General features: G+C 32.8%; 3 protein-coding genes and 1 pseudogene across 5 annotated transcripts; 3 read left to right on the top strand and 1 right to left on the bottom strand.

Moving 5' to 3' along the window:
• The first annotated feature begins 2,383 nt into the window (after positions 1-2,383).
• LOC114398088 lies at positions 2,384-5,289 on the top strand. Its single transcript, XM_028360231.1, has 2 exons — positions 2,384-2,986; positions 4,111-5,289. Exons 1-2 carry the CDS (start codon positions 2,670-2,672, stop codon positions 5,012-5,014), a joined length of 1,221 nt encoding a protein of 406 aa, XP_028216032.1. The 5' UTR covers positions 2,384-2,669; the 3' UTR covers positions 5,015-5,289.
• Positions 5,290-24,216: 18,927 nt separating this feature from the next.
• Positions 24,217-25,676, top strand: LOC114398050 (tryptophan synthase beta chain 2-like). The gene is made up of 3 exons (XM_028360171.1): positions 24,217-24,493; positions 24,909-25,004; positions 25,111-25,676. The coding sequence occupies exons 1-3, from the start codon at positions 24,232-24,234 to the stop codon at positions 25,374-25,376; spliced, it is 624 nt and encodes a 207-aa protein (XP_028215972.1). The 5' UTR covers positions 24,217-24,231; the 3' UTR covers positions 25,377-25,676.
• Positions 25,677-52,605: 26,929 nt separating this feature from the next.
• On the top strand, positions 52,606-64,181 carry LOC114400670 (cell division cycle protein 27 homolog B-like). Of its 3 annotated transcripts, none has more exons than XM_028363238.1 (16): positions 52,608-52,784; positions 54,102-54,174; positions 54,367-54,476; positions 54,729-54,775; positions 55,495-55,592; positions 56,045-56,349; positions 57,040-57,195; positions 57,826-58,036; positions 58,560-58,708; positions 58,862-58,927; positions 61,825-61,944; positions 62,362-62,438; positions 62,808-62,927; positions 63,004-63,223; positions 63,343-63,624; positions 63,828-64,181. In XM_028363238.1, exons 1-16 carry the CDS (start codon positions 52,680-52,682, stop codon positions 63,882-63,884), a joined length of 2,196 nt encoding a protein of 731 aa, XP_028219039.1. In that variant the 5' UTR covers positions 52,608-52,679; the 3' UTR covers positions 63,885-64,181. The 3 variants fall into 3 exon arrangements, with proteins under 3 accessions (XP_028219041.1, XP_028219039.1, XP_028219038.1); XM_028363237.1 differs by having other exon boundaries at positions 52,609-52,784; positions 58,482-58,708; XM_028363240.1 differs by lacking the exon at positions 63,828-64,181 and having other exon boundaries at positions 52,606-52,784; positions 58,482-58,708; positions 63,311-63,440.
• Positions 64,182-67,821: 3,640 nt separating this feature from the next.
• On the bottom strand, positions 67,822-71,103 carry LOC114398526 (annotated as a pseudogene).
• Between the last annotated feature and the right edge of the window lie 986 nt (positions 71,104-72,089).

The following is a 72,089-nucleotide window of genomic DNA, read 5'->3' as shown; positions in this document are numbered from 1 at the left end:
TTCTTTGTGCATGAAGCTTCTTCTGCACCTATAAACTATTCCAAGATTGCTTCATAGGTGATCCCTACCTTACTGGTTGATCAGCCTTGGCTTCCTTATAGATTATTCCAGTATTGCATTATTAGTAGGCAACTTTTTCACAAGTCCACACAAAACTTGTCCATGTCAATCTTCTTGTTTTATGCAATCCCTTATATGTTTCCATCTCGCTAAGGCTGCACTTATCAGCTTACTCACTACAGTCAAGCCTAAGCTTGAAGATTCTGAGAAACAATTCTCCAACAGAGCTATAAAAGATGCAGCTCACAACCTGAATGACATCATGGACGAGTGTGCCACTCAAGAATTGGAGTTGCAATACCAAGGAGTCAAATGTGGGGAAGTGCCTCTTGCAGCAGTAGCGTTAGGAATTTTTCACATTTTGAAAGAGAGGAAACAAGAATGACTCTATTATGTCAGAAAGCAAGCTGTGAAGTTTACAACGTAAGAACTCAGTGTCATGCATTTTTCATTTAATCCTTTCACTCTCATATGAAATAAGTCCTCTCACTAGATATATTTCCAGTACATAATAGTTAAAAAACCAATAACCAATTAAGTGAATTAACCATAAATTTAAGAAAAGTTCTACAGTATGTTAATATTAAATTAAATTCCAAAGGAAAAAGCCATTTTACCTTCGATGTTTTGGCATTATAGGAAAATATTTTCTTGTGAGCTATTTTGGCAAACACTTGATGTGCAAAGCATTAGAAAAATGGTGATTTGGTTTGAGAGAAAGCTACCAGAGAAAAGTTTCCTTCAAATTAATGATGATGAGTATGTTCACCAGTAGAGCAAGTTGTAACTTGACACCTCCAAGAAACAAAACAAGCCTTAGCAGGGAGCCTCGTGTTAATTGTTGTTGCCTCTTGGTCCTGTTTTCCCAATCTTCAAAAGATAATATGGAAACAAGAAAGCAAATTGGAAATCATCCCTTTGGAAGAATTTATTTATAATTTATTTGGACTCATCTTATAACATAAGTACTTTATAAGTATATAGGAGAGCTTATGAAAATAGTTTATGATCTGTAAATAAACTGTTTTCAGCTTATTTCAATAAATTCTCCATAATTGCCTATTAGTCCTAATAATTATAAAAACAACTTATAACTTATATGAATTATATGAAAACAATTTAACTTTATTTTTTCTTCAATTATAGAAACAATTTATACATAAGCGCTTATATGATGAAATATTTTTCAACAAGTACTTACATAAGCTGTGATTAAGCTGTTTACCCAAGCAGAACGCAAGTGCTTCTTGACTAAGCTGTTTACTAAAACAGACCTAAAGAGACTAATGTTTTGAGGAAAAGGAAATAGCAATCTACATATTTCAACTAATTCAACTAATAGTAGTTTATGAGTTTAAGAAATAGCCTTATCAAGACACATTTTTTAATCCAAATATTCTAAGTCCCAACCCTGATCTGATAATTAATGATATAGATAATATGGTCCCTTAATTTATTGAAAAAAGGGGATGGCTAGCTATACTAAAAATCATTTGTCAACAATCAAGATATAATTTCTACTATAGAAAAGAAAGCACAACTCATACTTGATTTTTGGTAAAATAACATTAATTAATTAAATGGTGAAAGTGTAAAGAGCAGCTACTTTTAAAAATATTGCAGCATTTTTTCCGGCAACTTTAGAAAACACTATCACAGGCTATAGTAGCTTCATGGCCTCTAAATAATTACACAATATATAGGGAAGGAGGTTGTACACATGTGTACAAATATCAGATGACATAGGATTCTTGTATATAATTTTTTCCAAATTCATGATATTATTAAAGTAGGGAAAAGCTGATTTGGAAAGTTAAGATAAGAACCACTAGTAGTCGTCACAGACTCATAGTCCACTAATTTCTTGAAGCTTCACTAAGTAGGCGCTACCTTTTTCTTTTTGGTAATCCGAGTCGTGCTACTTTCACTATACATTCCAAATTCATTATTTTTTTATCAGTATTCCAAATTCATTATAAATGTAGAAGTCCACAACTGAACAATAGAAAACAACTACTTGCGTCTATATCTGACTAATAATTCTCAAACATTTTAATGTAACATTGATAAATTTTGACGAAAATAACAGTTTTTATTTTCACTAATACTGTTGATTTTTGTGCTGACTGCAGATATTAGCACAACAGAAAAGAAAAAAGAAAAAGAAGGTGGACAATAAATGAAAGTAAAAGCAGCATTCTTCCTTTTTTTTTCCCCACTTTAATTCTCTTTAATCTTTAGCAATTAAAACGTGTAGTGGTAGAATTATTACGAAAGTATATAGTAGTGCAAATTTGTTTCTGCCTTGATGTGGTATATGAAGATTACATGCACTCTAATTTAATAATTCATACGTTATCCGTTCTTGAACTTTAATGTGTCTTCTCATTTCAATATCTTAATTCATAAGGAACTGAAACTGATAAATTCCCCATTGGTTTCAGTTAGAGTTGGGACTCTTAAACACACTCTCACACAAACATACACATTGAGAGAAGGGAACCAGGGGGTCTAGCTTAGTTAATTAAGCGGTGTGAGTGTTGTAAATCCTCTGTACCGTTTACAGATTAAAAAAAAACACATTGAGAGAAGGGAAGAAGAAAAGAAAGATGTATGTAACTAGGCCTTTGTCAATGTACAGAAGATCTCCAAGTACTCTATCAATGCCACCACCAGATGGTCCTTATTCAGGTTATCTTGTGATCACAGATGAGGAAGCAGAAGCAGAAGACACGTGTTGTTGGCGTCTATGCAGGCGTAAGAAGGTTAAGAAACTACCTTTCCCTCAGGACAAAATCTTCTCTGTCACTCATGCATCAGAGTATGAACAAACTTCAAGCACCAAGGTTTGGTTTCTCCCTGTGCCTGATCACCCTCTAGCTTCCAACCGCTACTACGTCATCAGAGCCAAAGGCAGACAGAAGGGGTATGTGTGTTTGTGTGTGCATTATGCTTTTGTTGTCTATATGGAGTATGGAACCATAATTAAGCTTATGCTTAAATGGTTCTTTCTTATAGTCTTTTGTGCTGATCATTATTGTTGTTGGAAAGTCTCACATCATTTGCCTCAATTTCTTAGTTGTAGTTTATATATGTATTAGAAAACTTTACATGAGACCAATTAGTTTTATGATAGTATCCAACATGGTATCGAAATCTATAACCCATCTGCGTGTATTGCACTTGCTTTGGTATGTCTTTGTGAAAGAGGGTGTTAGAAAGTCTCACGTCACTTGCCTCGATTCTTGTGGTGCATCTTATATATCTATTAGACAACTTCACTATATATCAAAATTGATTTTAATAAAGAATATAACAATTGCTATTATTATCTATATTTTCACTTGTTTTCAAATTAGTCATGCATCAGCTGAAATCAGGACTAAGGTCATCTCATGCATCATTGAAGAGTAATATTACTTACACAACATTTTCTTACAAATTAAGCGGTATAGTTTGAAAATATTTAGTCTCACATCACTTACCTCGATTCTTGTGGTGCACCTTATATATCTATTAGACAACTTCACTATATATCAAAATTGATTTTAATAAAAAATATAACAATTTCTATTATTATCTATATTTTCACTTGTTTTCAAATTAGTCATGCATCAGCTGAAATCAGGACTAAGGTCATGTCATGCATCATTGAAGAGTAATATTACTTACACAACATTTTCTTACAAATTAAACTAGTTTGAAAATATTTAGTCTTTCTTACAGAACTAGAATTATGACCCCTAACATGTATGATTTATTTTTTATAATTTTATTTGGTTAGACTAAAAGTAAGAGAAAAATGTCAAATTATGAATGGTAAATGGAAAAATTTCTCGTGTAATTTGAGTATTTGACTATGGATGATTTCAATTAGTCCCACTTGAACTTATTCGTCTTTTTGTCAAACTTATATGCAACCACAATGTTAGTTTATGCACAGTATGTTAGTTTGCCCAAGTAACATTTGTTGTCTTACATTAATGTCAGATAACATGTGCTGTAAAGATATCCATAGTCATTACAATGTTGGAACTTGTGATTTTGTAGGAAAGCATACAAATGCTCAAGAGAGGCGGACATTGTCACATGCTGCTTCACAGACATCTTGAATGACCAAAGACCAAAGCCTTTCAATCTGAAAGACTTGTACCAAATTTTCAAGATTCATAGTCACCAAAGTGGTGGATTTTTTGCTAGGTCCATTACTCCTGATGGCATTCCTCCCTCATTCCTAAGAAAAAAAGGATGGAGAATTAGAACATCAGGCTCATATAGATCTTGCAAGCTAAGTGAAGCTCTTGGTGTTGATGCCCCTCTTAGGGAGAAGCTTCCAGATTTCAACTTTCCAATCTCTAGAAAACGTTCACCTCCTGTGACAGTAGGAAGATGGTACTGTCCATTCATATTTGTGAGGGACAATGGAACAAGAGTCAAACACCAAATGAAGAAGTCCATGTACTACAGCATGACACTTGAGCAAAGGTGGGAAGAGGTTTACACTTGTGGTAATGATCATCATCATGAGAAGAGTGATGAAGGGGATGATAATGGTGGTGGTGGTGGTGGTGGTGTGGTTATTGTGAATGTGTGTGTGGAGAGAGAGGTGGTTTTGGTGTCTGGCATGGAAGCCACAAGGAATGGAAGCACTGATGCCAATGGTTTCTTTTGGTATAGAGCATATGATGCATATAATAAGAGAAGGGCAAATGTGGGGTTGAGTTCAGCAATTGTTGAGCACATGAGATGGGTGCAAGAGGCTGGAGGATGGGCTTATGGTCATGGAAGAGAGAGGGTGGTGAGAGTGAGGGAAGAGGCAAGATGCCAGAGTGAATGGCTAAGGTTTGGGTGTTATGTGTTGGTGGAAAGTTTCTGTTTGAGGACACTTGATGGGAAGTTAGTGTTGAGATATGACTTTAGGCACACACACAAGGTCAAATGCAAATGGGAGTAGGTTTCATAAGTGATTCTCAATCAAAATTGGAGTTTCATCTCGATAATTAAGTAATAAAGGTTAATACAAATTAGGAAGGTAAAACTCCAATTATGATCAGAGAACAACACCAAAAATACTAAAGAAATTGTACCTAAGTCAATTCGCCTTGCACAGATTGCTGTGGTTTGTACAGGAAATTATGTGCTTTCTTGAGCTTTTGTGTATTTTCTGTTATGGAGTAGTAAAAGCTGCCGTATGAAGCTGTGATACATATGCATGTTTTGTTAAGACTATTTTACACTGTAATTATTCTCTAAACTATTTACTAAAACTATTCACTATTTTTATACTCTTCCTTCTACTTTTTATTTAACATCTACTCTTTTTTTTCTCTTTTATTCTATTTTCATTTTATAAAAAAATATAGAGAGACAAAGCACCTTTATAATCTATTTATTATAAATGTAAAATATAATTTAAATGTTAAAAAATATTTATTAAGAATTTAGTTATTTAAAAATATTTAGTTATTTTAGTTATATAAAAGCTAACATTTATCTTATATATTACACACGCTAACTAACGTACTAAGTTTTGCTGACAATAATAAAGAGAATACCTCTCTTTGATCTCTGCATGGTTTATAAGCTTGCAAACCAACTTCAACTCCAATGGTTCCTAATCTCAAACTCTTGGCACAAGAGATCCTTCCTCATCTAATCTCAAACTCACTACTTTTGGTGACTCAAATTAGGTCTCTTGCCTAGATTCTCGAAAATCGGTCATTGAATTCTCAATATTCTTTGGTCCTTCTCTCATTTCATTGAAATCAAAGAAGAAATCTACTATATCCTGGTCCTCCTCTGAGGCAGAATATAGGGTTCCTGCATCAACAACATATGAAACATAATGGATATTGTACCTCTTTGAAGATCTACATAACCTCAGGCCAATCCAGTGTCTTTATAGTGTTGATTATATGGATCAGTTAGAACATTCATAGTAAGCCTTTACATTCATCATTGTTTCACTTTTTCATTTCAAAGTTGGACATGTATGATATATATAGCTTAGCTTGCAGGGGTGTTATCTAATAATACAGAAAATAGTACTAACTTAAATTCAGTTTTAAAAGATATGTCAATAATTGGCTCAGTCAACAATGTTTTACCCTGTTAACCTTTACTTTGTAAAACAGTTATTTCAATTAACAATTATTTCTCTTTAACAGTTTTTAACTATGATTGTTAAGTAGTTAGTTGGTAGTTTCAAAGGCTATTAATAGCTTAAGTTGAATAGCTCTAGGATAATAATTAGATTATGAAATCATTGTAGCTTTCTCTTCTCTTGTAAACATTGTGAGAAATCTGAAACTGGGTGAGAGAGATTATATTCACAAAAGAGTTGAGAGATTGATCAATGAGAAGTGGTTGAGTTTGGATCCAATTGCTTTTGTTCAATTGTGTTTGTTTTTATCAATTCTTGAAGATTAGAATTTGCAGTGAATTCTTCATTCTTGGCACAATAAACTAGTGTAGTGATCGTGGATCTCTAGTCATGGGTTCAGCCATGTATGAGGTTGAGAAATTTACTGGTCAAAATGATCTTGAGGATCAAGCTTTGTTATTGTTGTGTTCTTTGCCAAAAACCTATGCACATTTCAAAGATACCTTACTGTTTGGAAGAGACTCGTTATTTCTTGATGAAGTGTAGTCTGCTTTGAATTCAAAAGAATTAAATGAAAGAAAGGAGACAAAGTCCTCTAGTACTGGTGAAGGACTCACAACAAGAGGTAGATCATTAAAGAAAGACAATAAACATGAAAAGAAAATATCTAAGCCACAACAAAAGAATGATGGAGGAAATGTTCCTAAAATCATATGCTATCACTCTAAAAAGGAAGGACACACCAGAAAGCATTGCCCTAAGAAATAGAAGGACAATATTGATAGATCAAAGGATTCAGGAAATGCAAACTACTAAAATTTATAGATTTGACATCGCAAGGTTAACATCGATTTTTGATAAAACCGATTTTAATGAAAACATGATGGCATTCTCGTAAATAACATGAGTTTACTAACATCGATTTCTAAAATACCGATGCTAAGTAGTTGATGCTAGCATCGGTTAACATCAGTTTTTTCTTAAAAATAGATATTGTGGTTTTACTTAAATTAAATCCTCAAACCCTTTTCTCCCTACGCTCAGTCTCCTTTACCATCTTCTCTTCTCTGCTCACGACTTTCATCGTCGTTACCTAGCAAACACTGTCGACCATCACCGTCGAGTCTGTTGTTGCCTCGTTTGACGCTTGGTGATTTCGCGGCTTCGCGCAACCCGCATTCAACGTTTTTCGTGGGTTCACGGGTTCATGGTTTCATGGGTTCGTGGCTTTGTGGGTTTGTGGGTTTTGTGGTTTCGTGGCTTCAGGTGATTGTTGTTGTTGTTTCAGCTACTTGTTGTTGTTCGACAACTAATGTTGTCCTTCAACCAGATGCAATTCCAGTTTCAATCATAGATGGAATCATAGGGACTCACACTGCCTCCTGAGCCTGAGGTTGGTCCTTCAGCTGCTCGTGTCAACACAAAAAAGAGTTGTGTTGATCCCTCAAGGAACGACCCAGACAAGGGTGAGTTAGAGAAATGTGGATTGTACATTGAAGAAAATCCTCCCCGTCTGGTTTCCATTGGAAGACTTTATGAGAGGTCGACCACCGTTCACAACATCCCTTTGGCCAATGATCAAGTCAAGGTTGGTGTTGAGGAAGTTCAAGATGCAGATGCTCGTATTCCTGTACCCACTCAAGAGGTTCAGTTAATAGGGCAAACATTTAACACCTTTGTTGCTTGGCCGACACATCTTGTCAAGCGTTTTTCAGAACAGGTATTTCATTGTCATTAAATGTTTTTTTTTTCAATTAAAGTGTTCATTGTCATTAAACTATGTTAATTAACTGTGTTAGATAAACAGGGGGTCGTGGGACCGACGAAACATGCAGATAGGTCGATGATGATGTCGATGGTCCCCGATATCTGATGACATTGACAATCCCAGAACTTTTTCTAAAGTCGTTGCAGGTTATGTGGGATGCCATCATGTTTGGGATGTTTAATGACAACTTCCCCTTGTACATAAAGCATGAAGATCTATCTGAAATAGCACATGATGGTCAATGTCTTAGCATCTCTGTTATACAATTGTGAATTTTGTAAGTCACTTTACATTATTATTTATTACCTAACTTATTATTTTAAATTCATACATAATTTACTTTATTTTAACAACAATAGGCATATGACTAAGACAAGTATGCAAGTGGGGAATGCCAATGTGTATGGATTCTTCGAGCCACAGTCCATAAAGAAATCTGGGCAATCACAATTTGAATCAGAAAGTTATATTAAGAACTAGATGCAGAATTCAAAGAGGGATGTGTACCTAGGAGCCTACTTGAATGAGTAAGTTAAATTGAACAAATGAATTTAAATAATGTATAATAACTTATATTGTTCTCCACTGCAATGCACATTGGCAAATGGTCATCATTTTTCCTAAGGAAAATGTTGTCATTTGGTTTTGTTTGTTGCACAATAGGTTAGACAACTACTTGAAAGGAATTATTAACAAGTCAATTATATTTTTCAATACATTTACATTAGCATTAGTCGAGAACATCAATATTTTAATTGTACAACATGCATCCATGTTTGTATTGAATAGTGCTTTGAAAGGATTTGACGATACTCCACAAAGTAAATCCAAGGCTACTGCTAGGTGAATTGTTGTTAAAGTAAGTCATTTAAACAATGCTTCTAATTATATTTTATTACTGGGTAGACTAATTTGTACTTAACATTGAATATCTAAATTTCATAATGTATTTAGTGTAATAGACAAAAAGGAAATACTGAGTGCGGATATTACGTCATGCACTGGATGTCAACTATAATCTTAGGAAGTTTTAAGAATAATTGGGAAATGGTCATTGTTTAATTCAAACGCATTTCATTTTGTTATAATTGGTATTATATATTATTAACTTATGTTTTATTATATCATGCAGTATTTCAATGATGCTAGACCATTGGAACTAGAGAGATTGAAGTCGATTCGCATCCAGTGGGCAAGCTATTATTTGAAAGTTAAAAATGAAACAATTAGTGTTTAAGTAGTTTTGGAATTGTAGTTTAATTAATTTTCATTTTTTACAATTCATGTAATGTATGCACATTAAATATTCATTTGATCCATAGTAAATATTCAATTTTTATGAAATTTTTGCTAAAAACTGTCTGAAAACAGACTGAAAATTATCTATTGTGGTTCTGATTTTAAATTTACAGGTTAATTTTGGGTAATTAAAAAAACAGACAACATATCAAAAAAATCTAAAAAACAACATCAGTTTTTGCAAAAACCGGTGTTAAGCTGGACTCATAACATCGATTTCTAAAAAACTACTATTGTTGTTCAACATCAACATCGGTATCAACAAAAAACCGATGTTGGGGAGTACAAATCAACATCGGTCTTTTCTAAAAACAGATTTTGTATGTATATATTAACATTGTATGTACAAGTTAACATCGATTTTGGTAAAAATCAATGTTGATTTGTAGATATTTGACTTTTTTTATATAATTCTTACCATACAACATCGGTTTTTTTTAAACTGATGTTGTCATTTTTATGTTAACATCGGTTTTGGAAAATCGATGTTAACAATATTACTTTCAACGTTGGTACTTTCAACATCAAAATAACCGATGTTAAAACCCTATTTTCTAGTAGTGGCAGCCATTGTCCAAGATGGTTATGAATCATCAAAAGTATTAATGGTGCTTGATGATAATCCAAAAACCGAGTGGATTATGGATTCAGGTTGTTCCTGGTACATGACTCCAAATAGATATGTTCGTACTCTCAAGATAGGAAAGTGAACATAGTCTACTTGTAATAAGACACAATAAGTATTTGAGTTATCGTACCCATAGAGACTATGTGCAACAAATTGGAAATCAATAACTGAATTTTAGAAGCATTCACTTCAGCAAGTTGTCAATACATTGTAGCGAACGTCTCAAGATTTTATGCTTTTAAGAAAGGTTTTCATTGTAGCGAATTAAGAATTTGCTATGGTGAAAATAAATTACTTTTGGTTATTTTGAAGAAATTTTGGAGCGAAATCAAATTTAGTAGTAGAAAAACTAAGCAAAGATGAAATCCATAGAATTCTACATATATAATTTGTTCCTAATCAATCTCTCAGTTCAATGCAACCAAGATTTAAACTAAAATTATAAATCCTAATTCCTTAGATGATTAATCCTTGAGTTTTAACCCAAAACCCTAATTCCTTATTTAATTGAACCTAAAACTCAAAGCTAAAGCAATGAATCTCTACAATGCCAAAACATTATTTCATTCCTAAAAATCCTTGCACAATTTCCATTTAGATCAAGAATATGAACTTGTTTCTAAGCAATCCAAATCCCTAAAATTTAGGTTGATCACTCCTAACATGCATTTAAGCAAAGAATTGAAATAAAATCACATAACTTAGAGAATTGATTAGAAAACAAAGAATTACATACTTTAATTCTACTTCTCTCACTCAACAACTAGAAATTTAACTTATTTGGATCATGAATGATCCAAATAGAAGCTCAAAAGATGAATCACAATGGAAGAAACAAGACAAAGAAAGAGAGAGAGAATTTTGAGATTCTATTTTTGTAAAATCACAAAATGAACTAAAAGTCCTTTACAATGATGTTAATAGCTCTTATATAAGAGCTGAGACTGTATCATTTTTTCTTGCCACAAAAGATTTTCATTGTAGAGAGAATACAATTTGCTACAACAAACTTACAATATTTACAATTTGCTTTTAAGTCTTACAATTCGCCACAAAAGATTGACTCTCTTTGGCGAGTTTCTACTTAACTCAAGATCTTTAGCCTTCAGATTCATTGGGGCAATGTATAGCTTCGTTGTGACGAATCTTCATAATTCTCACTTGATCACTAGTCTTCTTTTCGTTATGGTGAGAGTTCATCTCGTTGTAGCGAGATTAAGTTTGTAGCTTATCATTCCTTTAAGCACCAAACTTTTGCCCTTGTAACATCAAATTTATCACAAAAACATTAAAAACTATCTTTTTAGTTTCTAAAACTATTTTATATAGTTTATTTACAAAAAAAATAATTATTAACACAAATATTATGGAAAAACTAGGATAATTGCTCACAAAAACAAGGTGTGAGAGCAATAATCAAGATCCTGGTTTGAAGAATTTAGTGATCAAGCAGAAGGACCAATGCTTTTTGGAAACAATAATCCTTGCAAGATTGCTAGAATTGGATCTATAAGGTTTAGGCTACATGATGGCATTGAAAAACTCCATACTAAGGTAAGGTATGTACTATGTAACACCTCATTTTTCGTAAAATAAATTAAAAATGATTTTATTTAAAAATAAATAGAGTTTTAGAAAAATAATCAAGTTTCTATAATTAAATAAATAATGAAAAATAATTTCATTAATTAAAATAATAGTTTTAAGGTAAGTAAATTACATATATGTCCTTGAAAAATATTTTATTTATTCATTTGATAGAGAGTAAAATAGAGTTTCTTTTTATAAAATGATAAAATGAAGAAAAATAGAGTAAATAACAGGTCATGAGTACCCTAGTTATAAATAGAGATATGTTAGGTTAGTTTTCACATTGACGATACGTCTCTATGCTTCCTCTTTCTCAATTTCGTTTTTCCTTCTTCCTCTCCCAAAACTCTATCTTTTTCCCACATATACTCAAACCTGTCTTAGTAAAATGATGATCTTGGACGCTTTAACCGTTGAATCCTCATTAAACTTGAACACCATGTTCAGAACTTACTTTCACACCTATCCACCGTTGGGATTTTTGAGTTAATATCTATGGTGAGAGAAATGTCCCTCGCACGTAGCTCTTTGTTTTTCCCATATACACCCAAACCTATCTCAGTAAAAGTACTATCTCAAATTGGTTAACTGTTGGATCATCATGAAATTTGGACACCAAGTGCGAGATGCATTGCGTCACATTTACACTATTACGATTCACAAACTAATGTCTGTGGAGGGAGAAATTATCTTCGCACACAGACAATGAACTGGAGGCTCCAATCCCTTCTCCTTCTCTCTAACGCTTGGAAATCCTAACAGAGCAAACATAGGAAAATCTTGAGGAATCTTAGGGAACCCCTAGAGACACCGCTATCAATGCCAGACTATGCATATGAGCCCACTTAGAGGTAAGGGATGAGTTTATCGGAATTGGGGTTAAAATGAACATGTGTAGGGATCCTTAGGAGATCAAATTGGGGTTTATTTTGGGATATTTATTGTATTTTAATTCTTCATGTATGATTATAAATACAAGATTTTAATATTGAGATCATGAAATTGTGATTAAAATTGTGTGTAAGTGAGAAATTGAATGTGTGATGAATTGTAAGATAACATGTTGCTTTGAGATCATAACATTCTTATTGAGATTGAGTATAAGTGCAAAGTTGAACATGCATTGATTTGTGAGATACACGTAAACATGTGATGGTTGATTGTGATGTTGTGATATATTAAAATTGTGGACATGAAATTTGGTTGTGAATAAATGTGTAGTTAACACTTGATGTGACAATACTTGTGTTGTGAGTTGTGAATTATACAATAACCCAACTAGTGTAGGATTCCTAAAGTGTAAAATTTTAGCGTAATGCATTAAACGTGTTTGAAACACGAGTGTGAGATCGTGGGTATTGTATAATTCATGAGCAGTATTTGCGTTCAAAAATTGTTTTAGGGGTTGGACCTGAATCAGGAAGGTGAGGCCCCAATGGATTCTTCGGAGTCTAGGCCTTGGGGGGGTAAAGGCACTCGGTTTGAGTGTTCCTTTAAGCCTATGTTGATCCCATATGGTTGGAGCATTCTCGCAAAATAGAGTGACCCTGAAGGGTCACGTTATGATTGTACTTAGTGAAAGTGACCTGAAATACCCATTGTGTGGTGTGTCTTGTTATGTACTCATAAGCGCCTCCAGTGTGATTTTTCACTGACATGGTACCATATTGCATGTCTTAGTATAAATGTTGCATAACGCCTGTGAATTTTTTATTATGAAATTGATGAGTGTTGTTACATCGTGACTCGAATGTGTGATTCATGTGTAACGTGATCGGTGATTGAAAAATGAATTTTAAATAATAAAGTGGTGAAGTAATGTGGATTGTATTAAGTTGAGCTATGCTATAAATACTTATATAATTTATATTGATTATGTTTTTGTTTATCTATATTTTATTTAGTAATGTGATAACTCATTCCCTGTGTGTTATTTATGTTTGGATCCTGTGATGATCTCGAACCTTGTGTTCGTGGGAGCAGTGACTAGGTGGATGACTTTAAAGAACCTCATGCTAGAGGACACTGGGACACAATGCTCTAATAGGATGTGACATTGGGACATGAGTTTTTATTTCAATTGCATGATGTTATATTACTTTATTTTATTCCATTATTTAACAAGATTTCTTTTGTAAACTTTGATGGCCTTGTTATAAGCTAGATATGTTTTTAATAAGTTTTATTTGGTAATAGTAAAGCGAATGTGATCCTTTTACTCACATGAGCTCCTTTATGTTAATTGAATAAAATTATTTTAAAGAGTCAACTTTTAAAGTGACTAGTTTTCAAGAGAGTCACAATTTTTAAAGTGACTAGTTTTGAATAAATTGTCAAGAATCACAACTTTTAACTTGGTTTTTCAAGATCCATCAAATGGCTATAAATATGTGACCATGGCACAAATTTTAAAAAAATAGATTCCTTTCATTCAAAAAAGATGATTTCATTCAATTATTCTTAACATCTTTCTAAGAGTTTTTGTTCAATACTTTCTTTCTCAAGAAAAGTTCATTGGTCAAAAACTCTTGTTATTCTTTTGATTCATTCCTTCTCCCTCCTGCCAAACGAATTCAAAGAACTAACCGTCTGAGAATTCTTTTGATTCATTCTTTCTCCCTCTTGCCAAAAAAATTCAAAGAACTAACCGTCTGAGAATTCTTTGCCCAAACACTAAATTCAAAGAACTAACCGTCTGAGAATTTTGTGTAAGAAGCGGGTAGCTTCTTGGTTGTAAAAATGAACACAAGGGAGGGTACATCCTTTGTGGTTCGCTTCAAGTAGAGGGTACATCTACTTGGTTGTTCAAAGAGAACAAGGAAGGGTACATCCTTTGTGGCTCTTTGCCTGTAAAGGATTTTACAAGGTTATTGGAAATCTCAAGAACCGTGGGTTGCTTGGGGACTGGACGTAGGCACGGGTTGTGGCCGAACCAGTATAAATCTTGTGTTTGCTTTCTTCTTCCCTACACTCTTTACTTTTTCGCTGTGCACTTTTTATTTCCGCTGTACTTTTGTGTAAGTTATTGTTTCTGTTCTTTACTTTCTCATAACTTAGTAGTAAAGCCTAATTGAATCTAGTAATATTAAGAAGGATAAATTTTAATTAGTCAAGACACATTAATAATTAATTCAACCCCCCCTTCTTAATTATTCTGAGGCCACTTGATCCAACAAATTCAACCCCCCTTCTTGTGACATTTTGATCACTTCAACATAAGGTTAGGCCATGAGAGTGAGAAATGTTTAATTAAATCGGGGAAACAAAATTTTCAATGTGTAGACAAAGTTCAAAAGTTGAGATTCTGTGAACATTGTGTTTATGGCAAAGCATGCAAAGTAAAGTTCAATGTTGGTCAACAAAGAACAAAAGGAACTATTTATTATGTTCATGTTGATCTCTGTGGACCATCCAAGACTCCCTCTCACTTTGATGCAAGGTGTTTCATGTCAATTGTGGATGACTACTCACGAAAATTATGGATCTACATTCAGAAAACCAAAGATGAATCATTTGAAAACTTCAAGGACTAGAAAACTCTTACTGGAATCAAACAAAAAGGAAAGTTAAGAGGTTTCAAATAAACAATGGTCTTGAGTTTTGTTCTTATTTCCTTAATGATTTCTACAAAGAAAATGGAATAGCAAGGTACAAGACAGTTGTTGGTAATCCTCAGCAAAATGGTTTAACAGAAAGATTCAACAGAACCATTTTGGTAAAAGTGAGATGTATGTTGTTCAGTGCAGGCTTGTCAAAGATTTTTTTGGGCAAAAGCAGTTATGACTGTTGCATTCCTTATAAACATATATCCCTCTATAGCTCTTGACATGAGAACTCTTGAAGAAGTTTGGTCAGTTCTGTAACACCGTGATTTTCTTAATGTATGATTTAGTGTTTTAATTAAATTACAAGAATAATTAAATTTATTTTATGTTGTAAAAAAAATGAAGTAAGTGATGTTTTATGTTGTTTGTGAGAAGTAGGTTAATTGGTGGTGGAGATTTAGTTTGGGTCATGGGTTTTAGTGAGGAGAACACATTTCCTTTTCCTTTTATCCTTATGAGTAACTCATTTTCCCTCATTTGACAAAAGAACTCTCCTTTCCTCTCTTCTCTTAAGAGCTCTTTCAATTCTCTCATTTCTCCTTTACCCACTCTTAAGTATGAGGCTCAATCCCCTTCAAGACAAGGTGTTCTTTCTCTCCCTTGGAGCTCATGATCCATTGTGGATGGTCGTGTTGTTGTTGATTAAAACCCCTTTGTTGAGCTAAAAGTTTCTCCTTATTCTCTTATCTAAACTTGGAGACAAATAAGTAAGGGAAGTTCTACCTTTGGTTCTATTATTTAATCTGATTAGGAGAGTTGTTTATGCCTCAAAGCACATTTGTTTTTTGTCAATTGATGAAATTGGGTGTTTAATTATCTTTTAGGGTTCTTGCCCTTTTTATGCTCTTGATTTGGAATTTCTTGATTTAATCTTGTACATGCTCAATTGGTTGTTGATTGATGTTGTTTTTTACTTGTAGGGAGTATTGGAAGGATTTTTAAATCAATTGTGGGTTTTTGGAAAGGTTAAGGATGATAAGGATATGTTGGGTTCACAAGAACCTCAAAATCATGATTTGTAGATTTTGTAGAACTCACTGAGCAAGATGACACTTGTTGAGAGAACCACACATGTTGGGTGTGTTTTGTTGAGCGAAACTATCTCGTTGAGTGAGACGCAAGCTTGTCTGGCTGAGCAAACAAGACCCTAGAGCTAGGGGTGCCTGATTTATTCGTGTCTCATTGAGCGTGGGATTTTTGTTGAGTGACTAAATGTCTCTGTTGTGGAAAACTTTGAAATTAATTATTTTGAATTCACTAAGAAAACATGGCTCACTAAGCGAAAGTGACATTGAGGAGGAATCTCGCTAAGCAAGCTTGTCTCGCTGAGTGAAAGACCCCTGAAAAATGATTTTTCTCATCTTCTTCAAAATAACTATTTTCAAGGCTTAAAAGTTGAAATCCTTCTTTAATAAAGTGTATTTTGAAAATTAAATAAAACTTTTTCATGAAAGAGAAGGGAAATCAATAAATTATTTGTGTTAGTTGTTGTATGTTAAATTGTGCATGGTTATAATACATTGGTTTTCCTATGATTACTTCCTTGTTGAAAATCCTTACATTGTTGTTGAGAAGGGTATACTTTGGTGAGGTGATGGTAAGAATTATAAATGTTGCAATTAGTGAATAATTGTATAATTGTTGCATGATGATTTGTTGATTGAGATGATAATGTGAATACGATCTTCTATGAGAACCTTCCCTATGGGTTGAAAGGAGTTAGTTATAGCCTTTGGGAAGACTTTTAGTTGTTGAAAATGGTATACATGGGAGGGTGAGTTTCATGCCAGAACTCTGCCCAATTAAAGCGACATGGGTTTTACCTAATGGGGTATCTTTCCAAGTACCAGCCCTATGTTTTGACTTCAAATGGAATGTCAGAGTGATGGAACTACATTTTTGTGCACATAAATGTACTTTGTTGTCGCTAGTACATGATGGGTGCACAAAAATGTATTATTGCAATTCATATATGGTGTATTCATAGTTGGTGCATAGATGGATAATTGGTGCACAAACGTATGAGTAGGCACGTGTTGAGGGTGTTAGGTGGGCTCTTAACCTAGTGTTGAAGGTTTTCATGGTGGTTAATGAGAATGGACATATAGAATAGACAAGAGGGTGAAATCCTTTGAAACGTATGGTTTGCAAACCCCAAAGGTAAGCCACTACCCACACTTGTCTATAATCGATAAAAGCACACTTGAATGATCTAAGAATGAGACTATGTCAAGGGATGAGTGTAACACCCTATATGAATCACACCGAAATGAAAGAGATCCAAAAGTTGTGTAGGTATGAAATTGTATAGTTGAGGATGACATAAAAGAATTAATTGGTATTACCTATACCAATAAGATGCATGTACTTTTTGGTAGCCTATCACTTAAGAACTCCAGAGTTAAACATATTTGACTTGGAGCAATTATGGGATGGGTGACCATTTGGGAAGTTTTTCGAAAAACGTGAGTGAGGACAAAGTGTAACATCCCAAAAATTCAATTATAAGAATTCAGAAATATTACTATTAGAAATAATAGTAATGATACCTTAGTAAGCAAGTAATTAAACTATTAGAGATATAATACATTAGGATTAGAGGGAAAATGAGGAAAAGAACACATTTTAGTAGAAATTGTAGAAAGTCAACAAAATCAACCATAGGCCAATAGGGTCAATGGAAAGGGATTGATATTGGTCAACTCATTAATGTCATATTGGTAAATATGGCCAAAACTAATTTAAAAGAGGATTTATTAAATAAAAAGACTTAGTTAGAGTTAGAATTAATAGTTAAAAGAGAGTTTAAGCTAGGATTAAGTGTCATGAAGCTTAATGATGGATTAAGGTTTCGAATTGGGGCACCTAACCTAATTGAGCCTTAATCCAAGTAGGATTAAGACCCACGACATAAGGCAAAACAACAACCCTATAGGCCTAGGGGTGTTCATCGTTTTCAACAAAGAAAGGGGGGGAAAAGAGCTCATTTTCTCTCTTGCTCTTGGAGGCTAGGGTTGAGTGATTGAAGGGGATTTTGTAAAGCTTGAGGTAAATTATTAAAAGAGAACTTTATATTTCCAATTTTTCTTTAAATTTATAATTTTAAATTCTCACTCTCTTCTTTTAATCATCTCTCACATGTGCCTTAACTCATTTGGTGAAAACAAGAGGGCTAGTGCATTTTCTCTGCATTTTTTAAAATCAATTCCAAGGTATGAGGGGTTTTCTTCTCTTTCTCATGCTTTTTATGTGTTGATGGTGTTGGTCCCCATGTTAGAAGTCATAAATATAGATTTAAGCTTTTAGAAAGTTGATTGATCAGGTGATTAAGTGTCATGAATGAAGCACACAAGCTATTTGATATTTTTTAGCACTAACATACTGCATGAAAATTGATACTAAAAGTTTTAGGGTTCTCATGTGGCAAAAATAAAATTATATTCTAAAAGCAGCCATATGGGGCTTATGTTTTCATGTATAAAACATAAATTTTGGATAAGAAATGAATTTACTATAATTTATGCAAAATGACCCTTTGTGTTGAATACTTTATTATGACATGTACTGCTTGATTGATGGATTAGGAGCAATCTGGAAATGACCTATGGATGTGGTGAACATGTATGAAAAATAGTCATGATAAAATTTAAAAGTTGGGGTCACTTTTATTTTAATTCACCAAGTAAGTTAGGAAACTAACTTAAGTAAGAGGAAGCATGTGCAGGGGACTCTGTTATATTTCTGCAGAAACATGTTTTAGTAAAATTGTTAGTTCTCGCTCTGTGGTTATCCTTTGATGATGTGTGGATCAAATTTTGAAAATAGACTTAAAGATATTTCTATGTTGACAAATTTCATAAGAATCCACTGAAATGAAGTTATTGATTTTTCAAAACAAGGTACATAATTGTGAGAAAACTAGATTCATACTACTTGTTAATAATGTTAGGAGACATTGAAACAATGAATAGAAATCATTATGGGACTTTATTAAAGAGAATGATAAATTATGGATAAGTGGTGAATGATTATTTATTACTTGAAGTACTTGACTTTATAACTTATGACCTGTAGTAGAGCTATGAATTAATGAGTGAACCTTATGGTCTTGTAATTGTGGGAAACATTAGGTGATTCACGTTCTATAAATAATATCGTGATTAATCTTATGATTCCATTATGTGATAATATGATATATTGTATGTTTGGTTGATGGAATAGAAACAATTGCTTTATTTGTATGATTCTAAGGAATGATGTCTAAGTCCTATGAATATCATGATGCTATCTTATGATCCTAGTGTTATGACGAGATGAACTCAATGATTTTAATATGGATGTTGTATGATATATTCTATGTTTGGGTTCTGAAGGTTAAGGCCTCTATGCAAGACTGTTATGTATATTGTGATGTCCATTATTGATTCTATACGGTGTATGTTATATAATGGAATTTGAGGGTTATAACCCAATCCTTAAACATTAAATAAAAAAAGAGTTTGACTAAGGAGAATTATGTGAAAGGAAAGTGGTAGCTTTATTTTTGTTAAGAAGCAATATTGTAATTAAGTAGAAGCGATTGTTGAAAGGCACCGATTAAATAAATAACTATCAGAAACGAAATAATCCTTTAATTTTTGGAAGTCCCCTTTTATTTTACTTACACAAAAAAGACTAGGATAAGAACGAAAAAAAAAGTGATCCCCCTTTTCTTGTTTGTCTTATATCCATATTTATGGAGATAGAATTCATGTCATAAGATGCTATAGAGTGAAGACATCACTAATAAAAGTGGAAACTGAACTTAAGGAAAGGGAAGCAATTACTGAAGACCCAAAGTGGAATCAATATGGAAGCAATCTCAAAGATGCACGAATGTAGATGTGTAGTGATAATAGCATAAGATCCCTTATATATTAGTATTGTGAGAATCGGGAACTTGGAGAGGAGTGAATAATCTTATGAGACTTTAATGACTTGTTGATGTGATAGTGGTATGGTAGGAAGCACAAAGACATTAAGTACTTTGTGTGGTTCTTTGAACAATGATTGTGCACTTGAAGTGAAATTGTGTGTGATGAGACAACTAATGGTTGAAATCATTACTTTGTATGATTGATGAATATTGTGACGACTTGTGGAACCTATCTTGTTACGACACGAGTGGGATATAGAGCACGTGTAGACACCGACTATGGAAGGACTCAGTTCTCAACACGAGATGAAAGATGATGTGTAGAAGCAAGATATCATGATGTTTTGATGATGCCAAAGAAAAGTGCTTCTCAAGTTTAATTCATGACAAGACTTCAAGAAAATTCAAGATAAATGATCAAGTTGATCTCTAGAGTCTTAGGAAGAAGTTTCCAAATTGAAAAAGCAAAAGGTTTAGCCAAAGAATTTTATCTAAATCATTTCAAATTGAGATTTACTCTCTGGTAATCGATTATCAAAGGATGTAATCGATTACCAGTGGCCAATATGCTTTCTGAAAAGGTTTTAAATATTTTCAAAAGCATGTAATCGATTACACAAGGCTTGTAATCAATTACTAGAGGTTTTGAACGTTTTAAAACAGCCTTAAGAAATTTGAATTTAAATTTCAAATTATGTAATCGATTACAATGAGATGGTAATCAATTACCAGTGTTTAAAAATTCAAATTTCAAATGAGAAAAATCATAACTCTTCAGAAATAACTGTGTAATCGATTATACCATTATGGTAATCAATTACCAATGAGGAATTTTTGAAAACATATCCCAATAGTCACATCTTTTCATTTAACTTTTGAATGACCATCAAAGGCCTATAAATTGGTGACATGGAACACAAATTTCTTCAGAGTTTTTACTGATCAAAAAGTCTTATCCTCTCAAAAAAAATCAAATTGTCTTATCTTCTAAAAATTCCTTGGCCAAAACACTTACAATTCAATAAGGAATTATTTGAGTGCTTCATTGTACTATCTTTCTCTTACTAGAGAGAATTGTTCTTCTCTTTTTTCTTACTCAAGAAAAGTGATTCAGGGACTGAGGGTCTCTTGTTGTAAAGTGATCTGAACACCAAGGAAGGGTTGTCCTTATGTGGTTCAGAGATTGTAAAAGGATTTTACAAGATAGTGGAAATCTCAAGCGGGTTGCTTGGGGATTGGACATAGGCACAAGGCGTGGCCGAATCAGTATAAACCGAGTTTGCACTTTCTCTTCCCTTAAACTTCTTTATTTATTATTATTTATCTTTTGCATTAAGGAAGTTTAGTTTGAATTGTCTTATAGAAATTCATAATAAGGGTGCATTGAAATTTTCATTAAAGAAAGTTAAAATTTTAAATTGGGGAAATAGTTTGTGATATTTTAATTCAACCCTCCTTCTTAAGATATCTAAGGTCTCTTGTCTAACATGATGGTGTACGATAATTCATGGAGATAACACGATTTTTTGTGCGTAGAGTTTTGGTCTAAATGGCTTGTGTCCCATGGGGATGTGCCCTATGAGGACGATGTGACGACAGTCTTTATGATGTTAAGTTGGATGGGGAAGCCACCAACAGGTGCTTCGAGATTGAGGGGCCTAGAGCTTGTGTCTTGGTAACCACGCCATTGTACTAATCTTTGAACTTCATTAGAAATGTTCATGAAGAAGAGACATCCCTAAATGCAATCCCAATGAGGAGTGGCGACAAGAGAGTGCCTAAACCTATTAGTGAGTGGGTGGCTACAATTGGTACCTAGGGTATGAAGTTAAGAACCAGGGTGGTCCTTAGAGATAAAAAAAATGGCGTCAAGTTATGATATCTCAATGAGCCTAGGGGACTCATGTAGCCGACTTGGCAATCCCAACAATCATCAAGAGCATAACCAAGTTATGGTGAGACTAATTATCCGTAGTACTAGCATAAGGATATGTACTCACATGATGTCACCCAGAATAATAAATGAAAGATGTAAGACCTCTACAACGGCATGTTAATGAGGCGGTCAAGCCCGAATAATGGAACAAAATATGTAGTCAAAGATTAGGGCTACAAGAGTGAATACGAGTAGTTGAACAATAGAATTGATTATGTGAAGTGTGTAGTGTGTTTGTGATTGTGGGCTTTTTTCCTTTTGCTTATAGCATATGGGGGAGTAGAGGACTCACCCATACACCTTATTTTTCAGAGGACGATAGTAAATGAATGGAGACCAGCGTTCATGATGTCGATTTGCCCACTGGATGGCCAATGGAACCATGACGCATGGTTTAAGGAGGACCATTTTGCCGTCGATGTTATATTTGGTAAATCAATGGTGGTCAGGAAGCACCCATTCCACCATTTTATTTTGATTTACCATTGGTACTTACTCAGTATCCAATGTCTAGTTATATGCGTGTTTTGTCAACTCTTCCTTCTTCACTGTCTCGCTCTTCATCATCAGTATCTTTTATGGTTGATATCGTTATGATGGTAGAGGAGATCTTCACTTATCCAATTGTGAAGGAGTACGTTTTGCCATCTCCCAGTAGTGAGATTCCCTTGTCCGCCTATCCACCATATGATCCAGTTACCCGGACCGGATTCCTTTTGCCAGGACGTCCGATTGATTGAACATCCGTTTCGGAGGACTCCCTAAAATTTGATTTAAGTTACTCAAATCTTTCACCACTTGGCCTGAATCTTGTGTATTTACATTTCCTAACCTAGAAGGAAAAACAAAAATAATTGTGATCTTGGAGGCAGGTGGCTGACTTTATTGTGATGGTCCCCTCCTCACCCAATCATCATCCCTTTGTTGTTGTTCTCTCACTTTCACAAGAGTTGACAAAACAAGAATTTGAAAACAGCATGCATATAAAATAAGCAATCTCTAGATTAGAACACCTTTAGCTTCTTCCCTTATTGGGAGAGGAGACGGGAGAACGCAGCCCCTCTGCTGTATTTCTAAGTGGTAACTAACCTTTGCTCCTTTGTCCCGTAGAAATTCGATCATATACACCTATATACAGTGCATGTTTGGATAATTGTTCTAACGTATTCTCAGATACAGAACATACTTTTTTGAAAAAGTATACTATTTATAAGTATATTTGATTTAATGTTAGGTTAAACATATATACGTCATGCACATTTTTGTGAAAAATATATGAATTCAGAACTTTTGATTTAAGGATCATTTGAAAACCTCCAAATGTTAAATCGCACACTACATCCTTTACTCTGAACGTATTTTCAGAAAAGTAGAACGATGATGAAAACATAACTTACTCTAATATAGTTACTGCTTTATGTTATATAAAGAAAGATAAGTAAACAATTAGTAAATACATGTTTAGATCAATTCATTTGAATTTATGGGAAATTCATAATAAAGTATCGAATATTCTTTTAACCTATAAAATAATTTTAAATTTATGACGAACGATTAAAAACATGCATAATTAACTATCCAAAACTAATTTTGTATTCATTTTATTTATAAGTTCATTAATTTTTTAAAACTTTGGAAAAATACGTTCTTAGCATAATTAAAACTCTTACAAGCATGAATTTTGACATCATTGTATTTTAATATTTTAATGAAGGAAAGAAAAATGGAAGTGGTCAAGGTAAGAACATAAGTTTTATTTTATTTTAGTTATTTTTAGTCCATATAGTAATGATTGAAAAAAAGTAGTAATGACTTATATCCCTTAAGAGGTTCAGGGTTCAAATTTTAGTTTATTGGGTATAGAATAAACCTTGTTGTGAGGATAATACTCACCTTATGTGTGCTCACCATCATTGTCGAGAAGTAATCAATGCTTTCGACAGAAACTATTTCATACCAATACCTTGGTCAATCAAAAAAAAATATAATTTTTTCCATGAAACAAGTTGTGGTGAACACTAGGGTATATGCAAGTCAGTTTAGGTTGAGTTTGATGAAACTCGTAATCCAACCCAATCAAATATGAAGAAGTTGGTTTGGATCGGTTTCTCAAAAAAAAATATTTAAAATCCAACCCAAATTAATGTGTTTGTAAAGGTTTGGATTAGATTGGATTAATGGTCAAAGTATTTAAAATGCTGCTAAAACTAGGCATAACCATATCAGAAGCTGTGGAGGTTGCTGCTAAAAATGCTTATAGCAAGTACTGCTTACACAATCATATTCTACTCCACCATAGTGTTATAGGAGAAGAATGGATCAAACAAATGGAAGCTATTGGGGAAACCCCAGATGTCATTAAAGGATGTACTGGTGGTGGCTCCAACTTCGCAGGGCTTAGTTTCCCGTTCCTTCGAGAGAAGCTCAATAAGAAAATCAATCCTGTTATAAGAGCAGTTGAACCTGCAGCATGTCCTTCATTAACAAAAGGGGTATATACTTATGATTATGGTGATACTGCAGGAATGACTCCATTGATAAAAATGCACACACTTGGACACGACTTTGTTCCGGATCCAATTCATGCTGGTAATTATTTGTTATGCTGAGAGAGTTTGTCAATATACCGTTTAATTTTGAATAGTGAGGTAACTTTTGTTGATTTGGTCCTCTAAATTATGCCAGTATACAATTTAGTCCTTGAATTTTTTAATAGGACAAATTAGTCCAAATCTGTCAATATAATTCTCTTATGTTGTCAGCTTCATGTCAATTTAGGCCTTGAATCTATCAACTTCCGAGACAAATTGAGTTCCCAGCTTTGTTCAACTTCATGACAGAAACATTAATTTGTCATGAAGTTGACAAATTCAGGGACCAGTTGTATGCACACAAACTTTCAAGGAACAAATCAACATAGGTTTCCATTTATGGTTATGAAATTGCACGTTCACTATCACATGTACTAGTGAATCTTTGTATTAACATGTTTGCATATTTTTAGGGGGTTTGCGTTACCACGGTATGGCACCATTGATCTCACATGTTTTTGACTTGGGTTTAATGGAAGCAATTGCAATTCCACAAACAGAATGCTTAGGTAATTCACATTTTCCTGTCGTTGGAAACATGCATTATGCAAGTTTATATAAATAGAAACTAGAATCATATATGATCAAAATTGTGTTGTGTCTTTTTGGTTACAGGGGCTATACAGTTTGCCAGGTCTGAAGGGTTGATACCAGCTTCTGAACCAACTCATGCCATAGCTGCAACCATTAGAGAAGCTATTCGATGTAGAGAAACCGGAGAGGCCAAGGTTATTCTGACAGCAATGTGTGGACATGGCCATTTTGATCTGCCAGCTTATGAAAAGTACTTGCAAGGTAACATGGTTGACCTCTCATTCTCAGAAGACAAGATGAAAGCTTCACTGGCCAATATTCCTCAAGTGACTGCTTACCTGAGTTGAGTCTCATTCTATTCTAGTACCAATGAGGAACAAGGAAGACATAGTAGTAGTTTCCTTGGGATCAAAATGCATGGTTCTCTGAGCACATATGTATCTTAGTTTGTTGTAGGCAACATTTGATCCATGTCAAGGAAGGAACAAATAGTAGTTTTTATGACTTCTTTTTCTTTCAAGATTGATGTGAAAATATAGAGACTTGCATTTCGAATGTGTGTCCAACACACTTAATGGTTAGAATAAACTCATCATCTCAAGCTGGCTACATTTTGGATATTGTGCCTTGTCCATGTATACTTGAGAATTGGTGATGTAGTCATATCTTCAAAAAGTGTGTTAAGCAATAAATTGCAGTAAAACATTCTGGAATTTCTAAATTTGATTTAGTATGGTACAACTCGTAAAAAATTAGTTAAGCAAGTCGACTAAAAAAATGTGTTCAAAGTGTATGTGTGTGTGAGCATTTTTCAATGTTCTTGTGTATAATTTTTCTTTAGATAACGTAGGAATAATTATTTAATTTAAATAAAACAACTATTTAAAATTGATTATGGTTATATTTTTTTGATAAATTTGTAAGAGATTAAAGACCAACAATTATATGAAGACTAGTGGAGTGCCCGTGCATGGTATTTTACTGTAAGCAAAATAAATACTATTTGTCAGGGTGCGCTGTTTGTATCATTAGACTGTAAGTGACATAAATAATATTTGTCAGGGTGTTGTTTGTATAATTTTACTGTAAGTAACATAAATACTATTTGTCAGGGTGCTGTTTGTATATAACATAAAAATAATTTGTATAAGATTTGATTGTGTTGAAAATATTTTAAAATTGATTTAAATTATATAAAAGAAACATAGGAAATAAATTAAAAATATTGTGGTTTTGCAAGAAAATTTTTATTTTAGATGTATTTTATTGTGAACAGGGACTAAATTTTCAAAATTAATAGACATATGAAAGTAATATTTTCATTGTAAAAGATAATTGACACTTTAAAAAAATAAGTTTTTTTGTAAAATAATTTTGTAGTGTTTGTTTTAAAAAAAAAAATTAGTGGGCATATGAAAGTAATATTTTCATTATAAAAGATAATTTACACTTATAAAAAAATAATGTTTTAGTCTTTGTTTTAAAAAATGTTTCAGTCTATAAAAATAATTTGTTGTTATGTTAAATAATTTTGTAATCTCTATAAATAATATTATTTAAAAATAACCTTTTCTTATCCTAAATAAATTTTAATCTAATTCAGCAAAATAAATTATAATCATGTATAAAAAATAATGTTTTAGAAAAATTTTAGTTATGTATATGATTACGGGACACAAAGTTAATGCTCTTTGTAATTTAAAGTTAAAAAATTATTCTAGCAATTTGAATGTAAAAAAATATGCACCTTAAATTAATTTAAACATATAGCATTTTAATACTTAAAAATTGCTAAACTTAAATGCAATTTTGTTTTTTTAATTTTATTTAATCTACAATTTGATCTCTTTATTTTATAATTAAAACATTTGATTATTCTATTTTTAAAAATTCACAACTATGATCTCTTTATTGCAAAATATAAATATTTGGTTTTTATATCTTTAAAAATCCACATTTTTTGTATTTTTTTTTTTCTTTTTTTTACTCTGTGTTGTTGTTTTCCAAAGGAATGAGAGAATCCATTGCTTATGTTACCATTGGCTTTCTTATTTAGTGAAGAAGGATAATTTTGTGGGAAACGAAAATGCAAAACACAAAGGTTAGGAAAAAACAAAAAACGTTTCCCTGTAACTTTAAAAAACTAAAATGTTCAATAATTAGAAGCAAAAATATTGAAAGGTCACAGCATGGTGGGATAAGTTTTTTTTTTTCTGATCAAGTAAATCTGAAAACAAAACATGGATATTACATGGTCTGTAAAACATAAGCACTGGAATAAGCAGCAAATAAATATGAGATGAGCATAACAGGGAATGTGTAAGATGAGCAGAGTAGACAACAATATCCCTCCATCAACAATGTTCAGTTTACTAAAAAGAAATGGGAAAAAAATAGATAAAAATGGAACCTTTAATAATTAAATGTTAATGTTAATAAATTGACAATGATTACGACAAAAATAAATAGAAAATTAAAGCTGATTTGAATAATATGGTAAAATTGATAGTGTAATATTTGAAAAAAACCTTTCCATTAATAGGTACTTGCCAATTATTTTTTGCCAATTAAGTTTTTCCGATAAAAAATAATAAACTCTCCAATATTTCTTTTCTCACTTCAATCCACGTGTAATTTTATTTATTATTTTTTTATTTGGCTCAGTGCTTACACCTTCCTCACATGCTGATGTTTTTTTTTCCAGTACCACCAAGCCACACGTATCGCTTTCTAATTGTCGGATATAAAAATAGAGTGATGATGACCCCATTTTGATTGATGGAGAAATTTTTATGTTACTTTGTTTTGACAGTTTAAAGTTGTAATTTAATCATTATAATTTTCAGGTAATGCATTTTATTGTTTACAATTTGCTGAAAAACGTAAATTAAAAACACATTTTTTATATTAGTTACACTGAGTTATTTAATATTAGTAATTTTATTCAATTCACTTTCGTATGAAATTTTTTTTTCATTAAAAGTATGATATGATCTTTTTGTTTTGATAATAACGAAGTTACGAAAATTGATTCCACTATTATAAACCCGATTTATGAAGGAAAGACACATATAGTTAAGAGTATTTTGGTTATCACATTTTGTTTTTTCTCTATTTTAATTTATAGCAAATTCGTGATTTTGGAAGTAAAATGAGCTTGCAATCAGCTTTAAATATTATACTGCCAATTTAAAAATAAATAGAAAATTAAAGCTGATTTGAATAATATGGTAAAATTGATGGTGTAATATTTGGAAAAAACCTTTCCATTAATAGGTACTTGCCAATTAATTTTGTCCAATAAAAAATAATAAACTCTCCAATCTTTCTTTTCTCACTTCAATCCACGTGTAATTTTATTTATTATTTTTTTTATTTTGCTCAGTGCTTACACCTTCCTCACATGCTGATGTTTTTGTTCCAATACCACCAAGCCACACGTATCGCTTTCTAATTGTCGAATATAAAAATAGAGTGATGATGACTCCATTTTGATTGATGGAGAAATTTTTATGTTACTTTGTTTTGACAGTTTAAAGTTGTAATTTAAAGTTGTAATTTAATCATTATGATTTCCAGATAATGCATTTTATTGTTTACAATTTGCTAAAAAAACGTAAATTGAAAACATATTTTTTATATTAGTTACACTGAGTTATTTAATATTAGTAATTTTATTAATTTCACTTTCGTATGAAAATTTTTTTTCCATTAAAAGTATGATATGATCTTTTTGTTTTGATAATAACGAATTCACTCTCCTCCATCTCTTTTGCCTCCGTCAAGATTTTCTTATCAATCAGCTTTAAATATTATATTGTCCATTTGGTAAATTTGATAGTGTAATATCTGAAAAGAAGTTGCATATAAAAATAGAGTGATGATGACCCCATTTTGATTGATAGAGAAATTTTTATGTTACTTTGTTTTGACAGTTTAAAGTTGTAATTTAATCATTATGATTTTCAAGTAATGCATTTTATTGTTTACAATTTGCTGAAAAACGTAAATTGAAAACACATTTTTTATATTAGTTACACTAAGTTATTTAATATTAGTAATTTTATTCATTTCACTTTTGTATGAAATTTATTTTTCATTAAAAGTATGATATGATCTTTTTGTTTTGATAATAACGAAGTTACGAAAATTGATTCCACTATTATAAACCCGATTTATGAAGGAAAGGCACATATAGTTAAGAGTATTTTGGTTATCACATTTTGTTTTTTCTCTATTTTAATTTATAGCAAATTCGTGATTTTGGAAGTAAAAGGAGCTTGTAATTAGCTTTAAATATTATACTGCCAATTTAAAAATAAATAGAAAATTAAAGCTGATTTGAATAATATGGTAAAATTGATAGTGCAATATTTAGAAAAAACCTTTCCATTAATAGGTACTTGCCAATTAATTTTTTCCAATAAAAAATAATAAACTCTCCAATCTTTCTTTTCTCACTTCAATCCACGTGTAATTTTATTTATTATTTTTTTTATTTTACCCAGTGCTTACGCCTTCCTCACATGCTGATGTTTTTTTTTCAGTACCACCAAGCCACACGTATCGCTTTCTAATTGTCGGATATAAAAATAGAGTGATGATGATCCCATTTTGATTGATGGAGAAATTTTTATGTTACTTTTTTTTTTACAGTTTAAAGTTGTAATTTAATCATTATGATTTCCAGGTAATACATTTTATTGTTTACAATTTGCTAAAAAACGTAAATTAAAAACACATTTTTTATATTAGTTACACTGAGTTATTTAATATTAGTAATTTTATTCATTTCACTTTCGTATGAAATTTTTTTTTCATTAAAAGTATGATATGATCTTTTTGTTTTGATAATAACAAAGTTAAGAAAATTGATTCCACTATTATAAACCCGATTTATGAAGGAAAGACACATATAGTGAAGAGTATTTTGTTTATCACATTTTGTTCTTTCTCTATTTTAATTTATAGCAAATTCGTGATTTTGGAAGTAAAAGGAGCTTACAATCAGCTTTAAATATTATACTGCCAATTTAAAAATGAAACAAAAACATTAGGAAAATTGAAAAAACCCTTTCCATTAATAGGTACTTGCCAATTAATTTTTGCCAATCAATTTTAAATATTTTGTTGGAGTATGAAAATGGTCATGATCTTCAAATTAATGAGACTATTCCGTTAGGATATGAAGATGATGATAATATTATGTTACTTAGTGTAATATTTGGAAAAACACCTTTCCATTGATAGGTACTTGCCAATTAATTTTGTCCAATAAAAAATAATAAATTCTCCAATCCTTCTTTTCTCACTTCAACCCACGTGTCCTACAATGTCATTTTTTTAATTTCATTTATTTATTAATTTTTTTTTGCTCACTGCTCACACCTTCCTCACATGCCGAAGCTTTTTTCCAGTACTAGCAAGTCATACGTGTCGCTTTCTAATTGTCGAATTTCACCGCACCATTTCATTTCCCTTAATTCCAGAACTTTATCCTCTCTCCTCCATGTCTTTTGCCTCCGTCAAGATTCTCTTATCAATCAGCTTTAAATATTATATTGTCCATTTGGTAAAATTGATAGTGTAATATCTGAAAAAATCTTTTCCATTAATAGGTACTTGCCAATTAATTTTTGTCAATTAATTTTAAACATTCTGTTGGAGTATGAAAATGGTCATGATCTTCAAATTAATGAGACTATTCGGTTAAGATATGAAGATAATCCTAATATTATGTTACTTAACAATCAATTTTAAATATTATGCTGTCAATTTGGTAAAATTGATAGTCTAATATTTAAAAAAACCCTTTCCATTAATAGGAACTCGCCAATTAATTTTTGGAAATAATTTTAAATATTCTGTTGAAGTATGAAAATGGTCATGATTTTCAAATTAATGAGACTATTCGGTTAAGATATGAAGATAATCATAATATTATGTTACTTAACAATCAGCTTTAAATATTATACTGCCAATTTAAAAATGAAACAAAAACGTTAGGAAAATTGAAAAAAAACCTTTCCATTAATAGGTACTTGCCAATTAATTTTTGCCAATCAATTTTAAACATTTTGTCGGAGTATGAAAATGGTCATGATCTTCAAATTAATGAGACTATTACGTTAGGATACGAAGATAATGATAATATCATGTTACTTAGTGTAATATTTGGAGTAAAAATGATAGGTATAGTGTCTTCTTCAACCTTGTCTACATACAACACTGATTCATAAAAAACAATCAACATGCAATGACATAAACAAAAATGGAACCAAAACGAAAACAAAAGTCAAATAGAATATAAAGAAAACGAACTTGTAGATAGAGAAACAAAGAAAAGAATCCTGTTTGAGATAAAAAAAATCAGATAAAAATTGAAGGTTTTCGGAGTTAAAAATGGCAGCTTTAGTGTCTCCTTCCACCTTCTCTACATACAATAACGATTCATAAAAAATAATTAACATGCAGCAAGATAAACAAAAATGGAACTAAAACAAAAATAGGAGTAAAACAGAATATGAAGAGGAATGAAGATGAACGAAAATGGAAGTTGGAGAAACAAAGAAACAAAGAAAACAGAATATGAAGGAAGATGAATGGAGAGGAACGAAAAAGGAAGATGGAGAAACAAAGAAACAAAGAAAACAAACATGTAGACAGAGAAACAAAGGAAACAAACCTTTTGACATAAAAATCAGATAAAAATGAAAGCTTTTTGGAGTAAAAAATGGCAGCTTCAGTGTCTTCTTCCACCTTCTCTGCATACAATAGCAATTCATTAAAAACAATGAACAGACAGCGAGATAAACGAAAATGGAACCAAAACAAAAATAGAAATAAAATGGAATATGAATATGAAGAGGAATGGAGAGGAACGAAAATGGAAGATGGAGAGGATGTAAAAAATCAGCAACAACTCTTTGTAGCAAAAATGACAGAAGATATTTTTTTTAAAAAAAAACAAAAAAAAAATTAGAAGAGAAACAAAAAGAAACCAGCAACAACTCTTGTAGCAAAAATGGGAGAAGATAATTTTTTGAAAAAAGGAAATTACGAAAAAAAAATTGACACATTTGTTCTTCAACATAGAACCTGTACTCATGTAGAAAACAAAATAAAGGCAGAACACCCCCAAAAATTAAAGCCTTTGTGTTTACGAACCTGAACCCATGAAGTTTTAGAGATAAAAATCGTAACTTTAATGTGTTTTTCCACCTTCTCTGCATACAACATGCCAAAAGAACACAAAAAAAATTAAACTTTTGTATTGGGAGAAGTCAGAAAACAAAAATAAAGGCAGAAGACCACAAAAAATTTAAGCTTTTGTGCCTACAAACCTGCACTTTAAAAAACCGAAAAAGAATTAGAAGAAAAACAAAAAGAAATCAACAACAACTCTTGTAGCAAAAATGGGAGAAAATAATTTTTTGAAAAAAGGAAATTACGAAAAAAATGACAATTTGTTCTTCAACACAGAACCTGTACTCATGTAGAAAACAAAATAAAGGCAGAACACCCCCAAAAATTAAAGCCTTTGTGTTTATGAACCTGAACCCATGAAGTTTTTGAGATAAAAATTGCAACCTTAATGTGTTTTCCCACCTTCTCTGCATACAACATGCCAAAAGAACACAAAAAAATTTAAACTTTTGTATTGGGAGAAGTCAGAAAACAAAATAAAGGCAGAATACCACAAAAAATTTAAGCTTTTGTGGCTACGAACCTGCATTTTAAAAAAAACGAAAAAGAATTAGAAGAGAAACAAAAAGAAATCAACAACAACTTTTGTAGCAAAAATGGGAGAAGATAAATTTTTTTAAAAAGGAAATTAAGAAAAAAATTACACGTTTTTTGTTCAACACAGAACCTGTACTCATGTAGAAAACAAAATAAAGGCAGAACACCCCCTAAAATTAAAGCCTTTGTGTTTACGAACCTGAACCCATGAAGTTCTTGAGATAAAAATCGCAATGTTAATGTGTTTTTCCACCTTCTCTACATAGAACATGCCAAAAAACACAAAAAAATTTAAACTTTTGAATTGGGAGAAGTCAGAAAACAAAATAAAGGCAGAACACCACAAAAAATTTAAGTTTTTGTGTCTACGAAACTGCATTTTAAAAAATGAAAAAGAAAAATCAACCGTTAGCATGTCCCAAAAATCAAACCACAAAAAATTAGACCACAAAAGATTAGGCCAAAAAAGGAGAAAAAATAGATAAAAATGGAACCTTTATTCTTCAATACTTTTATTCTTTAGTAGCCTATCCCAACTCTTCCATGGGCAAAGCCTTGTAACCTTCAACACCGTCGTTAGACTGTCCTAAAAATCAAACCACAAAAAATTAGACAAAAAAGGGAAAAATAGAATATTAACGTGAAACAAAATATGGACGGACGCAAAAGAATAAAGGAGGAGAAACAAAAACGGCATGGATGCAAAAGAATAAAGGAGGAGAAACAAAAGCGGAGAAGAAAAAAAGGAGAAGTTGAGGAAGAGAAAAAAGGGGAAACTGAATATTGATAGAAAAGAAAAGAGAAGAAGTTGAGGAAGAGAAAGAGGAGGGGAAGAATCTGGACGGATGCAAGAGAAATGGAAGAGAGAGAAGAAAGTTCTGGAATTAAGGAGAATTAAATGGTGCGGTGAAATTCAGCAATTAGAAAGTGACACGTGGCTTGGTGGTTGTGGAAATAAGGAATTGCAACAGCTCGCACAAAGAAGAGAGAATGGGCCTTGTAAAACACAAACCTTCAGGCAAGGAGAAAGCCTTCATATGGCAATGAGCAAAGAAGCATAAAAGAAGGCCTATAACTGGACAGGTGTCAACAGAACAGAGAATAGACAGTGGACAGGTGTCAACAGGACAGAGAAAATGTAGTCAGGGCCTTGTTTGTATAATTATATAAATGGTAGATCAATATAGTTAGAATATATGATAATATATTTTGATTTTATATAGTTGTTATATCTATTAGATTTATCTTTAGTCATATCTTTAGCTATTATGTTTATCTTTAGCCATATCTTTAGCTTGTAATCTTGTATATAAGCGAATGGTGCTTAATGAATTATTCAAGGAAAACAATTTCTTTCATGGTATATATCAGATTGCTTAGGGAAAATTTTTGAACCTTCCTCAGCCTTCCGCACACAGGCCTTAGCGTCATTCAGCCCCATTCTTCTTCTTCTCCCCTTCTTCTCCATCACCACGCCTGACTCAAAATCTACCTTTCACCCTACTCTTGCTGTATCCAACATCAAGAATCATGTCTCAATCATTCTTAAGATGAAAAATGTCCAATACGCGACATGGGTTGAACTTTTCAAAATTCATGCACGATCCCATAGGATAATTGATCATATAATTCCTCCATAGGATGGCAAGCAGAAGGCACCACCAATGGAGGAGGAGACAGAACTCTGGTTGACACTAGACACCATCATTCTACAATGGATTTATGCAACAATTTCTCATGATCTTTTACATACTATTCTTGAACCCGACACCACGGCAATGGAGGCTTGGAATAGGTTGCGTGATATATTCCAAGATAACAAACACTCTCGTGACGTTACACTTGAGTATGATTTCACCCACACAACCATGGAGGCCTTTTCAAGTGTCTCTGCTTACTGTCAACATCTCAAGTCACTGCCGGATCAACTCAAGAACATCGGCTTTCCAGTTAATAATAGTAGGTTGGTTCTGCAATTGGTGTCCGGTCTCACTAAACCCTACAAGGGAGTGGCCACACTCATCCGTCAAAGGGATCCCTTGCCTCAGTTTTATCAAGCACGGTCGATGCTTGTTCTCGAAGAATCCAACCTTAAGAAGGCAGCTCAGACCTCGTTCGTCGCCATGGTGGCTCGTGACTCAGATGAATCTCAAGAGATGTCTGATCATTCATCAGGACGCCGCACAAATAATGGTGGAAAACGATATTCAAACCGTGGAAATTCTAGAAAGAATCACAACAACACTGGTGATCATGATAACTCAGGCGCTGGCAAGGGAGGCTCTAGTAGCGGGGGTAAAGGTGGCGGTGGCAGCAATCGCAGGGGTGGACAGCAGCAGCCCCAAAACAACCCCTGGCCTGCAAGACAGCAATGGCCTTGGCCATGGATGCAGTGGGTTATTCCTCCTTGTCCGTACCCAACTGCTCCATGGGCCAGGCCCAATTATCAACAACCTCCGCACCAACAGCCCAGTATTCTTGGGTCCAGACCTCAGCAGGCATACATAACCACAGCTCCTACTCTAACAGACATCGAGGCTGCAATGCACACCCTCGGTATTACTTCTCCGTATCCAAATTGGTATATGGACACCGGTGCCACCTCTCATATGACGTCCACCTCAGGTAATCTCACGTCTTATTTTAATATGAGCAATCATCGTGGTATCATTGTTGGTAATGGTCAATCAATTCCTATTCATGGTTATAGTCAAACTAACTTGCCTTCCCCACATCCTCCTTTAGCCTTGAAAAATGTCCTTCATGCTCCTAAACTAATCAAAAACTTAGTGTCGGTCAGAAAATTTACCACTGATAATTCTGTGACTGTTGAATTTGATCCCTTTGGGTTTTTTGTGAAGGATTTTCAGACAGGGATGCCTCTAATGAGGTGTGAGAGTCAGGGCGCGCTTTATCCTATCACCGAGTCCACCACTCCAGCCACTTCTTCCTCTACTTTTGCTGCCTTAGCTCCTTCTCTTTGGCATAAGCAATTGGGACACCCGAGAGTATCTATCTTGCATTCTCTTAGGAAGAATAAATTATTGAAATTAATCAAATTAGAGATTCTCGTATTTTTCATTCATGTTCTCTTGGAAAACATATTAAGTTACCTTTTGTTTTGTCACATTCTCGTACTCTTATGTCATTTGATATTGTTCAATAATTTATTTTGTCACATTCTCGTACTCTTATGTCACCTAGAAGACAGGCTTTATGCCTCTCAAAAGAACCATCAGATTTTTCTTTATGAGCAAAAATCCACAATGACCGAATTACATTAACATCAGGTGGACGGGGCACCAACTCCCATGTCTTATTTTTAATAAGAGCATCAAATTCATCATCCATAGCCTTTTTCCAATTCGGGTCCCGAAGGGCCGACACGGGGTTACGTGGCAGAGGGGATTTAGCAACAGTGGTATGAAGATGAAAGATCTTCTTTGGCTTAACTATCCCATGTTGGCTACGTGTAACAGCTCGAGGAGGTGGGCTAGGACGTGAAGAAAGGGCTAGACTAGGAGGAGGGGAAGCAATCGCTGGACAATTCATACAATTAACAATATTCTTCTTTGGCTTAATGGTTGGGCCGGTTGCAATATTAGGGGAGTTGGGCCCGAATGAAACTAGACCAGGAGTTTGAGCATTAGGAGTAGTGGATTGAGACACTAAATGGTGGATCACTTATGGGTTTGAGCCATCATCTAAGAAATCATAAGTCTGAATATGAGGAGTGTGTAATTTAGCAAATGGAAATTGTGTTTCATTGAAAATGACATGACGACTTATAATTATTTTCCTAGAAGATAAGTCATAGCATTTATAACCACAGTGATTCGAAGGATATCCTAAACAAACACATGGAGTAGAGCAGGGTTGAAGTTTATTTATGGTAGTGGAAGGAAATAGAGGATAACATAAACACCCACAAATCCGAAGATGAGAATAAGTTGGATCCTTATGATAAAGAACCCTAAAAGGAGATTTATAGTTCAATAACTTATGAGGAAGAATATTGATGAGAAGGTAAGTCGTCATTTGCAAGGCATAATGCCAAAAGGAAGGAGGTAATGACGCATGGGCAAGTGAAGTACGAACAATATTTTTAATTGTACAAATTGTCTTTTCGGCTTTCCTATTTTGAGGAGAAGTATGAGGACAAGACAATCGGAAAGAAATACCATTCACTTTACAAAAATCCCAAAAAGGCTTATTATCAAACTCTTTACCATTATCACATTGTATATTTTCTACTTCCCATTCGAATTGAGTTCGGATGAAAGTTCTAAAATTTATGAATGTGGAATATGCATTTGATTTTTTTGACAAAGGAAAAGTTCACAAAAATTTAGAATAATCATCTAACAACAAGATATAATATCGGTGCCCTGAGGAACTCAAAACAGGTGATGTCCAAAGATCAGTGTGAACAATATCAAATGACATAAGAGTACGAGAATGGAAAAAATAAGACATGGGAGTTAGTGCCCCATCCACCTGATGTTAATGTAATTCGGTCATTGTGGATTTTTGCTCATAAAGAAAAATTTGTTGGTTCTTTTGAGAGGCATAAAGCTCGTCTTCTAGGTGATGGCAAAACTCAACAGGTTGGTGTAGATTGTGGTGACACATTTAGTCAGGTGGTCAAACCAGCAACTATTTGCACAATTTTGAGTCTGGCTTTGTCTAAGGCATGGCACATTCATCAACTTGACGTCAAAAATGCCTTCTTACATGGTGAACTTAATGAGACTGTCTACATGCATCAGCCTATGGGTTTTAGGGACCCGCAAAAACCTAATCATGTTTTTCTGTTAAAGAAGTCTCTATACGAGCTTAAACAGGCACCGCGGGCTTGGTATAAGAGATTTGCTGATTTTGTTCATACACTCGGGTTCTCTCATAGCACTTCAGATCATTCTCTTTTCATCTATCGACAAGGTACTTCTATGGCTTATATTTTGTTATGTGTGGATGACATCATTTTGACTGCTTCCTCTTATGAGCTTCGTAAGTCCATTATTATCCTTCTTAGCTTGGAATTTGCTATGAAGGACTTGGGACAGTTAAGTTATTTTTTGGGCATTGTTGTAACTCATCATGCAGGTGGTTTGTTTTTATCTCAAAAGAAATATGCCATGGAGATTATTGATCGAGCTGGCATGTCTTCTTGTAAGTTATCACCTACCCATGTTGATACTAAACCAAAGCTTAGTGCCACATCAAGCACTCCATTTGAGGATCCAACTCTCTACAGGAGCCTTGCTGGGGCTCTACAATACCTTACTTTTATCAGACCTAACATTACATATGCAGTGCAACATGTGTGCTTATTCATGCATGACCCAAAGGATGAGCACATGCACGCTCTCAAGCGCATGTTGCGCTACATTCAGGGTACTATAGACCATGGTCTTAATCTTTATCCATCATATACATCTAATCTTGTTTCTTATACGGATGTTGATTGGGGTGGATGCCCGGATACGAGACGGTCTACTTCTGGGTATTGTGTATTTCTTGGTGATAATTTTATCTCTTGGTTAGCTAAACGACAAACTACTTTGTCTAGGTCTAGTGCAAAGACTGAATATCGAGGGGTTGCCAATGTAGTTTCAGAGTCATGTTGGTTGCGAAATATGCTTTTGGAGCTTCATTGTCCGATCCAGAAGGCTACATTGGTTTATTGTGGTAATGTAAATGCGATATATCTTGTGGGTAATCCAATTCAACATCAACTCACTTAACACATTGAGATGGATATACATTTTGTTTGTGAAAAGGTTGCTCATGGTCAAGTTCGAGTTTTACATGTTCTGTCTCGTTATCAGATTGCAGACATATTTACCAAAGGACTTCCTTTGGTGTTATTTGAGGATTTTCGAGACAGTCTCATTGTCCGTCAACCTCCCGCTTCGACTGCGGGGGTGTGTTAGAATATATGATAATATATTCTGATTTTATATAGTTGTTATATCTATTAGATTTATCTTTAGTCATATCTTTAGCTATTAGGTTTATCTTTAGTTTTGTAGTTGTTATATCTATTAGATTTATCTTTAGTCATTCTATTAGATTTATCTTTAGCCATATCTTTAGCTTATATATTTTTAGCTTGTAATCTTGTATATAAGCGAATGGTATTTAATGAATTATTCAAGGAAAACAATTTCTTTCAAATATAAACAATTAAAATTTATAATAAGAAAAATGAAGTGTTTACTTAATTAAGAAAATACTAAAATTTTAGTCTGTACATAGTATAAAAAAAAGTGCTCAACAAATTAAACATAAATTGTAAGTTTTAACTGAGTGAATTCCATTCCCTATTAATTGAGCCCTTGATATCTGACAATGTACTTTGCCTTTTTCTCATTCTTTCAAACCTAGGAAAGTAGGAAAGGATCCTCTCTCTTTTCTTTTCTTTATTTTTTTTATTTCCTCCATTTCTTAAGTTTTTAAGAAAATAAATAAATTGGAGGTGATACAAACTTTATGAAGAGTGATATTTATTTTCTTAAAAGAGCTCTTCAACCTCCTCTGAGAAAATATGTCATATAATATTATAAATATAATCATATCTTAACATACATATTTATATATCATATTCAATAATTTTACGTTTACTCGTACAAAATAAAATTTTCCCAATGGTTAACTATCCCGAGAACTTAAAGTTATTTTCTTAATCGCTTTTTTGTTCTATTAATTTTTTTAAGTTCGCTAAACTAGTGATATGATCTATCTCTAATTCAATCATCGATCAACCAACCGGTCTGATATAATTTTTAAAACCATGAAAATACATGTAGTAAATTGTTTTTTTTATAATGTCAAGAGTTAAAAAGATTAGGATTGCAATATTTTTTGGTACAGAGAACAATAAAATTAGCTCCATAAGCAACCTTACCCTTAAAGCAAAGATATGTTGGAAACTCCAAAAGTCTTCCACCACATTAGCCCATGTGATTCACAAACCAATTAAAAAAAAGTTGAAAGTCAGCTAAGCAAATTTGAATTTTGAGAATAAAATAAAATTATATGTACTTTTTGTTCTTGGTAACGTTCCTTGTTTTGCTTGATGGTTTCACGAGAAAAATGATATACTTTGTCTGTGGCCTATATGCTTGGATGCTATGATTGATTAGAAAAATGGGCGTCAGGTGAAAAAAAATGTGTTGGCCGCTTAAATTTGCATGTGATCATTTGGTGTACCGTGCACTTAATCGATGACATGTTAAGTTTAAGGCACCAAAACAATGGTAGAAAGATTACATTTCATCTCAGTCACAAACTTCATAATTTACTGTGCTTAACGTACGTAGTGTTCTGATGTGTATTCTTTACAAGACAATTATGCTTAATAAGTAATATAATTATTATGAGTGATAAAATTTTATTTCTAAATATTTAAATCAAATACATATCCAAAATATGAACTTTGGATTAGTGACGGAATCACGTTGATTGAAAGGGACAGTCACCCCTTAATGTACAAGATGGGTTCAATATGAGTGCTTCTAGAGTGGATCACTTTGTCATGTGATCCATCGAGATTCATTTGTTTCGGGTATTATAATAATAATATATAGTTTTATTTAATTGTATACGTTTCATGATAATTATAATTTGAATAGATGAATAATCATAAATGTTCTTCATTAATATACATTAAATAGTTGAAATTCCTAAATGAAGAGATTATGGGTGTATCAGCTGGGAAAGAAGCCAAGAGGGGTACCCAAAGACGATGAGTTCGTTGTCGTCTCATTGTTGGTGTGTCAAAGGCTTAAAGATAGTTCTGAAACTGGTGTGGCTGATAGTTTAGAGTTTTTTCGTGTTGTTATGTTAAAGAGGCATTGGTGATGGAGGGTTAGGTAAAAACGCCATGTTCGTCGTGTTTGGATTGTTGGTTCGAGGAAGGGTTGGTGAAGTAAATGCTTTCGGTTGTGACCTTGGTAAGAAAAGATATTGTGATCATTTCTAGTTTAATTTGATCGTGTATCTTAGCAAGCCAAGTTTAAGTGAGGTTAGTTTGTTTTGGTTGTGAACTTAGGCGAGCACTTAGTGTTGTAGAGTAGGAGGGTTATCTTAAATGTGATCTAAATGCAAACATATGGATATCATTTATGTGACATCCATTATTTCCATTTGGATGTTGTTTGAATTTAGAATAATATATAGCGAGTTATGTTGTTTGAATTTAGAATAATATATAGCGAGTTATGTTGTTCACTAAGTTTTTAGTATTTAGTCTTACTTCTCTGTTTTAACTATGAGAAGGTTGAACTACTTGTTGTCTTGCTTTTGGATCTGAAATTTGTTGCTACTTTGAGTTGTCATTGTGAAATTGGTTATTCTCTGATGACTTAACGATGTTATATTATTATCTTGTTAGACATCATGAAAAATGCCTTGGTGTGGGTTCCTATTATGGTTTGTTGGTTGATGTTAAAAAAATATAATTATTGTTAAGTTATAAATTATCTCTAACTATTAGAGATATTTACGGTTTGGTTTGATTTAATTTTTTATCAAAAAATCATTCAAATCAAAATTAAAATCATACGTGATTATTTTAAAATAAATATTATTTTATTAAATTTTATATATTTTTTCATATTTTAAATAAAATTATATTAAAAAATAATTAATAACAATTAATGAAACTTATTAATAAGTCAAACCTTCTATAATAAAATGTAAACTTTTATTTATTTTAAACAAAAAATATCTTTAAAAAGTTATATAAAAAAAATAACATGAATTGTATAAATTTTATATATATAATATTATAAAATATTGTGAAACTCACGTGATACATATAAAAAAATGTATAATATTAAAATAATATAAGTGTTAGTATACTTATTATAGTTTGATTTAATTTTGATCGGTTTTAAAAACACTAACCATAAATTGAACCGAATCAATAGGTTAAAGATAAAAATCATCCAAAACAAATCTTACAAAAATCGATTTGATTGAGTTTTCAGTCTTTTTTGAGCGGATTTTGATTTTGATTTTGAATCGATTTGAATTTGAATACCCTATGAACTATGATGCCTAAGCTTTGAACGATGAAATCTTTTAGAACAAGTAGTGATAAAAGAATCAACGTGTGGAGAGTAAGAATGAATCTTATAGGACTATTTTACGTCCTGTATATTGACTGAAACTTAGTCGTTAGTTGCAACTTGCAAGTTAAGACTTAAGAGAATAAGCTTGAAGTTAGTGGAAAATAATATATTTAAAGGAACTAAAATCTCTAAGAAAAGATTTTAAATGCTGTCAGCAACTTGTACATAGTGGCCGGTAAGTGACCTCTGGTTTCTTATGATTAAGTATAATTCGTTTTCTTTGTTTTAGATAATAGAAAATTAAAAATAAATAACTAAATCGAATGTATATATCTATACAAGTTAAGACAACCCCCATGATCTACAACAAGACTCGTGCAGTATAAATATTGATGATGACACTACTAATTGAAGTTTAGCTATGTTAGTAACCTCATGCTTAAACCCACGTTTAGTAACTCAAAACTAAGATTTTGATTAGTTGTAATCATACACTTTAATTAGTTATAGAAAAATAAGTATAAAGATTTATTGAAATTACCATGAATAAAAATTGAAATGTCAAAAGTGTTAATAGTAAAAAGTAACTTGATTTAGGATTTCTTAGTAAGAATGAATTTAATTTAATTTTTACTAAGTTTCTTATTATTTGAAATAATAAGATGTATTTACCAAACTTAAGCATTTAAATTTTTAAATCTTTAAGTGACGTAGATAATTAAAATAAATTCTATATTTGCCTTTGAGAAACCATAGTAGTGTAAATTATTTTATGTACTTAGTAATGTCGAAGGTTTGAGAAAGACAGTCGTTGAAAAATCCTGAGGGATTCTTGTTATATAAGACCTTGAGAATAAGGTGTTGATTATGCTTAGTATCTCGTGGAAAGGCCCGGCATGTAAAGGTGGCGGACATACTTATAATTAGCATGTCTAATCCACACAAGAGGAATCTAAGCAAAAATGTTGTTGGATCCTAATTTGAATTGAATGTTGTTATGTGTCATAATTAATTTTTATGAGAATTTTTATAAGTTTACCTTGTGTTGTTTGTGTATGTGATTGACTATGATGACCGCGAAAATTTCGTGGGAACAGATATTGGAGATGCATCAGTTCTCTGTGAGGTTCTACATTAGGATTTTGGACATCTTTGTAGGACGCAACAGAGGCATAAAGGACTTTGTCATTGTATTGATAATTTTGTCAGATTTTCATGTGTTGGATGAACAGAGAATGGGTTGATATATTAGATTTACCTCCCTCTTTTGATGTGTTACCTGTTGAGATATATTTTGATGGCCATGTATATTTATTTTGAGATAGTCGGATTTCTTACTTATAATTTGGAGTGCCATAAGGCACAATACTCTATTTATGTTTTCCATGTTATTTGTATGTATTATCCATCATGTATTATGCTTTGTGCTAGAAAATTTATTTGACTTTAGACTGTGAATTGAGAATTGATTTGCAAAAAAATTACACACTTTCTTATAAAGTAAATTAATAGGAGTTTTAAAAAAAAATTAAAATTGAATCTTTTTCACAATAATTATTGAGTCGGTGACATATATCGTGTGTCGTTTACACATAAGATAAGGAAGAAGACTTTTAAGACTAAAAAAGGATGATCTACTTGGTTTTAGACATGTTTTGTTAAAGAAATATTTTGGTTATTTAGTGTGGATTTTTGCTTTGTCCTTGATTTGAATTTTGTTTTGAAACTTGGTGTTCCCTGAACTTAAGTTTGAAATTTGTCTATTCATGTGATTTTATGAATGTTACATGTCTTTTAAAGTTTGCTTATCAATATTTAAGACAACTTTAAATGATGCTTAACGTGTATATGGTTTTAATATTGTCGTTCTCATGCAATGACTATATGAAGATGCTACTGTGAAAAGTTTGTCATGTTTATACATTTTCTCCATTTCATTTTCTTCTTGTGTTTGACCATCTAAATATTCATCAAACCAATAAAAATTTGATATAGTAAAATGACAATATTTGTCCATCCATTTTCTTCATTAAAATATTTTTATTTAACAAAATTCTTCCAAAAGATAAACAAATGAAGGAGAAAACTTTAGATCAGTACCACTTCATGAGTTTATTCTTGTTGTTGAGGTATTTGACTGCAGGATCATTGCCTCAAACATGTCTATAGGTAAAACAATGTGAGTGATCATTTACAAGTTCCGGATGAAAATGATTCATTAAATGCTGAAGTTGTTCTGATTATTTTACCGTGGAATGTACTTCTACCTGATTATGTTATGAAGTTGTCGAGGATTTGACTCTGTAGCTCCAACTATGTTGCTTATATCAGGAAATTAGTTGTATGTTAGATGCATGCTCCATTATTTATCATAATATCAATTGATTCTTTTTGTCATGCAACATAAGTTGGTAAACTCAACTATAAATCATTCAGCTGTGAATATTTTTAATAAATTTAAGAAAATAATCATATTTTTACCAAAATCATAGAGTAATTCACAAGAAAATTGCAAAATTAATAGACAAATGTACGTGCATAAAATTTTCACACAAAAAAAAATACAAGTTCGAGTTATATTGTATAACTTCTTTTTTGTGTGTGTACAATAATAGCGACAGAGTTAAATCTAAAACACTGTACATAATACCCAAACTCCCTTAGGTTGATCCTTGTGGGTATATAATAGTCACAAAAAATAGTCACAGGAAAAATTGATTTAATTACAAAAAAATAATAATTTTATATTGTGAAAAGGAAATTATGAACATATAAAAAGGCTATTAAACCACTCATAAGGGGTGATGTAAAAAAAAAAAAAATTCATGTAATAATAACAGAATAATTTATAATAAAAATAAATAATAATTAAAGATTACTTTTTTTCCCCTCTTTCAATGACTAAAAGTTCACAAATTAAACTTTTCTATATTTTTAATGACTTAAATTTATTAATAATTGATGACTAAATAATGTTAAAAAAATATTGAAAAACATAATAGAAGTCTTATTGGTAATGATAAAATATAAATAAAAGGATATTTGGGGATTTGCAGTGACACTATTGAATCTGATTAGAGAAGAAGGAGATTTGGGTTCAAGCTTTCTGCGTTCCACTTATTAATTGATTGTGAATTGATGCTAGGTTATTTAGGGGAGTAGAAATTATAGATTTTTAACATCTTCCTCAATCATTTTTCTGGCTGTTTTTTGGGATCGATCAGTGAATTTTTTATTTAAGAACAAAAATTGAAAGTTTAAAAAATTGAGGGACTAAAAACATAAATAATTCTTGTATTAATGATATATTTCATTTTGATTTTCAACCTTATCAAACTCTCCTTTGTGGCATTGTGGTTTGGGGACCAGGTTTATTATTTATTTATATTCTTTTCTTTTCTTTTGGTTTCTCATTGATGATTAGGAATCTTCTTAGAGAATTTTCTCCAGCCACCGCTATCCGTCTAACACGCACTTTTCACGGTTGACACTTGAAAGTGATACCAACGGCGCATCATTCCACGAAACGCACCGCATTGGGCGATGCCATGTCACGTGACCGAATTTCAAAAAACGAGATGTGCACACGTGCCGCTCTCAATTTGAACCCAAACAAAAAAAAAAGATTTTTTTTTTATAAGAAATATGAATTTATATTATAATGATGGGAGCACTAGGAGTACTCCAACCCATTACAAGAATGTCTCAGATGAGATAGTTTCAAACTTTACTACATAGAAAAGGTGAATTCCACCAATCTGAAATATTCGATCCACCTACCCCTCCTACCTTTCCCATGAACCAGGCCCAACATATGTGCTTAATTTGATTGATAGTCTTGGGAATGACTTTTTCCTCCGCCTTGAAGATGCTATTATTGCGCACCTGCCAAATGATCCACAAAGTAGCCAACCAAAACATAAAGGGCACCTTATTGCTGCTAGTGTTGTATTTGAGGAGCCTATCATATTCCCAAAAATGTTGAACTCCCCCCACTGCTATAACATCGACAAACCCAATCCAGCTCAAAACTTCTTTCCAAATACAATTAGAAAAATCACAGTGAAAGAATAAGTGTACAACATTTTCATCACAAGAATCACATAGAGAGCACCTACTATTATTAATGACCACATTCCTTCTAATTAAATTATCCTTGGTTGGCAATCGATCCAATAGTAACCGCCAACAAAACAAAGCTACTTTGGATGGCACAGGAACTTTCCAAACTATAGATAGTATATCCAGTATATTGCTATTCATTTGTGTTTGATTTACCAAAGACATGGCAAAAGAATAGCAAGAACTTACAGTGAATAATTTGGAGTTGTGTAAGGACCACTTCCACCTGTCATGAGATTCTGCCACTAGATGCACATCAACCAGAATGGTCTCCAAAGAGTGAAGCGACTCTTCCTCATTCGGATTTAACTGTCTCTTCCAAGTCAAGCCCCACGTCCATTGGTCTCTCCTCCATGAACCTGCGTTTCCTACAGACACCAACTGCTGAGATGAAATTGCAAACAGCTCCGGAAAAGCATCCTTCAACGGCTCGGACCCTAACCATTTATTATACCAAAATAGAATTGATTGTCCATCTCCTACATCACAACTCACTGCTCTTTGAAAAAAATTCTGGTTTTGTGACAAATCTTTCTCCAACAACATCAAATCCCTCCACCATATTGAATCTTTTGTGCCCCATGATCGATCAAGACTACAAGTTTGCTTTGCTATTAAATTACCATATCTAAAAGCTAGCAAATCCCTCCAAAGTGCATTATGATCATGAATACACCTCCACTTCCATTTAGCAAGCAAAGATATGTTGAAAACCTCTAAATTCTTCACACCCAACCCTCCCTCTTTCTTCGATTTGCAAATGTCTTCCCATGACACCCAACAAATCTTCCTTTCCTCCTCATGTGATCCCCACAAAAAATCTCTTTGAATTTGTGTTAGTTCCTTAATAACCACTTTAGGAGCTTTGAAAAAGGAGAAAAGATATAGAGGTAAACTCGAGAGAACCGAATTAATAAGTGTTACCTTTCCTCCGATGGATAGATTACGTCCCCTCCAACAAGACAATTTAGCCCTTATAGAATCCACCACCGGTTTCCAAGTCGATCTTCGCCGCGGGTTGGCACCAACCGGAACACCCATGAACTTAAAAGGTATTAAAGTCATACAACAAGAGAGAAAGATTGATGCTGACTCTAGAAAACCTTCATTGATATTCAAACCAATCAACTTACTTTTGTGGAAATTGACCTGAAGACCAGATACTAACTCAAAGCTTCTGAAAATAGTTTTGATGCTCCACAAATTCTTCCAAGACCCCTTACCCAATAAAATTGTGTCATCAACAAATTGTAATAGAGACAAGTTTAAACCATCTACCACCTGATAACCAACAAAATTTCCAACCTGAATTGCCTTTTGTACCAAACCAGAAAGTCCTTGTGCCACAATGAGAAATAAAAATGGAGATAGTGGATCTCCTTGTCTTAAACCTTTATGAGCTGTGAATTCATCCGTGGGGCTCCCATTAACCAAGACTGACATAGAACTAGAAAAAACACACGCCTGTATCCACCCAATCCATCTCTTATCAAAACCCATTCTGTTCAACATGTAAGTCAAAAAACTCCAGGAAACCGAGTCATATGCCTTCTCAAAGTCTACCTTAAACAACAAACATTCATCCTTTCTACGTTTGGCGAGATCAACTACCTCATTAATCATCAAGACACCATCTAAAATTTGTCTTCCTGAAATGAAAGCTGACTGACAAGGAGATATAAGTTTAGCTATTACCTTCTTTAATCTAGACGCCAACACCTTGGAGAGAATTTTATATAGACACCCAATCAGACAAATGGGCTTATATTCCTTTAGATTATGGGGGTTATTTACCTTTGGAATCAAAGCCAAGAAGGAAGCCGTAATAGCTTTAGGAAGCACACCTGTGATCTGAAATTCTTGTAAAAATTCAACAATATCATCCTTGACAAACTCCCAACATACTTTTATAAAGCGCAAGTTGAAACCATCCGGACCAGGGCATTTATTACCATCACAACTCCACACTACATCCTTTATCTCCTCCTCAGAAAATGGTGCCACTAAGAAAGAATTTTCTTCCAACCCCAAAGTCTGAAACTCTATCCCCCCCAACACCGGTCTAGAAAAAGAAGCTTCCTTGAATCATTCCTCAAAAAATCGACGCACTTCCATCTTCACTTCCCCAACTTGTTCCACACAACGCCCCTCCACTTGTAAGGATAAGATTTGATTCTTTCTCCTCCTATCTTGAAGACAAGAATGAAAGAATTTTGTGTTAGAATCTCCTTCTTTAATCCAACGCAACCTAGATTTCTGTTTCAACAAGCTCTCCTTCATCATTAGTTGTTGCCAAAATAATGCATTTGCTTCTTTCTTCTTCACCACCACATTAAGATTACACCCCTCCTCTATGCCTCTGTCCAACTCATTCATATCAGCCACTATATTTTCTATATTAAGGTCTAGCCACCCAAACACCTCCTTATTCCACTTTTTCAAACTCTCTCTAATAATTTTTAGCTTCTCCTTTATGACATATGCCTTTCTTCCAGTAATCTGAATCTTCTTCCACTCCTCAACAATAAAAGACTTGAAACCATCATGTTCAAGCCAACAGTTATTAAAACGAAAAGGCTTAGGACCCCAATTAAGATTAGAACATTCCAACCATATGGGACAATGATCAGAAATGTCTCGTTTACCAACCCTCTGCCCCTTTACTTGCCATAGATTCATGATGCCATCCGAAACAAGAAACCTGTCCAGTCTACTAGCAGCAATACCATCAGAGCAGAAATAAGTAAATTTATTCCCATGCAAAGGAGGATCAATAAGATTCATTTCATTCACAAAAGCATTAAAATCCACCATATCAATATACCCCCACTTTTCGCTTCTGCCCGTCCTTTCCTCCCTATTAGATACCGCATTGAAATCCCCCACCAGACACCACTCTCCCGCAGAGCTACCATATTTGAGATTATATAAAGTCTCCCACAATACTCTTCTACCAGCAGTATTACATGGAGCATAAACATTAACGAAGAAGAATAATTTCGACTTAAACTCAACACAAACACCTATGAAGCCATGATCAGAAAAATTAGACTTAACCACCCATAATCCCCTTTTCCACATCATTAACAAACCACCCGACAAACCAGACGAAGGCAAAGCTATCCAATCAATTAACTGGTTACCCCACATATTTTCAACAACATAATCTTCAATAAATTCTCTCTTAGTTTCTTGGAGACAAACAAGATCAAAATTACCTGAATTGATGATTTTGGCCAACCTCTTTCTCTTTGAATTGTCTCCCAACCCTCTCATGTTCAAAGACATAATATTCATGAGACACCATTGTTGTTCACCCTCTGCTGCTTTGCAACTGCATCTCTGCTCTCACATAAATTAATCTGTTGAATGTACACCTCGTCCTTCTCCGTGCCTTCCACCCCTATGTTACGTGCCTCTTCCCAAACCCTCTGCGCCACTAATTTGCTCTGTAAAACCCAGAACTTGTTGTTACATAAACGCATATCAGCGCTTGACAACGACCCACTGCACAAGTAAGAGCCACCAGAAAAATGCGTTGAGGCTTGCTCTGTTGCTGTGCGCGACTTTACAGGAGCTTCGTTCATGGAGGATTGCTGAGAAATTGATTTCAAATCGTGATTGACCCTGTTGGAACGTGATGCCCGACCCGGTTTTGAGAGAAAGCCACATTTGGAAAGTTTTCTCTGTTTCACGCGTGGGATCTGAGAAGAGAGATTGTTTCTTTGGATTGAAGAGAGTCTTTCCACTAATGGGCCTGAGTTATTATTAAAAACTGGACCCAAATGATTCTAAGACACAATTGGGCCAAACGAACTTAATGAATTTCCTGGGCTTTCTTCACAAAAACTCTCTTTACACCCCCCTGATCCACGTGTTGCACTCACATGCGAATTTGCTGAATATTCCCCCACTTGTTGACTCTCTAATTGTTTCATAAAATCTCCAGCAGAGTTCCAACACAATAAATTATCCTTTGAGTGGTCTTTTATCTCCTCCACGTAATCCTCCCCTAATTCCTGATTACCACTTTTACTTACCAACTCATTATTGCCTTCATTTGAATTTGAAATTGATATTCCAATTAATGCCTCATTTAATGCTGAATTATTTCCATAACTGCCAGCTTCATCATCCTCCTCCACCAAATCATCTTCCGGCGAACTCTCCGGCCACACTTCATCGTCACTAGAAGAATTTTCATTATTATATAACTCGCGCTTACTTTGATCCTGTAAACTACTCCATTGTATTGTACCAAACCAATCCTCCACCATCTTAATGGAAAAAGGGACGCCATTGATACACACCTTACGGATCATATGAATTGCCTCTTTTTTGACTGTGCGCACCATTAATCGAGCTACATCCATTGTCTTTCTCTTCATGGTGTTGTCATCAGAGTTTACAAAAACGCCAATATCCTTCGTTAAAAAAGAGAAGAAATCGGAATCCCATACGTGGCTTGGAACCCCGTAACATCTCACCCAAACCAATCTCTCCTCGTCTACGATCGACGCATTCCACGGCTTGATTTCTTTGAACCATTGTTGTAGCCACCCTTTCGCTTCCTCTATGTAGCCTTGGAAGTCCTCGTCATCGACACTACCTTCTAAGAGAACCATGTTAGCTCCTAAGGGAGTAACTAAAATTTTAAACACCCCTTGCATAGCAAACTGTTCTTGTATAAGATAAGATTGGCCCGGATGTATCACAACTCCGACCATAGCTTTACTTAGACGCTTCATATCCTCCACCTTTGCCTCATACTTCAGCTCGCCACCCATTTGGTCATGCATGGATCCGTTTGTAATTTTACTAGCTTGGCCAATGACTTTCGGTTTCCACACCTGAGTTGACTTCCGTACCACCGGCTCACTCTCCTTCGATATTGGATCCCCGGGCATCTTCTTCGCTTGATCTCTTTGATATCGAGGAAGATTTGCAAAAAGCTTATCCCCTCCAATGAAAATATTGTCCAGCTTCATGGCGAATCGTTCCGGCTCTTGAATCCGGCAAAAACGAGCAAAACCGAATCTTTTACCCATCCTATTTCTCCTTGCCGGAATCACCACCTCTTGCAAGTCACCATAGCTCCTGAGACTGTTGAACAAGTGCTTCGCATTCATCTCCTCCGCAAAATTGGTGATGTAAATCGTTGTTGATTGGAGTTGCTCCTTACTCCTTTGATCCCTGGATTGATAAATATCTGGTTTGGTATAACCAGAGCCTCTCCCCCCATCCCACCTCTTACGATATTGCACAAGATTCCACCCATCATCAGATTGCACCTTTGTGTGAAAAGCACCACCTCCATTCTCCCACCGCCAAGAATCCCCTCTCCCACCGTCCACTCCCCTTCTCGCCCCAGCTCTCATTTTTTCAAATTTAAATTAATTAATGACTATTGAAAAAGATAGTATGTCTATTCGCTTCTTTCATTGATAATGTTTTAAAAAAAAAAGATTAATTAAATTCGGTTTAATTATTAATTTGGTCTCTATAGTTTTATCATTTATACTTTTTAGTCCTCAGTGATTTTTTTAGTTCCTATAGTTTATATTTTAATTTTCTTTTAATCCCTTAGTCCTTATAATTTACATTTTAATTCTTTTTTAGTCCATATAGTTTAAAAGTGATTTTTTTAATTCTTATACTTTATATTTTAATTCTCTTTTAGTCCTTATCATCAAAATATGAGTAATATTATCAATTACAATTAACTACAAAAATATTATCAAGTAATTCGTAACTAATTTATCGCAAGATAATTTGTAATAAAAAATAATTTATAATTTATAACTAATTTATAAGTAATTATTTTTATATATTTTTTTAGTAATGACTAAAAGATAATTAAAATACAAATTATAGAGATTAAAAATATCACTTTTAAACTATAGGGACTAAAAGAGAATTGAAATATATACTATAAGAACTAAAAAGATAACTTTTAAACTACAAGGACCAAAAGAGAATTAAAATGTAAATTATAGAAACTAAAAAAATCACTTTCAAACTATAAAGACTAAAATATAAGAATTGTGAAATTATATGTATCAAATGAATAATTTAATCATTTAATTTTTAATTATCAAATTATGGAATTTTGAATTTTTGATCCCTAAACTATTTTTTAAAAACATTTGACCCCTAAAGAATTTGTTGTAATTATAATAGTTTATATCATTAATGTCTTCTGTTAAGTGATGAAGTCTCATGAAACAATTAGAATGTCATCTATATATCACATATTTGTCTTAAGTTTTATTATATTTAGATAAATAATTAAAATATTATGCTATTAAAATGAAAGAAAAGAAAAGAATAATTATTAAATCATAAAATTCCAAAGACCCATAAGCATACAATAATCTTCATGGGGAGATTTGCAACTCGAAATAATAATTTATCCTCTCAATAATCTATAATGATATTCTCGACCACATCAATAAACAGCTCAACCATTAACATAGATTATTATTTGTAATATCAGAAAATTATTTAAAAACCAAAAAAAATAGTTTAGGGATAAAAATTCAAAACCTTCATAATTTTGTGGACTAAAAATTTAATTAACAAAAAAAGACTGAATGAAACCAAAAAAACCCCACACTCACTTTCTTGTGTTTCGTTCAGGTCCTGTTTTTATCTGAGAGTGAAAGAAAACAAAAACAAAAATCGAACGTTACGAGCGAGAGAGCCATGGAAGCAATACTCGTAGATTGCGTTCAAAAGAGTCTTCGCCATTTCATGCACTCCAACGCCATCTTCATCTCGCAGCGACTCTGTGCTCAGTTTCCCTCCGAGGTGTTTTTTTTTTTTATTATTTCTTCTTCTCTCTTTTTCAACACTCACATTGAAAATTGAAAATTGATTTTTTTTTAATATCTGTTTGGTTCCTCAGAAATTCGTGCAAACCTATCCGGCGAAGAAAATTAGTTACTTAAACCTACGAGCTAGAGGAATTTAAATTGTTTTTCCTTTTTATTTTTTTAATTTACGTTTCTCGGCGCGCTCTTTCGCTGTATTACCTTTGTGATCGATGGCTTCTGGTTAGGTTATCGGTAGCTGTTTGATTCGATTACTCTGTTGAAGTTTCTCGATGGAGTGTTTTTTGCTTTGAGAGATTTGGAATTCCGTTTTGTTTTCGTGTTGCGTTAATTGTGTGAGTGAGTGAATTGAGGTTTGGAGTTTCCTTGCGTGTGTTTGCTAGCTTTCTTTTGTTTTGAAGTGATAAACTGTGGATGGTGATTTTTCCAGCTTCCAAAATTTGAGTTTGTTTGTGCCGTAACAGTGAAAGTTATAAAGTTTGGTATGAACTCAAGAGTCCAGTGAGCTCTATCATATGTGACTTGGTGTGACCTAGGTTGGTGATGCCTATTTAATGAGTGTGTCCTTCGTCAACTGTTCCCGCCATTTTTGGGAGTGGTGCCGATTTTGCCTTTGCTAGTTTCGCAGGAAGGTTTTAGAGGCCGCTATACTGGCCACCAAGGCCTGGGGCACACAATTCTTCGTGGGCTTCTAGCATCTTTGCAGAAGGGTTTTGTAGACCGTAAACATCATGTTGGTTTTGCTAGTTTAGATCAGTCATGGGTGGGACATCGACCGTTGACCGATAGATCTCAGTCAGACGATTCACAACTCCTCAATTGCCAAGTCTGAGTAGGCAATTATTCAGTCAGAAGGTTCAACTTTCAATGGTTGCTCTTGTTGTTCAAGACATAACGCAACCTGACATTAATTATATTCATTTACGACAAATGTGAATCATGCAGATCTGTTAGAGAGAAAATGTCCATATTTAAGCTTCACTACTGTGATATGTTTTATTATTAACTTTTTATTTATTATTGTTATACATTTTTGTGTTATCTTTCTGACTTAATATGTACAATGTATCCTCCTTATTTATTGTTCTTGTACCTAAGATACATGTGTTTTGAATGTGTCTATGATACTTGTATTGGAATGTGCCTAATCAACAATTTTCTACCCTTAACACTATTTATTCATGAAATTGGTTTGCACCCTGTATTTGGCTATTTTTAAGTCAATGTCACTTGCTAAAGGACATCTTTTATACTTTCTTAGTCAGTGGTTGATAATAATGTTTGTTTTATACAGACAAATTTGCAATTGTTAGCTGGCTGTTATTTGCAGAGCAATCAAGCTTATTGTGCATACCATATCTTAAAGGGTATTTTTTTACCTTATTTAGTTATGTCGTATTTTTTTTTTTGAACATCGCACTTCCTTTTCTACCTCTTTAATTAGCTTTTAATAGAATGCTTTATTTCCTTTGGTTGCTATTATTTTGTAGCAGTGCCTCCTCTTATTATATCGCTTGACAGTTGACTCTCTCATTATTTTTTTGCTTTATTGCTTGAAGGAGCCCAAACGGCTCAATCTCGGTACTTGTTTGCGTTATCATGCTTTCATATGGATCTTCTTAGTGAAGCTGAAGATGCATTATGTCATGCCGATGAGCCCGGTGCAGAGGTATAAAACACAGTTTAGTATGTATTTTAGAGTAATGATTATATAGGTGTCCATATTTTATTTCCCAAACAATTTTAAATTTGTTATCATTCTTATTCTGCTTTATTTCTAGTCTAGTTTGCTATTATTGGTTCACTTATCGCATAAGTTCTGACATCCCCTCTGTTTCAAGCTGTTTTTATTATAGTTTGTTGGTGCATTTTTTGGAAGAAGATGAATGATTTTGTTAATTTTATTTTCCTTACTATGTAGGTTCCAAATGGTGCAACTGGTCATTATCTATTAGGGCTCATTTACAGGTAGTTGAACTGTCTTCTCATCAATGACCTTGCAATTTTTTTTTTTGAAAGGACATACATGCAAATATTTAACAATGACCGACACCAAATTAGTTTGCCTCTTCTCACTTCTTAGTGGAATGTACAAGAGGCTAAGAATTATAGTTATATGACCTTCCCTAGAACATATTTATTAATATAAGTGGTACCAACTTTACACATGCTATAGCAGTTCAGAGCAGCCATGAACCACTACAAAGTTTGAATAGTGGTGTATTTTCAAATAGTGACCATAGTGGCTGCAGTCACGACCAAAATAGTGGTCATTGCAATACTATAGTGACACTATAATGGGGTTTTTTTGGAAACCCCCATTTTTTGCCCTACTAAACAGCATCAATTTTTTTGGGGGGGTGCTAGGGGAAATGTTGAAATTTCCGTCCCCCTTTTTAGAATTTAAAGAATCCCTAATTGGCTGTATTTTCCCATGCATCCATCTTTGAACCCTCATCCTTCTCTGTTTTTTGTCTATGCAACACCCTCCCTAATTGTTGAGTGTTACACATTTTAAGTAGACAATAAGGTGTGATTTCAACCCTTGAATTTTATAACCAGCTCTATACAAACTATTTTTGCTAAGCAACCTAAACTTTAAAACTTTAACCTCTAATTAGTTTGTGCTATTTTCTTATCTATATTCATCCTTCTATATTCCCTTTAATAATTTTCTGCCTTTTCAGATGCACTGACAGAAGGAAAAATGCCATACAACATTTCAAGCAGGCACTCTCAATGGATCCTCTAATGTGGGCTGCATATGAGGAATTGTGTATATTAGGTAATATGAGATGATTTCACTTAATTCCAAATGTACACCGAACATACATGATTAAGTAACTGGCAAAACCTAGTAGTTTAAATGGCTGGTTGCTAAAAACTAAGCAAACATTTTAAACTGTATGGTATGGTAATGGTGCACTTATTGTTATAACATGATGTTTTGGTAACAGAGCATCGAACATAGTTTATTGTGGTTTGCACACATGATAGATGAAAAAACATAACAGTAATGAGCATTAGAAAATACATTTGTTTTTCTTACTTAAGTGCTTATGGCTGTACCTAATACTGAATCTGTCATCTGACTCAATAGAAAGCATATGTTTACCCGGAAACCAATGCAAAATTAGATTTTGAAATGACTGTTTCATTTTTCTAATGTAAATCTATATATTATTTTCTTATGCTCATTCATCAATGTTATCATTACACTGTTTTTTAAATATCTAGGTGCTGCTGAAGAAGCAACTGTAGTTTTTGGTGAAGCAGCAGCTTTTTGCATACAAAAGCAATACCTCAATTGTTCAACCTCTCCAAACTCACATATGTCATCTGAACATACTAATGAAGTTGCTGCAAGACCTTGTATGTCTGAAGAAGCGAGTCCAAGGCAACTCAAACAAATGCAAGGTCTCAAGGATACTGCTGTATATCATCATGGAGCATCTATTTTAGGAGGAGCTGCTGGTCAACCTATTAATAGTGGTTCATCTAACATGTCATTTTATAACACCCCTTCTCCAATGGTTGCACAGGTGACTGTAGTTTTATATTGTGTATGCCTATTAATGTTTATTAAAATTTTGTGGAAAGCTACACTATTTATCCAAATATAGTTTCCACAATTTTCAATTCAACCAGCAGGATATATATATATATGTGTGTGTGTGTGTGTGTGTGTGTGTGGACATAACTGAACCCTAAAAGGTAGCTCATAGAGTGAGGATTAACCCCCACTTATATACTTTATCTTGGCACTATCTCTAGCTGATGTAAGACTTGAGTTTTTCCCAAAATATCCCCTCACACTCACACCCTAACTCAACCCTAAAAGCTATTTTGTTTATGCTTAATGGTGTGTTTGGTAGAGAGGAAAGAAAGCATATTGGAGAGAAATTTTGTACTTTTTTTGTGGGACCCACACCTTTTACATTCTACTTTAATTAAAAAATTTCTCTTCTATTTCCATCCTCTAAACCAAACACACCCTAATTCAACCCTAAAAGCTATCTCATCGGGTGAGGGTTGCCCCCAACTTATATGCTTTATCTTGGTCCTATCTCTAGCCGATGTGGGACTTGGTTTTTTTTCTCCAACAATAATATATATAGCCATCCCATTTTTCCTTAAATGATAAATTGATAATGCAGGTTCCTTGGTCAATTACATGAGTTTGATGTCCATTTTCCTTTTTCAAATGAATGACATGTTTTCTCATTTTGAAGTTGTCAAGTGTTGCTCCACCCCCATTGTGTAGGAACGTGCTGCCAAATGACCAAAATCTTACTACACTTGGTGCTGACAGTTCCCCTAAGTCAACAGTAAACTCTCCTATTCAAGCCCCTCGAAGAAAGTTTGTGGGTGAGGGAAAGTTACGAAAGGTTGGTTCTGTCGATCAACCTCTATTTGTGTCAATAAATAAACATGTTAACTTTCTGGGATTTTCTCTGTATATGGAGATTGATTGATTTGAGTGAATCATGGCAGTGTTGGATATATTTTCTTCTTTTGGCAGTAGTGATATTGATTAATACAGATTGCTAACATCAAAACTGCCAATCTTCAATCAAGCATTAAGCTGTGTGAGCCTTTCGTTATGGGAATGGCACGTCAATTATGTTTACATCTAATTATGATGTTATGGGTATCTAAGTTTACCTTTTTAATTCATGTTAACCAATTACCATTGATTCTCGCTTATATGGTTGCAATATTGTTACTCAATTTTCTGCATACCCTTGGCATCTCAGCTTAGCTATAGTTTATTTTGCATTCTGTTCTTTGGGGGTTTTTGCTTAGTGCTATACATCGTAAGATGAACAGTTGAATATATTTTGCATATTATGACATGTGAATTAGTTGACCATTTATTCTGTTGAGTAACTTTTGTTTTTGAGGAGTGTTTTGCATAATTGTAATAATATATACTCTGGGCTGAGTGCTTGACTTTTCCGGATTATAAAACACATCGTTTTACCATTCATTTGTTCCCTAAATATATATTGTTACAGATTTCAGGTAGATTATTTTCTGATTCTGGTCCTCGACGTACATCACGACTCTCTAGTGACTCAAGTGTAAACACAAATGCTAATTCAACTGTTGTATCTGGAAATGGAACTAATAACTCTTACAAGGGAGGTTCAAAGCTAAACCATATGGCATTTCGTACCATGGCAATTCGGAAAGGGCAGTCATGGGCCAATGAAAACATTGATGAAGGTGATGAATGTTTATATATCTCACTACTTTATTGTATAACTTCATTCTTTTATATGGAAGTGTTTCCCTTCGCAAATAGTTTTATTGCAATGTTAGTTCAGTCATTCACTTGTACAAGTTGCATTCCCCCAGCTCATGATATTGGATTTCTTGTCAATTTTCTTCTATGCTATATCCTTTCTAAAGATATCAAAAGGAAAATTCATATCATAGATGGTCTGGCTAGCTCCTTTAATGTCTGCTTATTTAAATTGGTGAGCCAGATTGAAATATTAATCCATTGCTAGGTGTCAACATAATATGCTGAACTATATTAACCTAGAGGTTTGCATATCAGTTGATGATTATGGTTAATTCATTTTTTTTCTTAAGGTGGTTATTGCCTAAAAGTTTCCTTCACTCCTAGTTTCAAATACTTAATGATTTTTCATTTCTTTAATTTTAGGGATTCGTAATGATGTTCCGGATGATTCTTCTTTAAATAGTACATCTATAAATTCTTGTTCATCTCCTGTCATTGAAGCCAAATCTTATGAGCAAGAAGCAGCAACTTTTCAAATTGGTGGGCAAGTTACAAGTGGTTTTAAGGTCATCACTGGCGCTTCAGAAATATTAACCCTTCTAAGAGTTCTTGGTGAAGGCTATAGACTTTCCTGCTTATATAGGTGCCAGGTATTAATTAATTTTTTTTTCTGGGGAAAATCCTGATAATATTTATATTTTTAATGTATTGTAATTAGGGATTTGAAATTGGAAAAATAAAATGAGATAAATACCTTGTCCCCAGTTGCATATGTTTCCTAATATCTGTTTATGGTAGAGCAGGATGCACTAGATACCTATCTGAAACTTCCACAGAAGCATTACAACACTGGCTGGGTTCTTTCTCAGGTAACTTTGGTAGTTTGGCATGCTTTCTCTGGTCTTTCATTGGGATTCTTCATACATATATTTTGATATAGAGATATACTGCATTCATGCTCATGAATCATGATTTTTAATTCCAATATTTTGTTATGTGCACATAGAAATTTTGTTTTTTGTTGTACTTAATTTTTTCCCACTTCGTTTGAGGGATATCTAGTTTGCCCCTTAGTTACACTTCCCCACTTTCCTCACTAATAAAAATAGTATTTTTCTGTATATGAAGTCTTGTTGTTTGAGGTTCTAAACTCAAATCATAATTAATCTCACTGTCTTGTATCCACTTTATAACTAATAACTAATGAGTTAATAACCAATCTTTTACATTTGTGACTTAATCCAATGAATATAAGATGTAAAGAAAATCACAACTTTTTCAACTTTTGACGAGATTATAAATACAGAAATAAAAACAAAGATCGAAAGAAACTGTTAAATTAAATTTCAGAGCCTAAATTAAATCTCAGCAGTCAGCACAAATGTATATTTTGCTTGTGCCTTGCTCAGGCTTCAAGCCTGGAAGACTCTTGTGTGGGGGTTCTGTAAATATATAAATTGTTACTAGGCTTCCTCCACCTGATAGACAATAGGTAATCTTTTTGGACAGTTGCTCTTTGATTATAAGTCAGTTGGTGGGAGAGAACAAGGAGATATGAAACTATGACCTATGAAGCAAACATAACAATTTGCTGTAGTTTATATATGCCAGGCACATGTCTGACTTGGACACATGTGTCCAATTATTTTTTTTGGAGGGGCTTACAAAATAGCATGTATTGGCGCATATGATAAGTATGAAGATATTATAAATCCTGGAGCCTATATATATATATATATATAACAAAGTTTGTATCATTTTCCTTGAATTTTCAATTTTGTTTATGTTAAGTACCAACAAACTATCTTAACTGCTTCCTACTGTCACACCACATATTAAAACTCACCATTAAACATAACTGTCCAATTAATACAAACATAACTGCCTTACCTTGTGTTTGGATCAAGAATTTCAAAATTTCAAGGAATTTGAAATGCCTAGAATTTGAATTGCTTTGATTTTAATTTCCTTCATTTTTCAAATGCTTTGTTTGGATAATTCAATTCAAATTTCTTCTATTTTAAATTCTTTGTTTGGATAGGGCAATTCAATTTCCTCCATATGCAAAATTTCAATTTTATATTTTAAATAGATGAAATTTTAATATTAAACTTTATAGAAAATAAACACAATCTAATTTTAAAATATTAATTAAAAAATATTTTTAATTTTTAATAATTTATAAATATAAAATATTGATAATTTTAACTAGGGTTGTTTTGCCTGACCACAACCAGTGATGTTTTTAAACCGACATCAACCAAGGCTATTTTTCAATCGACATCAAATAGGATTTTTTTGTCAACGTATACCGGGAATATTTGTTAGCTGACGTTAGCCGGGGCTATTTTTTTGCCAACGTTGGTTGATTCTATTTTTCAGCCGATGTTGGCTAGATTTTTTTACCAACGTCGGCTAGGGTTTGTTTGGCCGACACCGGCTAGGGTCTTTTTGAACGACATTGACCAAGGCTATTTTTAGCTAACGTCGGCCTAAAAAATCCTAGCAGACCTTGACAAAAAAATCTACCCAATATCGGCTAAAAAATAGGTTGGTTGATGTTGACCAATAGAACCTACCCGATGTTGGCCGAAAAATATCATTAGTCAACGTTGGCCGAAAAATTCCTAGTCGAAGTTGTCTAAAAAAATAGTCCTGATCAATGTTGGACAAAAAATCTTACCCAACATCGGCTAAAAAATAGCCGTGGCTGATGTTGGCTAAAAAATAGCTCTGACTGATGTCGACGGAAAAAACTCTAATGGATGTCGACTGTAAGAACCTAGTCGATGTCGACTAAAAATAATCATGTCCGATGTCGGTTAAAAATACTTAGCTGGTGTTAGCAGAAAAAACCCTAGACAACATCAATCAAAAAACCTAGCTAATATGGTTAAGAAATAGCTTTGGCTGATTTCAACCAGAAAACCCTAGTCAATGTCAGCAAAAAAATCCTAACCATCGTTGGCTAAGAAAATCTAGTTGGCATCAGCCAAAACACCCTAGCTAACATCGGCTAAAAAATAACCTTAACCGATATTGACTAAAAAATAGCTTTGGCTGATGTTGGCTGGAAAAACCTAGTTGACGTCGGTTGAAAAACCCTAACAGGTGTTTGCTCAAAAGTTAGTCATGACCGATGTCAATAGAAAAAATCTAACCAACGTTGGCCAAAAAAATCATTGGTCAACATCAACTAAAAAAACCTGGATGACAACGGCCAAAAAAATCCTTAGCCGAAATTAGCAAAAATTTCTCATGATTGACGTCAGTGAGAAAATAACCATAACCAACATCATCTAAAAAAAATCTTAGCCGATATCGACAAAAAATAGCTTTGGTTGACATCATACAAAAAAATTCTGACCGAAAAAACCTCGGCCAACGTCAGTGAAAAACAACTTATGTCGATATCGTCCGTAAAAATTTTGGTCACCCGTAGTCGTGAGTGTTGAGCGAAAAAAGAATTTCAAATTCTCTATTTTTTGAGAGAATTTGAAATCTCACTGTATTAGTCAATTAAAATGATTCATAAAATACCAAAAATTAAATCTCCTTTTAAATACTCTATCCAAACAAGTTATTTTATCACTTCCTTGAAAAAATGAATTCCCCTATTAAATTGTTCCATCTAAAAAAACTATAATAGAATTTGGCCAATCAATGCCTCCTTGTACAGAAACTACTCCTTGTACATACTGTTTGGATTTGGTTTCATCAATTCAACTCCTTTGAAATCTCCTTACTTGAACATGTTTTAATGAAGGTTGGGAAAGCATACTTTGAGCTAGTTGATTATTTAGAAGCTGATCGTGCCTTTAGTCATGCTCGTCAGATTACACCTTATAGTTTGGAAGGAATGGATATACACTCAACAGTCCTTTATGTAAGTTGACATATTTTCTTTGTTTAAAGCAAATCATTTATATTTCTTTTTTTGTTGCACTTCAGACTTGCACATTTTGTCTATCCGACTATTAAAATCTCTTGATAAAAGATATTGCCTTAATCAACATGTTTTGAATTTTGATGCTCTTGCTTTGGGCTTCTAGGCTAATGTTACACCTAGAATATGTTTGAGGCCATGATTTCTATGATGCTACATAGCTACATTGTATTTATGTAAAATGATTCCTTTGTTGATGGTTGTTGTCTACAAATTTACGAAGGAATCCTGGGTTTGATATGTGGCACCTAGAATATCTTTGTATTTCTTTAGCTTCTTCCCTCCACTTAAAGTTTAAAATTTTAAATGATTACTTGGATGTTTACTACATGACGAACTGACTTATAACTGGTGCAGCATTTAAAGGAAGATATGAAGCTAAGTTACCTGGCACAGGAATTGATTTCAACTGATCGCTTAGCTCCTCAATCTTGGTAGTGTTACATTGAACTTTATTGTAATTCTTTGTGTAACAATTTTCAATTTTTTGGACTGAAATTTCTTTAGAAGTCATTTTTTGCATACTACTGTCTTTCCAAATGGGTTAAAACTGCATCATTTCCTGTGTACGTGTGCACCCTCACTGAGCCAAACTGAATGTTTTGTGTATATTATGGTTTACTAGATTTGGTTGTGAGGCTGATGATTATATTATCTTGCTGTTCAATCACCAAGGAATGTTACTTTGGAAAGTTGAAAGCTTGAGAGTTGAACCCCCCCCACCCCCCACTTGTATTTTGCTGTTCTATTTTAATTATTGTCACTTATCCTGGTTTTATCTTTTCTGTTGAATACTGTGGCAGGTGTGCCATGGGTAATTGCTACAGTCTACAGAAAGATCATGAAACGGCACTGAAGAATTTTCAACGGGCTGTTCAACTGAATCCCAGATTTGCATATGCACACACCCTATGCGGACATGAGTATGAACATTACTCTTTCGTTTGTGATACACATGTGTCCACGCATGTTTTCAGCAACTCACACTGTTCTTTGCAGGTATGTTGCACTAGAAGATTTTGAAAATGGGATTAAGTGCTACCATAGTGCACTCAGGGTTGATTCAAGGCACTATAATGCATGGTATGGACTTGGAATGCTATATCTTCGCCAAGAGAAGTATGAGTTCTCTGAACATCATTTCCATATGGCCTACCAAATCAACCCACGATCTTCTGTCATATTGTCATACCTTGGAACTGCTTTGCATGCTTTAAAGGTTAATAATCTCTTGCCTCACTGGTTGTACTGGTACAATGTACAAACTACAATTGCATTTGTCTTTAGCTCGTGTTTCTTTATCCAGGATTCTGAAATTATGCTTCTGTGATTTGTCAGAGAAGCGGGGAAGCATTGGCCATAATGGAGAAGGCTATTTTGGAAGATAAGAAAAATCCACTTCCCATGTATCAAAAAGCCAGCATACTCGTAAGCTTAGAAAGATTTGACGAGGCTTTGGATGTCCTAGAGGAGCTGAAAGAGGCACAACCTCGTGAAAGTAGTGTCTATGCTTTGATGGGCAATATCTATAGAAGGCGTCACATGCATGAGAGAGCAATGTTTCATTATGGTGTTGCTTTGGATTTGAAACCATCTGTAACAGATGCTGCTACCATTAAGGTGATTGGTTTATAACAGCATTACAACAATCCTTTGGCTCTAAACTCGATAACAATATTTACAAATAACTGATCTTTCCACTCTCTTATTGGTTTGGTGAATGCTTAGTTAATTTGTATGATCACTACAGTACACAACATATTGTTGTTGCCATTATTTATTCTTCCTATGTGATTTGAAGCTTCTTTTTCTTTTTAAAACAGGCTGCCGTTGAGAAATTGATTATACCTGATGAGTTCCAAGACGAAGACGACTCGTAGCTCTATACCTTTTAAGTGCAAGCTTTGAATTACAAGGATTTACTTTCGGCTAGTTGTGTATAGAAGCAGCACAAATGCTCGAGCATTCATTCAAACAAATCATCAATCAGTCCATCTAATTTTCGGAACTTTAAAACTGCATACAGTTTTGTAGGAAAGTTGATTAGGATTAGAGATATGATGTAATAGAGGTACCGAGAAGCTCCTATACTTGTACAAATAGTTGCATTAGGGATAAATAGGTGTACCATTAGTTTATCTATTCATTTGCCTATAAATCAATGCTTTAGTCTATCAGCTCTGGTTTAAATCATTGGAAGCGTCAAATTTTCATTTCAAATTCATTTTATAACGAGGAGTTTTAGCAACACTCTCTTAGTTATTGAAAACTGTATAATCGTTAGAAGGTTTTTTAAATAAGGAGGATAACCTACACAATTTTTTTATATTCAATCAATTTTAACCAATAATGAAGTGTTAAAAAATGTGCTACTAACATTTTTCAACTTCGATCCTTCCAAATGATGCTGAATGTCATTTTGCAAATTCATTTTTTTATTTCTCCCTTCGAAAACCACAAGAATGGAGCTTAAACTTTTTTGTGCAATTAAATGAAACCCTCTTTCTTTTGTTGGGTTACATTTTAGTTTCATAATATGAAGTGTAAGGATGTTTTTTTTAAAAAAAAAAAATGCTGAGTAAGGCAGTATTGAATTAGTTAAGTTTGGGGTTCAACTATATTTTTCTGGGTAAACTTCAGAAATTGTTTGAAAAAAATAGTTTTCCAAAAAGTTAGGTTGAAACAACCATGAGGAGATGCTAAAAGTAGATGTCATTGCTTTTAAATTAAACAGCAAAATGGGGATTAAACTGTTCTGCGCAACTAAATGTGAACTCTATTTTTCTTTTGTTTGGTCTCATTTAGCTTCATAATATGAAGTGTAAAGTTGTGTTGGATTAGTTCAGTTTGAGGTTCAAATATTTTTTTTCTGGGAGAACTTCAGAAAATGCTTTAAAAAAATTGTTTTCCAGAGAGTTAGGTAGAAACAGTCATTACAATCATGGCAAAGAAACTTGAGCCAACTGGTATATACTTGAACTTGTTTCGACTTTGACGATAAATACTTACTTTGACCGGATACAAATATGGGTATTAGTCAAAAAAACTTAAATAAAGATAGAGATGGGAATGGATATCTAACCATCCATTACTCATGCATGCCCCTGTGACATCTTTATATAATTTTTTGTTACAACATATACATACATTTATAATATATTAGATTTTGTTGTTATAATTTTTTATATTTTTTAAATATAAATTAATTATTTTGATAGTTAAATAATTTAAATTATAATAATAATTAAATAACAAACTTAAAATTATACATTTAACTAAAATATAATTTAATTTTAAATTATTTGTCTTTAATATCTTTGTTATTTATTATTTTTATATATTTTTTAATTAAAATATAATTAATAACTTAATATATAATTTATTTCAAAATATACCAATAAATTAAAACTTAAAGTATAAAAAAAGGGTGTGATGGGTTATTTGTGGTATACCCGAACCAGATAAAATCATACATGAATGAAAATGAGTATTCAAATTTTAAACCATCACTTTTATTCTCGTCTTCAACTCGTCCCGTTGTCATGCTTAAAAGGTAGATTTCCTTACTTTTAATTTGTTAATCATATGGATAGAATTATAGTAAGATGAGTATGGGTGAGCAAGGGAGAGGTTGGGATAGGTGCATTGTTGTTTCTACTTGAAATTTAGATATGGTCATTTAGTTAAAGTTGAATATGATCCAATTAAAACTTGAGACAAGATCAGGTCAACCTGACTTCTTAATGTGATATATCAATCTTAATATTATGTATAGTTAAATTGTAGAATAAAAGAAACATAAAACTTAAATTAAAATAATTTTATAAATAATATTTTAAAATAAGTAATATTGTAATAAATACAATATTATGTTATACAAAATATTATCTATTCAATAAGAAAATTATCACTAATTGCTTGAATAACTTTATACTTTGTAAGAGAATATTAAATATTGATTCAGACTGGGATGACTTGAAAGATAACTTAAACTCGTTTACCTTTAAAAAAAAAACATAAACTCATCCCAAAGATACATAGAATCTATTTTCAAATTTCAAATCCGTCAAAATCAACCTTGGATTACTTTTTAAGTTAGTGTCTTCACATGATTGTTTCAACCTAACCTTTTGGAAATGTTTGAAAATTAGATTTATGAAAAGATATTAAAATATATGTGTCCTTGTTTTTGGTTCATTAAATAATATCGCTTTCACTTTTTATCTAATAGGTTTTTTTAAAGTAGGTCTGGTTTCAATTTTACTTAATAATAATAAGGTATGTTGTTAGGAAGTGTGTTTAGCATTTCTTCTAATAGAAATTTAAATGGAAAACTTAGGTGTAGGGTTTATGGTATTTTGCTTTGTTTATTTATTTTAATTGAAATCGAATTTTTATTTGGATATCCAACACTGACATTGATTGTCACAAAAAGCATGACACAATCTAAAGTGATAATTGTAGAAAGAAAAAAAATATTTTAAAAGAAAGAAAGATTATCGTGGTTATAAGATTGAATTGGTTGTGAAGAAGAAAAAAAAATCATGAATTTAAATATTTTTATTAATAAAAACTAACAATTAATGTTGATCAATAAAAAAATATTATTTATTTCAATATAACAATATCACAACCATAGTTATTAGTTGACTAATATTTGGTATGATTTTTGTGGGCTTCTTTTCTCATTAATGAAAAAAGTGAAGTAAAACAAAATAAACAAATGGGATGAATTTGTTTGAAACTTACTAGTAATGAAACATTTAAAATTGCCCCACTTAAAATTAACACACAAAAAATATATTAAAAAATGTAGGAAAAATCATTTAGATTAATAAGAGAGAAAATAGTTCTTAAACACATCTTATTTAAAAATTCTGTAAATACTTTCTTGAAAATGAGAGTATAGATGAAAAAATAGTCAAACTAATTGAATTGGCTTAAACCCATCTAATTAAAATATAGAACTTGAATTTCTTAATTTTAAACCTGAATTAAACTCCAGCTTTTTTTAGTCAAAATTAACCATCACACTATACACGCTTGGTCGTCCATAAAAGTATGAAAAAATATATGCTTTCACAGAGCTTCAGTTTCATTTTTTAGGCTCTTTTTTGTTTTCAATCTGCTATAGTATGTCACAATAAGAATATGAGATTCATATATTTACTAAAACATTTTAAGAAATATCCTAGAACTTTGTGGGTTCCTAGAAAAGTATTGCAAAGTTATTTTTCTTATTTTTTTTATTCTTATGATAAACTAGTAGAAAAAGAGGTATCTTTTAAAAAATAAAAAAGAAAAGGCAGTTAGAAAAAAGTAGTAGTAGCAGTTTTTTTTAGGAAAAATGACAGCAGTTACATCTTAAATGTTTATGAAGAAAATAAAAACAACTATATATATTAAATGATAATTTAAGAAAAGAAATGTGTACACCAATGATAAACAGTTATAAATGATATGTACATGTTTAATTTGAAGGAATATTAACAACAAGACTAATTATGTTAAGGAAAAATTAACAAAAGACAAAATTCAATAAAAAAAATAAGGATTAAAGACAAAAAAGCTTTAAAGTTCAAAGACTAAGAAATTATTTTAGTCTATAAATTATTTAATTTTCTTTTTTTTTTCAACTTAACTTTACACTTTTTGAACTTATGCACACACTCATTTCTCAACACAAAAACTCAGTTGCATTCCCAACAAAAATACCAAAACAAAGCAAATTTTTATTTCATTAAACTCACAATTCCATCACATTACAAAACTCTCTAATTTGTACAAAAATTCAATAAATCCTACTTCTTGACAAATTTAGAACACTACAGTTTTTAGTCTTCTTCCCAACTCCTTTATGTTCATAGAGAAATTACCATTGTTAGCATTATAGCATAACATCAAAGTAAATATTTCATATGTCACAAGTTAAGATATTAATTAAATAAAAATCTTAGCATACCTCATTAATTTCTTATCAAAAACCTGAAGCAGCCAAGAGTCCTCTATTCTCTTTAGTCCTTCTCATAAGGCAATGCATAACCATATCTAGTGGCGCAAATGGCATATACTTGCTAACCTAAAACCTTGCATCGCTCAAGCCAAAAGAAAGTGCCTCTGACATTCCATATAGTTATGCAAATTCTAGCTTTTAAGTTCACCTTTCAAACCCTTAATTCATATGTTTTTGTCGTAGTCAATTCCCCTACACAACATTATCACATCATATCAGTCACTTGAAATTGGGATGGTAGCTGAGTTTTCTTCAATTATAAATTATTTTGTCATTCAATTACAGATAGCCATGTATGATAAGTTTGATGAAAATATATTAAAGATGATTGTTGATTAGTTGATGGTCTAAAAATTTATAAATATAAATTATAATAAATCATAAGAAAATGAATAGCTTGATTGTACATCTTAAGTACTTGGTTCAATATTGTGGGTAGCAAGAACAACTTAACCAAGTACATTGGCAATCTTGTCAAGCAAAAGTGTCAAGCAATCATTGAATCAATCATGTGTGTCCTAAATGACATTGTGAATTGGAGATGCACACCCCCAAAGACTTAGTCAATTCACTCTATGTGGATATGTCTTACCCCTCAATTAATTTGAACCCCATTGGAACTCCCATTTTCTTTGTTGCCTTTGTTGTCAAGAACAATCTCTCCTTGGCATCTTTCAAGTAAGTTGAAAACACAATAGGATTGTCATCCTTATTATGGATGATAGCGAAAGAGTATGTGAAGTAATCAATAGTTGGTTGAATAGTTGTATGTTCAACACCAACCAACTTGAAGAGTTTTGTGCTGAAATTTGTATATGTCAAATGTTTTAAGGTTTGAACTCAATATAGGGAGCATTAGTGGCATGTAGGTTGTTCATGAGTACAGGAAAATCCAAGTGAGAGAGAAACAACAAAGATGTTATTCAAGATACTATTAAAGAAGACTCAAGATTTCGAAAGAAATTGAGAATTTTGTTTAGGTTACATGCTTTTGAATTCTAAAGGGGAAGAATCCATCAATGACAAAAGCAAACAAGATAAAGGTATATATTCTATCTGTTTGGGCAATTCTTCTTAGATTTCACGCTAGTTTCTTGTTTCAATTAAAAATTGCTTTTAATCAATATTTATATCGAATTGTGTACGTAATTCATACACTGAATTAGTATATAAATGTTGATTAAAAGCAAATTTTTAATTGAAACAAAAAACTTGCTTGAACACTTAGAAGAATGGTCATAAAAGGTAGAATATATATACCTTCACCTTGTTTGCTTTTGTCATTAAAGGATCCTTCCACTTTGGAACTCAAAAGAATTTAACCTAGCAAAATTCTCAATTTCTTCCAAAATCATAAGCCTTCTTCAATGGTATCTTGAATAACAACTTTTGTTATTTCTCCCTCCCTTGAATTTTCTTGTACTCATAGAACCAACCTTAATACTAGTAATGCTCCCTATATTTTTTAGTTTAAACCCCTACAACATTTGACATACAAATTTCAGCACAAAACTCTTAAAGACATAAACAAAGAAGAGAAATATTAGTTAGCAACACACTTTCTATGAAAAACCTTCAATAAATGTGTTTATATCAAATGACCTTCTTATGTTTCAACGCATAATAGATAATATGCAATAGAGGGATAATGATTAATTAGAGCTTGTGAAGCATCATGAGCTTATTTAAGCATTAATGTTTAAATATTTTATGTCGGCCAATATGTGTGTACTTTTAATAATAAATTATAGGGAGATGAAATGTAAGGTTGAGAGATAATTTGTGGGGTTTATTTAGTAACTTTTTTCTAGGTGATTTGATAAAGTTGTAAGGTACAAAAAAATTGATGTGTAATAGTGGGATTTATTTAAGATTTGAGAGAGTAAAAACAAGAAATGTTGAGTTAGAAATGTTATAAGACACTTTTAAACACATATTTTTCATTGGAATAAATTTATTAAAAATCACAAAATCTTAATCTTATATCTTATTTAATGAGCCTAAATTTTAATTAATTGTAGAAAAGGTGTCAAAAAGAATGACTTAAACAAAAAATCAACAATTGAAATAAAGAAGCTAAAAAAATGGACACACATTCACCAAAACTACAAATGCTCAAGAAAATAAAACAAGCAAAAACAACAAATATTGTTGGCACAAGTTCATAATTGTATAACTAGAAAAATTAATATTTTTTTCAAGAACCAAGAGACATTCATCATGAAACCAAAAACTGAACAATTGAACAAATCCCTCATGGTGAAATCGGGTTTTACAACATTTAGTAAAAAAAAAGAAAAAGAATCGGACAAGCACACAAAGATAGAAAAGCACACACTAGAGAAATTTTGTGTGTTTACTTACAAAAATTAAAGCAAAGTACTACAACAAGTGAAAGCTATGATGAATATAAAAAATGGGTAGAGTATAATATATGGGAAATGCTCATTTTCAAAAGAGAGAGATTGACATTTGACCTTTTTTAATCAATTATATTCACTAAATAATCGACTAAACTAATCTATTTAGAGATTATTCACCACAAATAGTCGATTATATTGTTAATAATTTATTATGTTTTAAGTAAAAAAAACTTTTAATCGATTACGTAATGTGAAGAATCAATTTTGATTTTTGACTAGAAACCATGTAGATGCAATATCCAAGCCACTATAATCATGAAACAAAACAAAAAAAGGGGTAAAAGAGACATTTATTACCCAACTTTGGATCTCCCCTTTGTTTTTCACCAATTGTGAAGACCGGTGAATTTGCAAGTTGGGACCCACTTGATTTAAATTTATTTCTCTTGTAAACACACTTTACCAAATCGACCCACCCTATCTTCGCCTACACACAATTAAATCTATTGTCGATGACAAACATACCATTAGTATAGAAGCCAAAGAGATCTCTACCTATCCCATGTTTAGTGTGTACCTTTCCATGCTTAACATAAAGGGTCCTAAGACTCCACTTCTCTAGGAAAAATTTGCGCTTAGCATTGGAATTTCCCACACTTACTGTGGAGGTTCCAAATACTTCTCTTTTCTCATAAAACTTGCACTTAGTGAGAAAATTTCCATGTTTAATGCAAAGCCCTGACAACAAATCACAATTTTGTGATTTTTTTGCATAATTTGAGGTTCCATCTCCCCCAAACACCAACTACACAAATAATGAGGTCTAAGATTGATTCCTACATGTTTCTAATTGATTTTAAACACATAATTTCATAATCCAAACACGTAATCATCATATCCTCGTTCAATCACAGATACTCAAATCCATAAATTTCCAAGATTATGAAAAGAGGCAAAACTCAAGAGCAAACCAAAATCCATAACTCAACAAATCAAAATCATTCATTCAACTTCAAACCCCCTCTAATTTCACCCATCACCCATTTTCATCCCTTGGATCAACTCATAACAACAAAGCATAGAAAAAAGCTAAAGATTCTCTTACCTTTAAATATTCAAGCTTAGGTTCCCAAGGAGAGGAAAGAAGGGTGAAACATTGATCACAACAAAATAGGCTTTTCTTCAACAACAACAACAACATAATCCCATTGAAACCATCCAATAATGAGTCAAAAGCTCCAAAAAAGAGAAAAGATCATCTTGTCTTAAAAAGAAGATCAAGCCTCATTCTTAAGAATGGATGAAGGAGAACATGAGACAATGAGAGAGCTTTTAGATAAAATGTGAGAATGAGGAACTTAAGGTTTTAGAGAAGAAATGAGAGTGGCTCTCTGGGGCAAATGGTTACTCCTAAAAGAGGGAGGAAAAAGAGAATGGGTCTTTTTCACTAAAGCCCAACCCAAGCCAAAGCCCTAACACAACTTAACCCATTCCTCACAAACAACATAAAAAACCATCCATTTGATTTTGTAGTGTAAAAAATTATGTATTAGTTTGCATAAATATACTTGTAAAATGATGAAGTCTAGTGTGCCAAAGTGACTTAGACCATGCACGGTGTGGAAGTTTTTTTGCACTTTTGGATAAAACATTGAAATAATTAACAATAGAGATTATAAGGATGTAGCGCGGTCACAAAACACTAGATT

Source organism: Glycine soja, chromosome 19 (genome assembly GCF_004193775.1).
Source record: "Glycine soja cultivar W05 chromosome 19, ASM419377v2, whole genome shotgun sequence".
Lineage (NCBI taxonomy): Eukaryota > Viridiplantae > Streptophyta > Magnoliopsida > Fabales > Fabaceae > Glycine > Glycine soja.
This window is presented reverse-complemented; position numbering and strand designations above follow the sequence as displayed.

Excerpts from the sequence above, each read along its gene's own strand:
- LOC114398088 (XM_028360231.1), top strand. The coding sequence starts at position 2,670 with ATGTATGTAACTAGGCCTTTGTCAATGTACAGAAGATCTCCAAGTACT. Across the intron at positions 2,987-4,110 it reads GCCAAAGGCAGACAGAAGGG|GAAAGCATACAAATGCTCAA; the intron begins GTATGTGTGTTT and ends GTGATTTTGTAG.
- LOC114398050 (XM_028360171.1), top strand. The coding sequence starts at position 24,232 with ATGGAAGCTATTGGGGAAACCCCAGATGTCATTAAAGGATGTACTGGT. Across the intron at positions 24,494-24,908 it reads TCCGGATCCAATTCATGCTG|GGGGTTTGCGTTACCACGGT; the intron begins GTAATTATTTGT and ends GCATATTTTTAG. Across the intron at positions 25,005-25,110 it reads TCCACAAACAGAATGCTTAG|GGGCTATACAGTTTGCCAGG; the intron begins GTAATTCACATT and ends TTTTGGTTACAG.
- LOC114400670 (XM_028363237.1), top strand. The coding sequence starts at position 52,680 with ATGGAAGCAATACTCGTAGATTGCGTTCAAAAGAGTCTTCGCCATTTC. Across the intron at positions 54,175-54,366 it reads TGCATACCATATCTTAAAGG|GAGCCCAAACGGCTCAATCT; the intron begins GTATTTTTTTAC and ends TATTGCTTGAAG. Across the intron at positions 61,945-62,361 it reads TACACTCAACAGTCCTTTAT|CATTTAAAGGAAGATATGAA; the intron begins GTAAGTTGACAT and ends TAACTGGTGCAG.